Source organism: Mustelus asterias, chromosome 11 (assembly GCF_964213995.1).
Source record: "Mustelus asterias chromosome 11, sMusAst1.hap1.1, whole genome shotgun sequence".
Lineage (NCBI taxonomy): Eukaryota > Metazoa > Chordata > Chondrichthyes > Carcharhiniformes > Triakidae > Mustelus > Mustelus asterias.
Window position 1 is genome coordinate 42,161,367 of NC_135811.1, and position 72,089 is coordinate 42,233,455.

At 45.2% G+C, this 72,089-nt stretch overlaps 1 protein-coding gene across 1 annotated transcript; it reads left to right on the plus strand.

Annotated features, from left to right (window-relative positions):
- Nucleotides 1–1,376: 1,376 nt before the first annotated feature.
- valopa (vertebrate ancient long opsin a) lies at nt 1,377–33,623 on the plus strand. Its single transcript, XM_078224399.1, has 5 exons — nt 1,377–1,698; nt 21,746–21,956; nt 28,295–28,412; nt 29,413–29,652; nt 33,402–33,623. Exons 1-5 carry the CDS (start codon nt 1,467–1,469, stop codon nt 33,621–33,623), a joined length of 1,023 nt encoding a protein of 340 aa, XP_078080525.1. The 5' UTR covers nt 1,377–1,466.
- The last annotated feature ends 38,466 nt before the right edge of the window (nt 33,624–72,089 follow it).

The window sequence follows — 72,089 nt, forward strand, 5'->3', positions numbered from 1 at the left end:
GAGGGGTGGGGGGAGTGAGTGTGTGAGAGGTGGGGGGAGTGAGTGTGTGAGGGGTGGGGGGAGTGAGTGTGTGAGGGGTGGGGGGAGTGAGTGTGTGAGGGGTGGGGGGAGTGAGTGTGTGGGGGGTGGTCTTCAGCCTTCATATCCCGGGTGGGGGCGACAGCGATGCTGAACCCAGGGTGCCAGGAGCCTGCCTCTGTCTGGATCTCCCTGTGTGCTATTTAATCTCACCCCGCCCCGTCCTGAAGCGCCACACACCAGTTTTGCATCAGTTCACTCTGGAGTGGAGTTAACGGCAGCATCAGTGAGTTAAAGGGATTCTGAAGGATGTTGTGTTGCCAGAGATAAAATGCAGCCGCCTCTGCCAGCAGCCCAAACAAGCTGGCACCTTCCGAGAAGCAGGAGCATTGTAACAACTCCTAGCGAATAGAAGGGGCAAACCGCAATCTATTCAAAATCTAAAAGTTGCAAGCCGAGCAGCACTTCTCTATCTGACTCTCTGATAGATCCCGTGTTCCAGCGAGTCCCGATCGCTTTGCAATCTGTTTTGAGCTTAGCTGTCGAATGGCAGAAGTTTTAGTAAACCATCGCCTCTTCATCAGGAGATATTGAACAAAGTTGGCTGAAACAGAGGAGTTAACGGAGGAGTTACTTTTTAATGTGTTTCTATACAATGAATGACATTCGCGATTTGTAGATGCTCCTGTAAATGTTGGAAAAAACTGTGAGTATACCTTTCCCCTCCACGGTCCTGCAGTTTGTGTGGACTTTTCAGGAAAGCACACCCGTGAGCTCAACAAGTTGAGGTTCAGCTTTGACGAAGGCTCATCCAGACTCGAAACGTTGGCTCTATTCTCTCTCCACAGATGCTGTCAGACCCGCTGTCCTTTGCCTTTATCTGAGCTTCAGTTTGAACCTGGGAGGATCTCAGTCTATTAAACTTTGCTGCAGGACTCATCCTCCTCCCCGCCCACCACCTTTCCGAAATAAAACCCAATTTCAGTCGCATGATTCTGCTGCACATTGTAAAGTGAAGCCCGACACTAACAGCTCTCAGCATGGTAGCCCTCCCTCCCCCCCTCCAGAGGGAGAACTCTATCTGAAGATAGCACCATTCATCGCCAAGAATGACAGGAGTTAACACCCAAGACTGAAAGTGGGGCAACTGCAGCTCTTGAACCTAAAGTGATACCCTGTGTCATTTTAGTCTTCACCCTGTGTCATCTCCCTCTGCCCTTTTAGCCTGCCTCTTGCACTGTTTCGGCAGTAGTTCAGTCAAACTACAGAGATTGCTGTATGTTACTAGTGGATTTCACTGAGTGTGAAGGATGAATTCTTCGTGGGCAAGCGCTGCCAACGAAGCCCCGTCCTCCGAGTCCACCCCTGCGGTGTCCTCGGCTGCAGACCCATTCGCTGGCCCCCTGCACACCATCGAGCCCTGGAACTTCAAGCTGCTGGCGACTTTAATGTTCTTCGTGACCTTCCTGTCACTTTCCGAGAACTCTCTGGTCCTGCTGGTGACCTACCGATACAAGCAGCTGAGGCAGCCCCTGAACTATATTATCCTCAATCTCTCCGTGGCTGATTTCCTGGTCTCACTCACCGGGGGCACCCTCAGCTTCATCACCAACCTGTACGGGTACTTCGTGCTGGGAGCCTGGGCGTGCGTTCTGGAAGGTTTCGCGGTAACTTTCTTCGGTGAGTCTTTCAGAACTTTGTAACCCGAGTGCGGGTTGATGCGGGTAAATGAAGATAGGCATTTGTCCCATGGCAATCTAAGAGATATTTCCATACCCTTGGCATGGGGCTGGGGGCTATCGAATGCTTCCTGTAAATGACACTGTACTCACGCGTTCTGAAATGTAAACTTAGTTTGCTTTTCGGTGCGAAGACGCCGCAGATGTTATTCCATTCTTAACCTTACAGAGACGGTGTGCAGAGTGGACTGGACAAGTCCAGCTCCCTGCTTGCTCCAAGAAAACCGATTCAAATTGAATTCAATTTCAAGTTGACCAAAAAAAGGGATTTCCCCCCTCTCCCCCAATCTTGGGTTTGATTTGATATTAGCCAAATAGTTACAATTAAAAAAATATTACTCCATTCTTGAAGCCAATTTGCAGAGTGGAGAAGGTGGACTCAAGTGCATCTGCTTATTCCAAAAACCAAATTCAAATTGAGTGCAATTCATGGTCCCTGCAAGAGAGGCACCGGATCCAAGCTGACAGGAGAAGGTATTGCGCCCCATTTTTGGGCTTTCATCTGAATCTTGATCCGAGCCAAATAGTTACAAGTGAATGATCGCAGAGTATTAAATAACCAAGTCTTTGGAATCTCAAACCTGCAGCAGGTAATCTGGACTCACTGACAGTCAACCATGGCTGCTCTCGATTTGATCAATTCCATTTAAAGGAGGCTGTTTCATGAACACACAGCGGGACAAGTGATTACACAGTTCTTTTGCTGTGAATCCTCTGCTTGAGTTGAACTTGCCGCGTCCTCTGTGTGTGTGTGTGTGTGTGTGTGAGACACAACTCGGACTTGCTATTGGAGGTGGCAGTTCCACTGAGGGCTTCAGCACTCCGGGCTGATGCAAAGAAATGAGCTTCTGGTCATACATCAAAACGGGAGGCAAGGTAATGTGAGCCAGTTGTACTGTCAAACGGAAACATCATGGTGGTGCGGATGACATCCATTTCTGCTTTAAAAAAACAAAATACTGCGGAGGCTGGAAATCTGAATTCAAAACAGAAAATGCTGGATAAACTCAGCAGGTCTGGCAGCATCATACACTTTATTCCATTTCTAGCTGCCGTGGAAAGGGCTGGATTCAAATCCACGCATTGCCCTATGTGATCAATGTCACAGCACTACACAGTGCACATCACTCGGCGGCAAAAGCTGTGCTGAGACAATGCTTCTTTTCTGCCTTCCTGAGCCGCCCCGTTGGTTCAAATCTCAGTAAGACGTTTAACAACACCAGGTTAAAGTCCAACATTTGGTAGCAAATGCCACTAGCTTTCGGAGCGCTGCCCCTTCGTCAGGTGGAGTGGAGTTCTGACCTCAGTCAGATTTCACAGGAGTGAAAGTTTCACGGCCAGTCTATGCAACGTGGGACTTAGGCATGTTTTACATTCAGTCCGAAAGAGCCGCTGCTTCTCGGAATTATCACAAATCGCAATAAGTGTAGGAATGACAGGCCGGAAAAAAGTCATTGGTCACACATTGTGGGTAAGATTTTCGTGTTTACTGCCTGGGTAGAGCTCAGAGAGGAACATCTTAACGAGGTGTAGAACAGGCCAGGTCACAGAAAGCGCCGGCTTTCGCCCCTTGATGTCTTAGTCTGAAGTTTCTCACACTGGATTTAGGTGTGAATGTAACTGTCTGGAAAGGATATAAAATGAGGTTCTCCGCTACTTTGTTAACGCATGGCTAGTTCTTTTCCTTGCCAAGGAGAACCAGCTGTACTGTCAACTCTCCGTTAACATGAACATGTAAGACACATGTGGGTACAAAGTGATTTTGATTTGATTTATTATTGTCCCATATATTGGGATATAGTGAAAAGTATTGTTTCTTGCATGCTATACAGACAAAACATACCGTAGAGTACATAGGGGAGAAGGAAAGGAGAGGGTGCAGAATATAATGTTACAGTCAAAGCTAGGGTGTGGGGAAGGATCAGCTTAATATATGGTAGGTCCATTGGAGAGTCTGATGGCAACAGGAAAGAAGCTGTTCTTAAGTCGGTTGGTACCTGATCTCAGGCTTTTGTATATTTTGAGTGCACTCTGTGCATGGAAACTTCATGGAACACCAGATCTATCTCCACGAACACACAGCTAGCAGTATAACTGGGATCATGAGTGGCACTGCAATATTTTAGTGCTGATAATGTAACGGATTCCTGCGTATTGTCTTTTTACTGTACCTTTGGTGCTACCATTCCCCAAATAGATGATCTTACCATCTTGCTTTTCAGTGTTGACAGCATAAAGTCCATCTCACCTTAGCTTTAAAGAAACTACCATGTGTTCTTAAGTCTTTGTATTGTCAAATATCTAACTACTGTCAAAGGCTGATAACCACAATGCTTATGGTGCTGAGTTAACAGTGGCACAGTTCCTGGCATTGTGCACTCTAAGATTGTGGGCTTAAGTTGCACTCCACAGCAAGAGTACAGAAATCAACACTGATGCTCCAATGCTGTACTGCAGGAGTGCTGCACTTTTGGAGGTACTGTCTTTAGGATGAATCCTGGCTAACATTTATTCCACAACTAGCATCGCAAAAATACATAACCTGGCTGTTATCCCTTTGCAGACCATGGGAGCTTGCTATGCACAAACTGGTTGCTGAATTTCCTACATTGCAGCAGTGACTACACTTTAAAAATATACTTTGTTGGTTGTAAAACACTTTGGGATATCCTGTGGTTGTGTAAGGTGCTTTATAAATGTAAGCCTTTTTTAAATACTATTTGACTGCTATGGATTTTTACTATGTGAACATTCTGAAACCCCCACTTCACAACGATGGACTAGGGCATTGTCGTTTTACTTCTTTATCACATAATAAATGTCACAAAGCATTTTGCAGGGTAGAAATGTTTACTGATCAACAACAACAAAAAGTTTGAGCTGATTCAGCAAAGAAAGCCTGAAGAGGATTAATGCAGGTTTCGAACCTGCGAAGATAAGCAACTGGTACAATGTTTAACAGAGTCAAGATGGCTGGAGACTCTACTGTCAATAATGGAATGAAAGAACCAGTATGTTGCAGGAATTATAAAATTGTGCAGTCAAAAATACGCTGCAAAAGGTTCCCCTTCAAGTAACTTTTTTCAGATTGAGGGTGGTGCGTACTTGGAATGAGCTGCCAGAGGAAGTGGTAGAGGTGGGTACAATTAGAACATTTAAAAAACATTTGGACAGGTGCATGGATAGGAAAGATTTAGAGGGATATGGGCCAAACGCAGGCAAATGGGACTAGTTCAGTTTAGGAAACCTGGTCAGCATGGACGAGTTGGGCCAAAGAGACTGTTTCCGTGCTGTATATCTCCATGACTCTAAGTACTTAAGTTTTTTTTTGGAAATTACTACTGAATCTATTTTTAACATAAATTCAGCCACTGCATTCCAGATCATAAAAACATAATGCTGCAATAAATCTTGTTCCACTGCTGCTTTCTTTGCCTATGACCTTTAATATATGTCTGTTGGTTACCAGCCCCCCCCACCCCCACCCCCCACACTGGAAACATCCTCTGTATTCACTCAAGTAAAACCTTTCAGGAGTCTGAATGCATGTATAAAATCTTCCATTAACTTTCTCTGCATGATTTTAACATTATTCCTGAAATTTAATGGTCAGAATTAGCTACAGTGCTCCAGTTGGGACCTAACCAGATAAATATTTAGTATATCTTGTTCATTTTTGTACTTTATGTCAAGGATCCCACATTGCTTCTAAGCAGTCTTCAGTGATTTGTGTACACATACTCACAGGTCTCTACATTCCTGCGCAGCTTTTAAAATTGCACCATTTGGTTTATATTACTCCTCCTCAGTCCTGCCACCAAAAATGAATGAGTTTGCACTTTACCTGCATTTTACCAGTTATATCATTTCACTAGTCTGCCTATGTCCTCCTGAAGTCTGTTACTGTTATAGTCTCAGAATGGGGAGTTCATGGACTTTGCAGACAAGTAGCAACATTTACTGTGCAGCCATGGGTCTTAGCTGGGTCATACTTCATTTCCGCTCTTGGGTCACTGTGGAATTCTCTTGTCCAAGAGGAGTTTTTTTTATATGTGTGCCTACAGGCATAAATGTCTGCAAGCCTGGCTGTTACATTTTTTGGGAGGGGACATTTGATAGCCCCTGTAAAAGACACAATGATCATGATGTGTGTTCAGCTGCATATCGTGCAATGCAGGCAGCACACAAACATAGCGTTCCAATGTCAGTGGTGCGGAGATCACTGTGGCTCTTGTCTTCTAAACCTCCAATGCTTTCCATGGAACCACTGGGGAGATCTGTGAGATTTCTCAGTTGACTGTATCAAGCAGGTTACCAATGCAATGTTCAAGAGGGCAGTGATTTCTGATCACTGAAGTCAGGTGGAGAGGGGTCCATTGAGTTCTGAGTTATTGTTGGATTCCCCCAGGTGTAAGATGCTATTGACTGCATGTAGATGGCCATCAAGGTTTCCACGAATCAGCCAATGGTCCTTATCAATGGCAAGGGCTTCCATTCCATCATTGTACGAATTGGCCTTCCACCATGTAAAAATGTATCCTTCAAGTGTGTGCACAGCTCCCAGGAAGCAGCCACGATGCTGAAGTACTTTGGCAGTCCCAGGTCCTACAGCCTTTCCCGCCTCCCCAGCTTGCCTTCAGGGATGGATACTGGGAGACAAGGTCTATTCACTAAAGACATGGCTTCTCATACCTATCAGGGTCCTACACAGGATGCAGAGGTGAAGTACAACACCTGCCACAGGCCAATTCGATTGACCATGCAGCAGGGGCAAAGTTGGGATCGTGGTGTGCTCCCGAACCCTGCTGAGATTCTCCAGCATTTTCTCTTTTAGTCTGCAGCAATGCTATCACATTAAAAATGCACTCTTTGCCTGATATAAGTTGATTTGTTGAGGGTTTCTTTGAATTTTGAGATCTATTTTACAGCTGAAGGGAGCAGGTTCACTTTGCAATTCACACTCTGAACATAAGCAGGACAAGTTCTGTTTTTGTTTATGTTTCTATGGTGTGATCATGATTTTCATATAAAAGTTATTGACATTCTCTCCCAAAGTTAATCTGGAGAATGGCTAAAATGAGAAATGCCTCTTTCCAATTACATTGATCAACTTGCCTCTATCTTTAATCCCAAATTTTATATTGCTTTTTCAGTTTTCTTAGAATTCCTCTGTGTTCATCTCAAAACTAGTTTAAGAATATTTCGATATAATATAATTTTAGCAGCATATGACTTTGATATAAATCAAACTACAACATGAATGGACTAACAACTGATGCAATATACGTTGTGCAACATTACAACCTAGCAGCAGGAAAAACAAGTGAATGAATTACTTTAAATAGGTGGCTTAGTGATTTCATGGTGAAAGAGTGGATAAAGGCTCCTATTTGATGTAACATTGAGTCAAAGTGATCAGACCCACTCCAGTTCCTGTTCTATGTTGAGTTGCTGAAATGGTCAAAACTTTCAGCCAAGCGACACATGCTCCAGAGCTGGATAGCGTTCAAAGGGATTTTTCCAAATCGCTTGAATGAACAAAGGAACTCAGATGGTTTTTAATTCGGCTAAGTATGAAGTTTATCCCTGCAATCCTTCGATATTTGATCATGAACTGTGGGGAACAGTGATTATCTTTACCCATCTTTCATAATGCATGGTAAGTATTTTGATCTGATTGTTCACTGTTCAATGACAAAAGGCACAAATGAGCACTTAAAGAGCTAGGAGGTGACAAGCAGAGTGGAAGGGTCAAACTGACTCGAATGTTTCGAATTAGGATGGCCCTTCATCAGAGCCAGCTCTGACATTGGCTCTATTCTCTCTCCACAGATGCTGTCAGACCTGCTGAGATTTTCCAGCATGTCCTGTTTTTGCTCCAGATTCCAGCATCTACAGCATTTTGCCTTTATCTTAGAGAGTTTCATTGTGCCACTCAGTAACCATTGACTAAAGCATGTATCTTGAATGGAAAATTACTCTTATAATAATAAATTTCATCTTTGCAAATATTGAGAGAAGTGCATTAGAACAAAGAACAAAGAACATTACAGCACAGGAACAGGCCCTTTGGCCCTAAAGCCTGGGCTAAACACAGTAAGAAGTCTAACAACACCAAGTTAAAGTCCAACAGGTTTATTTGGTCGCAAAAGCCACTAGCTTTCGGAATGCTGTTCCTTCATCAACTCCCACCCACCTGACGAAGAAACAGCATTCCGAAAGCTAGTGGCTTTTGCTACCAAATAAACCTGTTGGACTTTAACCTGGTGTTGTGAGACTTCTTACTGTGATCACATTCCATGCCATTTATTTAGATTTTTTTTCAATTTGATTTATTAGTATCACATGAATTAGCATACAGTGGAAAGTATTATTTCTTGCGTGCTATACAGACAAAGCATACTGTTCATAGAGAAGGAAACGAGAGAGTGCAGAGTGTAGCATTGCAGTCATAGCTAGAGTGTAGCGAAAGAGTAACTTAATGCAAGGTAGGTCCATTCAAAAGTCTGATGGCAGCAGGGAAGAAGCTGTTCTTGAATCGGTTGGTACGCGACCTCAGACCTTTGTATCTTTTTCCCGACTGAAGAAGATGGAAGAGAGTGTGTCCGGGGTGCTTGGGGTCCTTAACTTTGCTGGCTGCTTTTCCGAGGCAGTGGGAAGTGTAGACAGAGTAATGGATGGGAGGCTGGTTTGCGTGATGGATTGGGCTACATTCACAACCTTTTGTAGTTTCTTGCGGTCTTGGGCAGAGCAGGAGCCATACCAAGCTGTGATACAACCAGAAAGAATGCTTTCTATGGTGCATCTGTGAAAGTTGGTGAGAGTCGTAGCTGACATGTCAAATTTCCTTCGTCTTCTGAGAAAGTAGAGACGTTGGTAGGCTTTCTTAACTGTAGTGTCGGCATGGGGGGGACCAGGACAGGTTATTGGTGATCTGGACACCTAAAAACTTGAAGCTCTCGACCCTTTCTACTTTGTCCCCTATCTTCATGCAGGACAGGCCTGCCCACAAAAAGAGGGAGAGATCCCAGACTGGAGTCCAAAGATGTGCGGGTTAGGTAGATTGGCCATGCTAAATTGACTCTCGTGACAGGGGGATTAGCAGGGTAAATATGTGGGGTTACGGGAATAGAGCCTGGGTGGGATGTGGTCGGTACAGACTCGATGGGCCGAATGGCCTCCTTCTGTATTGTAGGGATTCAATGATTCTATGAATGGCCGACTTTTGGCACTCTCCAAGTTTGAGAAGGCTGCCTTCAGGTTTGCGGGGGAGGGCAGGGATTGCTCCTGTGGGGAAGGTGAAATCAGCCCCTCATAACAAATCTGCATTGATGAGACTTCTGACCACACCTTGATCATCACAGTGAGTGACGTACAATGTTATATTCTGCCTGCCTATGTACTGAATTAATCCCTCTCTTACAGGCATCAGCAGACCCAGACAGAGCGGAAGGCCAACTATAAGCCCCAGCCCCCAAGCATCCCTCACAGGAGGATGCTGACTGATGGAGAATCATCACTGCATTCACCTGCACCCTCCACCAGCACAGAGACACACACCCCGCTGAGTCAGGGATCGAGGTTAGGCTCGGGGTCACAATCTGGGGAGCACCTTACTGACATGTCACCGCAGCAGTCGGAAGCAGTGGCAGCCCAGGTCCCTGGCTCTCAGAGGACTGCTGGATATCAGACAGCCACTGAGTCTGAGTCAGATAATGGGCCTCTGGAAACAGCCATTGTAAACTTACTGGAGATGCTAAAACAGACGGTGCAGCATCAGGCAGAGTGGCAAGAGGTAGTCATCAGACTAGAGCAAAGGATGGATAGGTCCCTCCTCATTCTCTCTGGTGCCATTGCTCCAACATGCAAACCCTTAAAGGTTTCAATGGGAGGGTGGCATCTCCGAGACCTTGGTCCGGCAGATTTTGCCAGATCTGCCTTCACACCTGCACTCCATCGTGATAGACCTCTATGCGATATATCAGTGGTTAGGCAAGGGGGGAGCGTGGGCCTAGACCCCACTTCAGCTGCCCTTTTTCCTCATGGAGTCTGGCAAGGACCCTCAGGCACCTAGAGGATGGAGGACCATCCGGAGCCATCCATCCAGGTGACTCTGAGCATATTTAGCCGATCCCAAATCCCCCTGTCTCTGAGTCCCTCACTTCTTGCTGCACATGCTCAGCAAAGTGCACCTGCCCAACATCAGAATACCCAAAGCAGTCCATGGCCCTCCAGCTCTCAACCCCCTTGAGTTTGCCTGGCAAAGTCATCAAAGGCAGCAGAGCGTAGCAGTTAGAAGTCTGCCTCCACTTCCTCAGCGGATGTCATGGCTGCACCAAGATGAGGCAGTAGGGTTAGAAAAATTAAGAAGCATTGATAACAGTTCTGGGTCCTGGGTCTTCACACACTGTTCACATCGAGCACATTTGCAAAAACGTGTTGATCTTGGCAACGGTCTCTTCATTTGAATGCATCTTTCATGCGCATTTATGTGCCCTCTTATTGTGAGGGCAATCTGAGCTCCCACCGCGTGATCACCTCCTTTTGTGAGCCTCACATTCATGTGATGTCCAGCTGACTCATTGAGATCACTCGCCTGAGGTGTAATGTCAGAGAAATGTGCCAAGCTCTTTATTGAAAGCGACCGCAAATTGCATCATAAGCTTCCATTCCTTGCAAGAAACCATGGAGTTAAGCCTGCTCTATTGCCTTTAAGGGTTACGTAATGCTGATGTATCTTCAGATAGCTGTTAGTACTATTATTGTTAGTATTAATGCACATGCCCTGCAGCCATGATGGTATCTCCAGCCATGCGCTTATCTCCATAACTGCAAGAAGAGTTTCAGTCAGGAGGAGGCCATGATTGCATCAAGTCCAGTTGATTCAGCTGGTGCGCTGCCTTTCACTTTCCAGAGTGGTAACCGCAGCTTCGGCTGCTGACCTTTCCAAAGATTAGGGCCTGGTGAAACTGGAGGGTTGGAGGTCCAAAGACATTGCTGACATTGCTCTCGATGTCAGTTGTTGTAAGATCAGATCACTGACCTGTCTCTAAGGAGCAGGAGAAATGTGCTCGGATCCCCTTGCCTGCATCTTACTCTTCCTGGAACTCTGCAGCTTCCAGTGTGTGACGGATGTGTCTTCCGCATCAAGCCACTTCGATGGCATCCTCTTGCGGAAGTTCATCTTCCTCTTCAGGTTCCTGCCCTTTCAGGTTTTCTCAGCTTCTGACATGTCTCCCTCTAGCAAGTCATCTCCCCTTTGAAGCGGCAGGATGTGCCGGGTGCAACACACCACTATTATATGGGGCACCCTCAGTGGAGAGTACCGTGGAGACCCACCTGAGCGGTCCAAGCATTGGAAGCACATCTTTGGGATGTCGATGATTAGCCCCATGATGAATTTTGATGCATAGTACATCCTGTTGTAACATTCCTCTGAGGCACTGTGAGGATGATGCACAAGTCATAGAGTCATAGAAGTTTACAGCATGGAAACAGGCCATTTGGCCCAACTTGTCCATGTCGCCCTTTCTTACCACCCAAGTTAGTCCCAATTGCCCGTGTTTGGCCCGTATCCCTCTCTACCCATCTTACCCATGTAACTGTCTAAATGGTTTTTTAAAAGACAAAATTGTACCCGCCGCTACTACTACCTCTGGCAGCTCGTTCTAGACACTCACCACCCTCTGTGTGAAAGAATTGCCCATCTGGACCCTTTTGTACCTCTCCCCTCTCACCATAAGCCTGTGCCCTCCAGTTTTAGACTCCCCTGCCTTTGGGAAAAGATGTTGACTATCTAGCTGATCTATGCCCCTCATTATTTTATAGACCTCTATAAGATCACCCCTCAGCCTACTACGCTCCAGAGAAAAAAGTCCCAGTCTATCCAGCTTCTCCTCATAACTCAGAAAGGTGTCAGGAGTCATCTTTTCAGTGAAAGTCCCTTATCATCCAGCAGCCAACCCTGTAAACGCTGCGGCATTTTGAATATCTGAGGATCCTGGGAGCGACCCAGGATGTAGGAGCCATGGAATCTCCAAGGGTACCTGGCGCAAAACGTGCAGGAAGTACTTCTGATGATCGCACACCAGCTGAACATTAACAGAGTGGAACCCTTTTCTATTAATGAACATCAGGGGCTGATACCAGGGAGCTCTCTAAGCCATATGTGTGCAAATAGTTGCCCCATGCACTTTAGGGAATTGTAAGATAGCTGGAAAGCCCAGGAATCCAGCAGCTTGGCTGACTTCATCCAGTGCAAACTACATGAAAGGATGACCTTATTGTAAAGGGCATCCATCACTTAGAACCATAGAATCCCTACAGTGCAGAAGGAGGTCATTCAGCTCATTGAGTCTGCACCGACTCTCTAAAAGAACATCAAACCTAGACCCAACCTCTAGCCCATCCCGTAAACACAGTGAGAAGTTTAACAACACCAGGTTAAAGTCCAACAGGTTTATTTGGTAGCAAAAGCCACACAAGCTTTCTGAGCCCCAAGCCCCTTCTTCAGGTGAGTGGGGATTCTGTTCACAAACAGGGCATATAAAGACACAGACTCAATTTACATGAATAATGGTTGGAATGCGAATACTTACAGCTAATCAAGTCTTTAAGATACAAACAATGTGAGTGGAGAGAGCATCAAAACAGGCTAAAGAGATGTGTATTGTCTCCGGACAGGACAGCCAGTGAGACTTTGCAGGTCCAGGCAGGCTGTGGGGATTACAAATAGTGTGACATGAACCCAATATCCCGGTTGAGGCCGTCCTTGTGTGTGCGGAACTTGGCTATCAGTTTCTACTCAGCGACTCTGCGCCGTCGTGTGTCGTGAAGGCCGCCTTGGAGAACGTTTACCCGAATATCAGAGGCCGAATGCCCGTGACTGCTGAAGTGCTCCCCAACAGGAAGAGAACAGTCTTGCCTGGTGATTGTCGAGCGGTGTTCATTCATCCGTTGTCGCAGCATCTGCATGGTTTCCCCAATGTACCATGCCTCGGGACATCCTTTCCTGCAGCGTATCAGGTAAACAACGTTGGCCGAGTTGCAAAAGTATGTACCGTGTACCTGGTGGATGGTGTTCTCACGTGAGATGATGGCATCTGTGTCGATGATCCGGCACATCTTGCAGAGGTTGCTGTGGCAGGGTTGTGTGGTGTCGTGGTCACTGTTCTCCTGAAGGCTGGGTAGTTTGCTGCGGACAATGGTCTGTTTGAGGTTGTGCGGTTGTTTGAAGGCAAGAGTTGTTTGAAGGGTGTGGGGATGGCCTCGGAGAGATGTTCGTCTTCATCAATGACATGTTGAAGGCTCCAGAGGAGTTGCCGTTGCTTCTCCGCTCCGGGGAAGTACTGGACGACGAAGTAATCCCGTAAACCCACACATTTACTATGGCTAATCCACCTCCCGGCTAATCCACCTCACCGGCACATCCTTGGACATTAAGTGGCAATTTAGCACAGCCAATCCACTTAAGCTGCATATCTTCGGACTGCTGGAGGAAATCAGAGCATCCGAAGGAAACCCATGTAGACATAGGGGGAGTATGCAAACAGACAGACACCCAAGGCTGGATCGAACCCGTGTTCCTGGAGCTGTGAGGCAGCAGTGCCACCCACTGTGTCACCATGCCTCCCACCTCCCTGATACATTAATGGTTAAGGACTGAGAGATGTTCTGTAGCTGCCCTGTGCATCCCTGGAATGAACCACTGGCATTAAAATTGAGTGTGGCAGTGACCTCCATGGGCACTGGCAGGGATGTCCTCCCAGTCCAAAGGCATCAGATCCTGCCATAGAATGTGAGAGATCTGAGCCATCACATTTTTTGACAAGCATACATGTGTGAGGCATTGTTTCTCACTCATCTCCAGATAAAAAAGACATCTTTGGGAAATCCTTGGTCATGAGAGTTGCCTCTGTGGAATGGAACTTACCTCTTCATCCTTTGAGCTCCTCTGGACCATGGACCTCAGGTCACGCTTCCCCTCAATACTTCAGTGCCCCACAGTAACCCTCATCCCATTCTAATGATGGTGGATATTCCAGCGTTCCCCCAAATCCATCCGTGTCGATTCCCCATGTCCCAGAGAGAGCTTTGAATACCTCCCCATTTACAGGATGCAGATGCTTACCTGAAATGTGTCCCATCCCATCTGCAGCCCAGTATCGAGCCAGACAACCCCATCGCCACCGACTGTGGAACCATGACCATGCCCTGCTCGCCAAGCTGTGTCGTATCCCATCTGAGCACACAGCCCTTGCCCCTCCCTGAGGCGGACTGAGATATGTGTGCCACATATAGCCCTGTAGCTCGGTACACAAACCTCGAGGACTGACTTCATTCTCATACCCTGAGTTCTTGTCTCCAGACCAGGGACAATGACAGTCTTTCAGTGAACCCTCCTGTTCACTCAAGAATGATCACGACACCATCTCCCTCTGCCCACTGCATGAGTATCTCATGTGCCAAACTAACACAACCCCCTATTCTGCCAAGAGTGCAGCTAAGATGGCGCCAGAGCATGACGACTTCTTATGAGCTGTGCCCAGCATACCCTCTAATTCCATCTTTTACTCTCGTTCTGTGCTTCTAAAACTCTATTCAAACTCTTATAAACTCCTAATATGCTCTATTCCTCCTATTAAGTTGATCTTTCTCTACACCCTAGCTATGACTATAAAATTACATTCTGTGCTCTCTCCTTTCCTTCTCTATGTACGGTATGCTTTGTCTGTATAGCACGCAAGAAACAATACTTTTCACTGTATACTAATACATGTGACATTAATAAATCAAATCAAATCAAAAACAAATCTCTTCCCATCCTATTCTAGAGTCTGTGTGCATCTCCCCTCTTTCAGAGTTACATTCCCATCCACCCCATTACATGTCTGCGTTCTAGTCTTCCACAGTGACCTCCAGCTTCTCCACTCTCGGTCTCCCCTCTACCTGCCATCATTCTTCCCTCCCCCAACCCCACCACAGGCATTTTCCCCCATGTCCCTGTCCTCATTCCACCTCCTATCACCAATACATATACTCCATGGTACAGGTAATTGTGGGCGTCCATTAGCACCAATGCCAGAGGATGGTAGGGCTTCTTGAGCTCAGTCTAGATGTCCCTCTATCGCAAGTAGGAAGCCAGGGCTCCTCAGGCACCCATTGGGAAGAGGTGAAGCAGGTACACTGCCCGGGGCCATCCACTCAGGTGACTCTGGGAATGCCCCACCCATCTGAAATACCTCTTCCTGTGACTGCTTCAGCTCCAGCTCTACAGGCCGAGGCGGGTGGCACTGGCACACAACAGGACTCTGAAAACAGGCCTGTGTCCTACCGGGCTCGATCCTCCAGAGGATGCCCACTAAGGTCATCACAAGCAACAGGGTGTGGCAGATAGCAAGCTGCCTCCACCTCCGCTGTGGATCCTGGGGATACATCAAGATGTAGCAACAAGGTTAGAAAGGTTAAGAAGGTCTAGTTGTACTGTGTGAACACAGGTGTTCACACTTGTAGATAGCGTCCACCTCTGTAAACAAACTTTCACTTACTGCACTCTTCCTGTAGTGCCAGCTCAAAATCTTGATTCCTGTTCCATAGAAAGGCTGGGTGCTCAGTCCAGAGCTTCCTCCATGTGCTTTTTGCAAGGTTGCTAGCACATTGGTGATGTTCCCTCACTGTGATAGAAGACATCTGACATGCCTGTTTCTTGTTGGGAATGAGGACATTCCTCACAATGTACAGGGCTAAGGTCACTCAACCCAGTCACTGTCAATGTGAACTCTCTCCACATGTTGTCCAGTTGCTTGGCTCAATAAAAGATTGGCCTCTGCTTCTGGTAACACTGAACCTCAAGGGTACAGGTCACTAAGGAGGTGCCTAGATCTGGAGAAGTGAAACTCCACGATATCGCCATAATATGACCCTAGTCACTGAGAGTAAACGAGCTGCTTTCAGCCAGACAGGAGTCAAATATCTACAGTAGCTCTTTGAGGATCAGTGCATTGTCTCACTGAAAGTTATCATCATCCTCTGTAATGCTGGGACTATGAGCAGCCAATCCTTTTCCTTGGCACAAGCCTTATCAGTGAGGGTGAGCGCTGCCACCAGTCAGACAGGAAAGTAATGCTCATAAGCGGGACTTCAGGATGTTGGAATGTGATCATTGGCCCTAATAATCATCGCCATCCATGAATTGGGCAGCAATGGGTGTCTCTTGTATTCATCGGCCAATCTGGCCATCGCCAATGCTCATGACCTGGGGAAACTGAAAGGGCTGAAGGTGGATAAATCACCTGCACCGGATGGACTACATCCCAGCGTTCTAAAAGAGATAGCTGAGGAAATTGTGGAGGCATTGATGGTGATCTTTCAGGAATCACTGGAGGCAGGGAGGGTCCCAGAGGATTGGAAAGTAGCTAATGTAACACCGTTGTTTAAGAAGGGAGGGAGGCAGCAGACAGGAAATTATAGGCCGGTTAGACTGACTTCGGTCATTGGCAAGATTTTAGAGTCCATTATTAAAGATGAGATCGTGGAGTACTTGGAAGTGCATGATAAAATAGGACTGAGTCAGCACGGCTTCGTCAAGGGGAAGTCATGTCTGACAAATCTGTTAGAATTCTTTGAGGAGGTAACAAGAAAGTTAGGTAAAGGAGAACCAGTGGACGTGATTTATTTAGATTTCCAAAAGGTCTTTGACAAGGTGCTGCATAGGAGACTGTTAAATAAGTTAAGAGCCCATGGTATTAAGGGTAAGATCTTGGCATGGATAGAGGATTGGCTGACTGGTAGAAGGCAGAGAATGGGGATTAAGGGGTCCTTTTCAGGATGGCAGACAGAGACAAGTGTTGTGCCTCAGGGGCCGGTGCTGGGACCACAACTTTTCACAATATACATTAATGATTTGGAAGAAGGAACTGAAGGTGCTGTTGCTAAATTTGCGCTGATACAAATATATGTAGAGGGGCAGGTAGTATTGAGGAAGTAGGGGGGCAGCAGAAGGATTTGGACAGGCTAGGAGAGTGGGCAAAGAAGTGGCAGATGGAATACAATGTGGAAAGGTGAGAGGTTATGCACTTCGGATGGAGGAATGGAGGCATAGACTATTTTCTAAATGGGAAAATGCTTAGGAAAGCAGAAGTACAAAGGGACTTGGGAGTCCTTGTTTAAGATTCTCTTAAGGTTAACGTGCAGGTTCATTTGGCAGTTAGGAAGGCAAATGTAATGTTAGCATTCATGTCGAGGGGGCTAGAATACAAAAGCAGAAAAGTACTTCTGAGGCTGTATAAGGCTCTGGTCAGACCCCATTTGGAGTATTGTGAGCAGTTTTGGACCCCCTACCTAAGGAAGGATGTGCTGGACTTGGAAAGGTTCAGAAGAGGTTCACAAGAATGATCCCTAGAATGAAGAGCTTGTCGTATGAGGAACGGTTGAGGACTCTGGGTCTGTACTCGTTGGAGTTTAGAAGGATGAGGGGGGATCTTATTGAAACTTACAGGATACTGTGAGGTCTGGATAGAGTGGACGTGGAGAGGATGTTTCCACTAGTAGGAAAAGCTAGAACCAGAGGGCACAACCTCAGACTAAAGGGACGATCCTTTAAAACAGAGATGAGGAGGAATTTCTTCAGCCAGAGAGTGGTGAATCTGTGGAACTCTTTGCTGCAGAAGGCTGTGGAGGCCAGGTCATTGAGTGTCTATAAGACAGAGATAGATAGATTCTTGATTAATAAGCGGATCAGGGGTTATGGGGAAAAGGCAGAAGAATGGGGATGAGAAAAATATCAGCCATGATTGAATGGCGGAGCAGACTCGATGGGCCGAGTGGCCTAATTCTGCTCCTCTGTCTTATGGTCTTATGACCGACCTCCTCACCCTCCAGGACCTCTTCATTGTCCACCTTGACATTTTCCTCATCCAAGGAAAGGTGTCACTCCTCCATCTCCTACTCGAGCAGTTCCTGCCTCCGTTGAAGCATTGGATTGTGAAGGGTGCAACAGATGACCACAACGCTCCACCAGAAGCTCATTTTCAGCATCCCAATGGTCTGCTCCACCAAAGTGGCACCGGAGGGGGTGCAGAGGAGATTCACTAGGTTGATTCCGGAGTTGAGAGTGTTTGTTTATGAGGAGAGACTGAGTAGACTGGGACTATACTCATTGGAATTTAAAAGAATGAGGGGGGAATCTTATAGAAACATATAAAATTATGAAGGGAATAGATAAGATAGAGTGGGGAGGTTGTTTCTACTGGTGGGTGAAACCAGAACTAGGGGGCATAGCCTCTAAATAAGGGGGAGCAGATTTAGAAGAGAACCTCTTCACCCAAAAGGTTGTGAATCTGTGGAATTCCCTGCCCAGTGAAGCAGTTGAGGCTACCTCATTGAATGTTTTTAAGGCAAGGATAGATAGATATTTGAATAGTGAAGGAATTAAGGGTTATGGTGAGCGGGCGGGTAAGTGGAGCTGAGTCCATGAAAGGATCAGCCATGATGTTATTGAATGGCGGAGCAGGCTCGAGGGGCCAGATGGCCTACTCCTGCTCCTAATTCTTATGTTCTTTTGTAACGTGTGAGTAGCAGAATGAGCCTCATTGTATCTGGTCTCAGCTGCACATTGTGGCCTCTGCAAAGGTGTCATCAGTCACATCCTCAACGGGTATCCCCTTGTCACTGAGGAGCCAACCCCTGTGGCCACTGTGGACCCTCAAAAATAGTGGGCATTTGAGAGTGGCTCCGGATGTCAGAGTCATTTCACTCTCCAGAAATCTAGCACACATCTGGAGGATGCACTTTGTGTGGTTGCGGACCGGCTACTCTGTCAAAGTCCTAGTGGTTGATGAACTGCACTCCTTGATGCAACGGGGTTTGGAGAGCCACCTGAGTGCAGTCAATGGCACCCTGTACTATCTGGACAAAATCTATGGCTTTTGCATCCTGGTTAGCTTGATTACAGTCAAAGTTGACTTAGTTTTGTGCCCTTGCGTAGAGTCCAGACTTGTAAGCTGAAGCATGTGAGATGCTGCAAAGGTCACCCATGGAGACCCTGAAGGATGTGGAGAAAAGAAGGGGCTTGCAGCTCCGAAAGCTTGTGTGGCTTTTGCTACCAAATAAACCTGTTGGACTTTAACCTGGTGTTGTTAAACTTCTTACTGTGTTGACCCTGAAGGAGCCAGCTGTGTAAACATTTAGGGCAACTGTGATTTCCAAAACCACAGGCAGTAGATGCTGTCCCGTAAGCCTACTTGTGACACTAAACCAAGTGTCTGTGGTGCCAACTCCTGCAAAAGCTTGTATAACTGAGCTACCTTGTCCCTGGACAGGTGAAGTATTTTCCGACACTAGTTCTTGCTCATCTGCATGAAGGTCAGTCACCATATGTGCACCATGGGTCATGGAAGGCATCTCCAAGGCACTGGGGCCTCTCCTGTGCCAGCAGAGCAGGCCCTGCCATCCTTTCCTCCTTCGGGTTCTACTCCTGCCTCTGTGGAAACAGGCACCTCCATTGAGGTCTCCTCTCCTCTCAATGTGGTGAAAGAATGATAGCTAATTGCACAGATGCCATCTCTCCCTTACACTAATCACTGCAGAAGGTAAGAGAGAGTTAATGGATTGCTTCTGCCTCCAGTGTTTCACTCTTTGCACAAACATCTTCGGTAGCTGTGTCTCGACAGACAGTGAATAATTGTTGTCTTTCATCAGCTGCCAGAGTGGCAATGACCCCACACCATCCTTTGCCTTCCCAGCGTGACTAAGTGGTCACAGCTTTGGCCAGCTGGCTGTATCCTGAGCTCTTAAGTAAGGCACAAGTTTTTGTTCCAAACTTCATTCCGAGGCTTTGCATGCAACCTGATCAACAGGAGGCACCTGTAAAGATGCACCAGAACACACGTTTGATAGATTGGAGCACGCAGCTTAGACTATGTGCCCTTGCCCACTGTCATAGGGGATGCATGTGTTTGCCCACTAGACCAGTGGTGCAGGGAAACCATTGCAGTTACTAAATGAGGTGGTCAGCGTGCCAAGATTTAAATGCTGAATGGCAATCTGTGGCACTCACACATATCAATGGTGACTAAATGGGCAGAATTGGCTTAGCTGTCAGACTGAGGGAATGTTACTTGACTCGTTGCTGAACAATCTCAGTTACAAAGGATTCTTCTTTGCTGATCAGCCCCATCATTAGGCTTGACCTTGTCAGTAATGAACTTGCAGACAACACTCCCCACACATGTGAGTGATTCCTTCACCTTGTAATGACAGTCTACCACCACACGGTCTTTCCTTCCCAGTGTCAGGGCTTTCCAAGAAAGCAGAGGCCCAACAGCAGAAGGATGATTCCTAAGGGAGGATCAATTTAAAGCTTTATTTTCTTCCACTTCTGGCATTGAGTCCTCCCTCTTCTAGCCCAAGGGCCTTTGACCCTTTGCCCTGGCTCCATTGGCCCTGCAATCCTTGCAGCGGTCTGGCCCAGTGCATTTGCCCCTTCTGGTGCTGGTGCCTCTGCTGGAAGCCTCCTCCTTCCAGAATCCCCCTTCTGCTGCAACCCTCCAATGCTGGTAACCCTGCCATTTCCACCATCCCCTGTCATTGCCCCCTCCGTTGGTTTACCCCTCTAACCACAAGGCCTTTAGAGGTTTACCCCTCTAACCACAAGGAGTGAAGGGGGTGAACCAGTTCACCCCCCTCACTCCTCGCCCTATTGCCGGATCACTCGCCCCTTCACTAATTCACCCCCTCACGTCTTGACCTTCCATTGGTTCACCATCCCTCCTCACCCCTTACCCCTTTACTGGTTCACCTCCCTCACCCATTCACCAGTTCACCCCTCATCCCTTGTTTCTTGGCCCTCATCCCTTGTTTCTTTGCCCTCCTCAGCCCAAGGTCCTTCGCTGGATTCCCCCTTGCCATTGCCCGTGCCATCTCTCACCTGTATGTCCATGGTGAGCTGCGCGCTCACCTCCAAACTCCTCTCAGAGGTGAGTTCGCTAGGATTCCTTTTTAAATACTTATCATAAATGGTGCCATCATGATGTCATGCTGCCTTGAGTGGACCTATGAAAGGCGGGGTGGAGGGGGAATGATTGCTGTGGGGAGGGCCAATAATGAAATACAAATTACATCACTGGCAGTGCAGCAGGGATAATAAAAATGAGATTTCTCGCCGTAATAATATATGATTTGGGTCTCTTGTGTGATTTTGCACTCACATCACCCTTCACATGGATAGAAATGGGAGCACAAAATCCCAGCTTCTGTCTTTAAGATAAACTGAAGATGGTCATGCGACCTGTTCTGAAGTCTGCCTGACAGCAAGCCAGGGTGGTTGATTGTTAAAGTTTAAAGTACGCCCAGATTGTTCTGCTAGAAAGATGGTGCAAGCTTAAACAATGGTATGCTGACGATTGTATGTTTCCAAAGTACCAGATAGATGTTGAGAATATCGGGTTGCAAATAGTTGTGCATTCAAACAGTCCATTTACTTCCAATATAGAAAAAAGTTGTGATCTTAAGGATAACTAATCAGCATCTCCACCTGGATACAAGGCCCATGTGATTCATGTAGCCATGGTGATGGGCTTTGAAGTGAGAGGGATATGAGGAAGCCATTGTTATTTCAGGTTACAGGCTTTCCTAAAATATCACTTAATATTGCAGATATTACAGGACATTATTGATTAGATCTTTAATGTAAAGATCAAGATCAGTTCTAACTAAAAGTAAATGTGCATGTTGCATTAGAATAGCTGCAACTTTGCATACCAAATTAAAACACAGTTGTGCAAAAGATTGCTCAGTATTCTTTAGGCTACAATGGGATGCTATCAACATATCAAAGAGATAAGGATAGATAATGTGAGGATGACATAACTTTCTACATTTTGAACATGTAGATATAAATTCTGAACACAAAATAATGGAAATGTATTTGCACTTAAATGGTGATTTGTGTTGTTTGTGAGCTTGATTAGTTTTCTGGGTCTATTTTACAGGCATTGTGGCACTCTGGTCACTAGCGGTGCTAGCCTTTGAGCGGTATTTTGTGATTTGTCGACCACTGGGTAATATCCGGCTGCAAGGAAAGCATGCTGCCCTCGGCATTGTCTTCATCTGGGTGTTTTCCTTCATCTGGACCTTTCCGCCCACCATTGGCTGGAGCAGTTACACTGTCAGTCCGATTGGCACGACGTGTGAACCGAATTGGTGAGCTAACAGCTGAAGAAAGCATGACTTAAATGCATGCAGATAACCGTTAGTAAGAAATTTATAATGCGTAGTTCTTTTGCAGATTTCTGCTAAGCCAACTTGTTGTGGATTCGAAACTGCATTTCATTTATTCCACAAATATTGTATAGTATTGAGTTGCTGTGTGTCCAAGCTGTAGATAGATAGTCTTAACCTGTTGCAATCGTAGAACCATAGATCGTAAAATAGCTACTGAGTGGAAGGAGGTCATTTGGCCCCTTGTGACCGTGAGCCTTCTCTATGCGAGAACAATTTAGCTAATCCCATTCCTGTGCATTTACCCCATAGTCCTGTGAACATTTTCTTTTCAAGTTCTTCTCCAATTCCAATCTGAAAACTACAACTGAATCTCTGCCTTCTCAAGGGAAACTACGGGTGGGCAATAAATGTTGGCCAGCCAGCGATGCCCATGTCCCACAACTGAATTTAAAAAACCACATGCCCGGATAGTGCATTCCAAATCCCAACCATTCACAGCATCAAAAGATTTTTCTTCATGTCGCTTTGATTCTATTGCCAGTCACCTTAACTCTGTGAGCTGTGATTCTCCACCCACTGCAAATGGGAACAGATTCTCCCTATCTGCTCTGTCTAGACCTTTCGGGATTTTGGATACCTCTATAACAAATCTCCTCCCAGCCTTCGCTTCTCCAAGTGTAACACCAACCTCTCCAGCCAATCCACTGAAATTAAATCCTTTATCCCTGGAGGCAAATCTTTCCTGCACCCTCTCTAAAGTCTTTACGTCCTTCCTAAAGTGCAACCCTTGGGTGAGGCGCTTTTCTTTTGTTGCTGCAGAGTGAGTGGAGATACTGGAGGAGTTTTCACAAATTCATTGAGCCACAAGGGGGAGATGCTGGTTCTTGGGTGGGCATTCAAGTCAATTTTGAAGGCCTTTGTGTAGAAAACTTGTATCAACTGCGTGCCGGGTACTGTGAGTTATGTTCCTAATCCCGCAAACAAGTCCAACCAAATTCTTCCACCTAAGGAGACATGTGAGATTTGCAATATGACTACTAGGTTATTTTTTTGTCCCAGGTCAATCATGCTTGTTTAAGATTTGATGTGGAGATGCCGGCGTTGGACTGGGGTAAACACAGTAAGAAGTTTAACAACACCAGGTTAAAGTCCAACAGGTTTATTTGGTAGCAAGAGCTTTTTGTGTGGCTTTTGCTACCAAATAAACCTGTTGGACTTTAACCTGGTGTTGTTAAACTTCTTACTGTGTTTAAGATTTGCCAGCCGCACTGTGTGTGCCTTTACATTCACAATCCGTCACTGGAATTCTGTTGGTGTTCTCCATTGCTGAACTGAATTCAAAAAAAGCTTACTTAATTCAGGTATTTTTACTATCAGCAAACAAGATAATGTATGCATGCCAATTCCTTTCAGACAGTTTAATTTGCATAAAAGTGTTTGCCTTAAGCAGCGTACAGTCTGTGTTCAATTATCGAAGGAGAAACATATGAGTAATCGGCTATATGCACATCAACTTCACTGAATCCAAAAGGAAGTTTATTTGATTTATCATTACAAAATTATTGAGCTGAAGCTTCCAAGGGCTGGTAATCACCATTGGATTGCCACTCCACTCCTACTTTTATCTGCCTCGCTGGAGTGCTGCATTTTGGGCTCAGACTTCCAATCCCAGCTTCTCCAGAAAAATGAGTGTGCCTGAAATGGAACTGCTTCATTATAGCATTGGATCAGCATGGGAAGGTAAGCTACGCTCCCTCTTTACAGCGCAAGTTGCCATATTCTGCCAGGAGTTTAAATGTCCCAACGCTTCTTTGGAAAGCTGGGGAGAGAAGGTAAAGGGGTAGGCTGGGTAATTCATAGTCATACAGTGTAGAGAAGGCCCTTCGCCCCATCGAGTCTGCACTGACAATATCTACCACTAAAGGCCATTTTCCTGCACTTGCCCCATATCCTTGAATTTCATAACATTTCAAGTGCTCATCCAATTTTTTTAAAGGTTGTAAGGTTTCCATCCTTCACTACCTTCCCAGGCAGTGCATTCCAGATTCCCAACACCCTCTGAGTGAAAACATTTTTTCTCAAATCCCCTCTGAATCTCCTGTCCCTCACCCTAAAATTATGCCCTTTCGCAATTGGCTCCTCAACGAAGGGGAACAACTGCTCCATACTCACCCTATCCATACCCCTCATAATCTTCTACACCTCAATCGTGCCCCCCCACCCCCCCCCCCCCCCCCACCCCCCCGTAGTCTTCTCTGCTCTAAAGAAAACAATCCAAGCCTATCTAGTCTCTCCTTATAGCTCAAATGCTCAATCCCAGGCAACATCCTGGTGAACCTCCTTTGTACTCCTTCTAGTGTTATCACATCCTTCCTATAATGGGGTGACCCGAGCTGTACACAATACTCCAGCTGTGGCCTAACCAATGCTCTGTACAACTCCAACATAACCTCCTTGCTATTGTATTCTTTTCCATGAGTAAGATAAGTGGGTAAGCTGGGTAAGGGATGGTGGGGTGGGGTGGGTAGGTGGCTTTGGTGGTAGCCTGGCAGGTGGGAGGTGACAGAGCGACAGCTGGTTAGGGTAGTAGGTGAGTAGGGTGGTACTGTGGCAGGTTGGTGAGATGGTAGGGTGGCAGTTGGGTAGCATGGCAGTTGAGTGAAAAGGATAGGCAGGCGGGTGGGTGAGTGGGGGTAGTTGGGTCATGGGGGATAATTAGATCGGGGGGGGATTGGTGTGTTGGGTGGTGGGGTCAGGGGCCAAATTGGGCTGGGGAAAAATTCATAAAACAACATTTGTTAATAAGTAATTATTAAGTTCACAGTTTGTTTAGGAATAGCCACCACATTCTGGAGCTATTTTCATGCACGAACAAATGGTGGAATGTAGGTGATATAGCACAGGTAAGTAAATCCATGCAATTACATTACAGAATAAACATAATACTGATCTATTAATCTGGACCTGTATCCTACATGTAGAGTGAACTCTCAGGTGACCACATTCTGAGAAGTGACACAGGTAAAGGAAGTAGCAATGGGTCTTATAGCTTTTCACAATCAGGTCAATTCAAAGATTCCAGTGTTGAGCTGTGCTCAAAACAGTTTTATACCCTCTTCACATGCCCTTCAACTTATGAAGAAGGTGGACATTTTAACTCTTACAAAACAGCTTGGAATACGAATAATTTAGTTTGACAAGGTGAACTCCAGGCGACCACGTAATCCTTTGTGGCTTCTGTACACAGTAAGAAGTTTAACAACACCAGGTTAAAGTCCAACAGGTTTATTTGGTAGCAAAAGCCACATAAGCTTTCGGAGCTGCAAGCCCCTTCTTCAGGTGAGTGGGAATTCTGTTCACAAACATCTCCACATCATGGCTTCTGTACAGGCAGGAAGTGAATCATGCCCATGCACATTCCTGGGAGGTCATTGAAATGTGAACGATCTTTGAAGAGATTTCAAAATGCAACATATCACCTGGAGTGAGCAGTTACTACTGTGTACAAGTTTAATAAAGATTGACATAGAATTAGATTGGCATTGAATTATTTCTGTGTCTACAAATTGAAATCCCACAGAGAGGGATGTGAAGGAAAACCACTTAATCACAAGAAGATGCAATTAGTCATATTTTCCTTTGTGTGACAATTGCTTAGACCATCAAACTATTCTTGTGGACAATGGGAACATCAATACAGTGATCAATGACATAAACAGGACATGACTTATTAATTCACAAGGGTAGCCCAGAGAAGTCAGTCTGGGACAAAGACCACAGAGGGAAGGGATCTCTCCAAAAAAAAAGGAGGAACCCTGCCTCACAAATTCAGCACAGGCTGATAAGCAGGGCTATTTCCAATACCTGCAGATTGTAACTTTAATATCGGAACTCAACTAAACATTCAACTGGAGAAAATCCAGAAACTTGCTGTTGCTTGGAGTATGCCGCTGTGAGATCATCGGCAGAAACATTCCGAATCCATTGTCTTCAGTGAATCAAAAGAGGACCCTTAGACTTGCAACATTTCCTTCTACCAGCTCGAGGACTGATAACATAAAAAACTCTTTTGATTCATCACTTAATTTGAATTCACCTGGCATCATTTTAACCATATTCTCTTGTGTGTGTGTCTTGCCTCAATGAATGAATGGTTGCTTTTGCATTTACATTTTGGGTGTTGAGAAAGTTAACATTGGTTCCATTTAATTTCAACCTATGAGAAATCTGGTCTTGTGTGTGTTCTTGCACTCAAGGGGTGCACTTCCTTAAAACACACCTTGTCCCAACCAGTCAAGAGGTTGGAAAAGGAGGAAATTATCACACATCTCTCCCTTTTCCATCATAGACATTACAAGTCAAAGATAGGGCTTACAATATTCACAGAATCCCTATAGTGCAGAAGGAGGCCATTTGGCCCATCAAGCCTGCACCAACAAAATCCATCCAGGCCCCATTCCCATAACCCCACATATTTACCCTGCTAATCCCCCTGACACTAAAGGGCAATTGAGCATGGCCAATCAATCTAACCCACTCTTCTTTGGAGTATAGGAGGAAACCGAAGCACCCAGAGGAAACCCATGCACACACAGGGAAAGCATGCAAACTCCACACAGACAGTGACCCAAGACCAGAATTGAACCCTGGTGGTGTGAGGCAGCACTGCTAACCACTGTGCCACCCGATATTGTTGCCTAATTTACTGACTCCAAGATAATTTGAACATCGATGAATTTTCAAAACATGGGAACTGAATTTAGTTGCTTACTATTCATATTGTACGTAAAAGCAACCATTAACACTAACTTACTGTTAGTTAAATAAAGATTTAATTTGCAGACAATAGAAAATTTGCCATGATCAATGTGTTATGATTTCACTACACTTAAGGAGCGATTCTCTCATACCCATTCTCTCATATATCGGCTCCGGGACGGAATTCTCCAGGCCCGATAGTATTACGCATCCTGCCAGTACAATTTCACTCTGGTGGGGTTCAGACTAGCTCTCCACTTTCGGGGAAGTAGCGGGAGACCCTGCTGGAGTGAAGAGGGGGGCAATTGGGGCTCCGCAGGGGATCGGGCATGGGCACCCTGCCACTGCTCAAGGGGCAAGGTGCCCATGCCCAGGGGACACCTGGCACTGCCCACTGGGCATTGGGCAGTGCCGTGGGAGCTGGGCCTATTGGGGTGGGGACAAAGGAGATGGGGCCAAGGGGGTGGGACCAAGGGGGAAGTGCCAAGGGGGTGGGACCAAGGGGGTGGGGCCATGGGGGTGGGCCTAGGGTCAGGACCTAGGGTATGGGGGTTAGGGCTGATCAGTGGGAGTGGGGGGTCCCGTTGCCGCTCTGCATTGGGATCTGGTTGGAGCTGAACGGAGGCCAGCGATCGGGGGCAGAGGGGGTAGTCTGCTGGAGGGGGTGGGTCTACCTCCCGTGAGGGAGAGTCTGCAGGGGTGGGGGCATCTGCTTCCTGGGGAGGGGTCTGTCTCCTGTGGAGGGGAGGTTCTGCCGTGGTGGGGGGGATCGTCACTGCTATGGGGGGGAGGTGAGGTAGGGGACTGGAGATCTGGGATGAGACGGGGGGGTCGGGGTTGGCCCGGGAATGGTCGTGGGGGCCACAATCGGGTTGCAACAGGGTTGTGGGGAGGGCTGGAGGGGCAGCACTGCGGGGGTCCCGGGTTGGCCAGCGATCGAGCTGGCCAGCAAAGTGCAGGCTGACAGTGCGGGGTCACTGCGCATGTGCAGGGTTCCGGAACTGTCAGACTCCAGCGTGAATAGGCCCCGCCCCCTGAGCTTTTAATGTTATTCATGATTGTGACCTCTGCATTGCACAGACTGTGGGAGATTCGAGTCTGAACTCCCACTGAAAAAACAATTGTGATTTTTCCCCACGAATTCAGCACTTTGAACGTTTTTGGGAGAATCGCCCCCTTAGTGTTCGGAAGAAATATTCTCCTTGAATTGCTGCTAAGGACAATACAAATGTTGGTTAGACTAATGTGAAGATTGTGCTGAATATTCTCATTAATCAGGTTTCCTATATTAGATTGTGATGTGTGGCTATTTCGACTGAATAACTTATTGAAATAACATGACATAAATAATACCAGTTATCACACTTTGAGCCATGAAAATCTCTGCATCGCTTTGCATATTTTTTCCAAACTTCTATGAAGCAAATATTGTTAAAACACCAATCTTACAAAGCAATTTCTTTCTTTTCAATTCATGTATTTTATATTTATAGGTTAAAATATGTTTTGGTTCTGCGTATTAAGCTGCTTGGTCTGTAACTGTGCTATTTTTCTTGCAGGTACTCTGGAGAATTCAATGATCATTCCTACATTATTGCACTTTTTACAACTTGCTTCATTTTCCCTTTATTGATTATATTTGTATCCTATGGAAAACTGATGAGGAGACTAAGGAAGGTAAATCATAGTTCACTGATTATCCAATTCTCTGATGCAACTATGAATCTTAGCTTAAGCGTTGGTTCATTAGAGAAATTATTTTACCTCATGAAATGTTCATTGTTGTTCCAATTCCTTCACAATTTGCCAGCAAAGATCAACTGCAAGTTCCTTTTGCATTACTCAGCTAAACACTGGAAAACAAAGTGTGAGGTTTTCTTTCCTTTATTCTTTCATGGGATGTGGGCATCACTGGCTGTGCCAGCATTTGTTTCCCATTCCTAATTGCCCCTTGAACTGAGTGGCTTACTAGGCCACCTCAGAGGGCAGTTAAGAGTCAACCACATTGCTATGGGTCTGGAGTCACATGTAGGTCAGACCGGGCAAGGACGACAGGTTTCCTTCCCTAAATTGAATCAGATGCATTTTTATGACAATTGTTTCATGGTCATCATTAGACTTTTAATTTCAGATTTTTTATTAAATTCAAATTTCACCATCTGCCATGCTGGGATTTGAACCCGAGTCACCAGACCATCACCCTGAGCTTTTGGATTACAAGTCCAGCGACAATACCACTATGCCACTGCCTTGCCTGATGTGTAATGTTGAATGCTGTTAACATCATTTACATGACACAGTGAATCAAATTTTAGAAGCAGTTACGTGTGCTCATGCGGCCATTCCATAGCTACATAGTTTAAAAGGTGATGCATGAAGGCTTTGCCTTCTCAACCATGCCTGAGGTGTGATGATCCTCAGGTTAAATCACCACCGGTCAGCTCTCACTCTCAAAGGGAAGAACAGCCGATGGTCATTTGGGACTTTGGCGACTTTATCTTCATTTTCAAATCAGTATTCCAAATGGAGAAAGGAAATACTTCAAAGCATTCATGTCATCAGAAAAGCTACAAAACACTTCTGGAAATGTTTTCTGTGTATGACTGAAAAAGAATAATTGCCACACAACAGTGCACATCCTGTGTAAAACAGCGAACTTCTATTTTGTTTGCCATAGGTGGCAAATACTCAGGGGAGACTGGGAGCCACAAGGAAGCCTGAAAAGCAAGTCACCAGGATGGTAATCGTCATGACCCTGGCATTTCTTTTCTGCTGGTCTCCATACGCCATTTTCTCCATTACTGTGACCATTTCTCCAACCATCATGATAGATCCACATCTGGCAGCCATACCAGCTTTCTTCTCGAAAACCGCAACGGTTTATAATCCAGTCATTTATGTATTCATGAACAGACAGGTATGTTGTCATTTTGCTTTGCTAAGTTAGAACGATTATGTTGAGATTTATTGATGATACTAACCAACATAGCCAGCGGCAATGATAACCATCTGATATGTGGCCGTGCAAAACATATTGATTGTACTGGCATAGTTGTTAGAAGTATTTCATTAATTCAACAGAAAGATGGGATTAATCATTGCAGTGCAATGCTTTCACAATTGTGATAAGGCATATGTAACTTTATTGCTAATCATCAACCAATGAACACAGTAATAATACAAAAGATAATACAAAAGTCTACTTTTAAATAAATGACGCGCCATTGTAATCTTTCTAAAACTGAAGGAGAGGGTCCAGTGCCGATAGCATTTGGCAATCTGTTCAATTTCTGAAGCAGTTTAATTTAACACTGTTTTCTGTGATTAAATAGGATTGTACAACTCCAGTGGAACTGCACTAAATCACTGCATTGTACAGTGCAGCTGCAAATGCTCTGCAACATTACTCGAGCAATGGATATCCAATCCTTTAATTCCAAATGATTCTACATGTTGATTTTCCTGTTTTACCTGAAAATAAGCTGATTAAAATGGGAGATATGTGGATGGGGTAAAGGGTGTTTTGTGGGTTATCTCATGGCTTAATCTATACTGGGAATGTTTCCCTCTACTTATCGTAGAATCATAGAATCTCTACAGTGCAGAAGGAGGCCATTCGGCCCATTGAGTCTGCACCGACGCTTTGACAGAGTATCCTACCTAGGCCCTATTGCTCTCATCCCACGTAATCCTCCCAACTCATCCATCCTGGGATACTAAGGGACAATATAGCATGGCCAATCCACCCTTATCTGCACATATTTGGACTGTGCGAGGAAGCCAGAACACCCGGAGAAACCCACGCAGACACGGGGAGAATGTACAAATTCCACACAGACAACCACCCAAGGTTGGAATTGAACCTTGTTCCCTGTGAGGCAGCAGTGCTAACCATGGTAACTCAGGTAGCTTACTTCAAAACTATTTTGTCTACATTATATACATGAGAGAAATGGTAAGCTACGAGGTAAGTTCAGCAAGAATTCTCTGGCTGTTCGCACTCTGCTACTGCTGCCAGTGAGAATGGAGAATTTGGCATTCAGCCAAAGCTCCATTCATAGTAACGGGACCAGCTAATCCCAATCATGGGCAAGGTTGGAGAATTCTGGCCTACATCACTCATCTGTACAAACAATTCTACCTCCTCTATGGGGTCTCGAGCACTTGATTGCTAATAGCACTGTTAAATCATGATACACATGACTATCTCATTATCGTAACTATTAACCATTAAATACATAACTGGGTGAGTGATACCAAGAGCAGCCAAAGGTGAACTTCAAGTTTCCACTCACTCTACAGATCTGAATTTTGCTCCCTTTGTAAATTATCAGACCAGGTCAGCTCATACATCGGCAAACACACACAGCCCCTGTAGGCGACAGATCTTCCTGAATTGACTCTGATTGCTCTTGTTCACCTCCTAGTGGATAGTAAGAGCAATACATGTTTATTTGTGTAGAGCTGCTGCTGGTAAGAAAGCACAGATTTGACTGATTTCCCAAGGGTTTAATGATATCAATGAGGAAAGCCGTAAGGACTGTGCGGGTTGTAATCTGTGGTGCTGCCTGCCCCAGGGATCAACATTAAGTATGCATATTGCATAAACAAGTTTTTCCTCACTACTGTAGGAGAAGAGAACTGAGCACAGCAGGAGGTTGGCCAGGGGGCCAGGAAAATTAGCAGCACCCTCATTGTAGACTGGCTGTCTCTGCATATACATGAAATAGTCAGTGCAGACAAAGGGGATGTTTCAGTACATCTGTCAACAGGACACAGCTGAATGTCTTTGCTAACAACACTGAAACTGTGATTAAGACATGATTAAATGACCATTGTCTGAACAGACATTGTATCTGTCCACCACAAAACATTATGACATTACCGATGGAATGCAATTAAACAGCTATTGTCTCGGGCCTACCACTTTGTATCAAATGTAAATAATTTACCGGTGTGTGCGACTAGAAACAATTATTTTTAGTACAAGTTGTAAGAATTGTCCTATAAAAAAGGCTGACTGTACATAATTGAGTCGGGGCAGACTGAAGAAGCCTTAGGAATTCTTCAGTTCTCCTTTCTTATCGATAAGAAGGGAATAAAGGAATCCATCACTCACGAGCACTGTGTCCGAATGTCTTTTTAGCTCCAACGCTTCACGCTGTGCAATCTTCACCCTCTCAAATGGCAAATGTTGCATGATACTGAGGACCTGAAAGAGGATGGCAGCACATGTACAGTTAGGCATTATTTTGTTTCCCAGGAACAATGTAAAACATAGGAATTAGGAGCAGAAGTAGATAAATTCAGCCCTTCCAGCCTGCTCTGCCATTCAATCAGATCATGGCTGATCTCTACCTGGTTTATCCTGTTTTTTATCAGAAATATATCTATCTCCTTCTTGAAACAACTTAATGATTCAGATTCCACCATGCTATGGGGCAGTGAGTTCCACAAATTCACCACCCTCTGCAAGAAGTAGTTCCTTCTCATCTTAGTTTCAAATCTACTGCCTCTCAACCTATACCTGTGACCTCTTGTTCTAGATTGCCTCACAAGAGGAAACACTTGGTCTACATTTACTTTATCAATCCCTTTTAAAATTTTATATACCTTGATCAGATCCCCTCTCATCCTTCTAAACTCCAGCGAGTGCAAGCCAAGACTGTTCAATCTCTCCTCATACGTCAACCTTTTCACCCCAGAAACAATCTGGTGAACATATTAAACAAGCTAATACCCTGTCCATGGATGCTTTGCCAAAACTGACCAAATCTTCCAATCATATGGTGTTGCACAGTAAAATTAATATTGCTGGCAGAAAGATTTAGGATTTTAGAAATTAATACTTTGCAAGTGTTATCCTTGAAAATGTGCATTCATTGTGAATGAAGTCTGATATCATATTTAGCTGCTCTTCATTTCTTTATGATGGCTGACACAAGAAAAATTACTCAAAATTACAAAGATGTATAAAAATAAAGTTCAATTAGATTCTAGAGAGTAGAGCAGAATCTCTACAGTGCAGAAGGGGGCCATTCGGCCCATCGAGTCTGCACCGACCACAATCCCAACCATGCCCTATCCCCATCATCCCATGTATTTACCCTGCTAATCCCCCGAGACTAAGGCACAATTTAGCACGGCCAATCAACCTAACCCACACATCTTTGGACTGTGGGTGGAAACCGGAGCACCCGGAGGAAACCCACGCAAACACATGGAGAACGTGCAAACTCCACGCAGACAGTGACCCAAAACTGGATTCAAATCCCCAGTCCCTGGAGTTGTGAGGCAGTAGTGTTAACCACTGTGCCACTGTGCCGCCCTTAAGTTTTTTAGCTTGAATTTCTAGACTGATAGTAGCAATTAACTCAATTTGAACTGCAAGTCTTTGGAATGGAAACAACATTTTGCAAAAATTGGAAGCTAAAAGTCCAATATTCTTGTCGCGGACAGAATTTTATAGCAAGGACAACCATAACGTTAACTTTTCATTTTAATAAAAATGCATCCCCTTATTTGTAAAGGAGCACAATCAAACTGTTTGATATCTGTGGCAGGAGGACAAGAACATTTAATACATTTTACCTCAATTTGAAATCCGCAATGCGATACTTTTTTTTAGAACATTTGATTCCTGACCCTCTTTTTATGTATATCCAGTTTAGGAAATGTCTCCTTCAAATGTTCAGCCTCAGTGAACCTGACGCCAACCCAACTGGAGAACACGCCCTGCAGGCTGGTAACAACAATGAGAGAGAAATGTCCACCATTGCAACACGGATGACCTCTTACAGCAACACAGCCACAAAGCACGATGAGGGGAACAAGCGTGAGACCTTTGCTCAGCTGCCAATTCCTGAGAATGAAGTTTGCCCCGTGTAAATACAAGGGACATGCGGCTGTCCGTATTATATGCCACTACCACGGTACAACTGGGTGTAAACTGGATGTACATGAGTGCATTGCCAAGCTGTTGCCATTCTCTTCTATTTCATACGCAGAATTCACTGACCATGGCCATAATGAGCCTCAGATAAGAGATTGAATGAGCATGCTCAGAAACAATGTCTAGATATGTCAGTGGCTATAGCCTAAAGAATTCTGTTAAGCTTTGCAGCTTAATTTGTTAATCACAACTTCCATTGCGATATCATTCACAACAGCATTGCTGAGATTTGGAATTATGCGATTGACGTGATTCACTGTATTATTATGCAGGCGCATACTTTTCAAATTAGTAACTATCGTTTGCAAATGTCTTGAATGTGGCAAGGATTTTAAATTACACATTTATTTGTAGAAATTAAGACGTGTCTTGCCTTATAAGCCAAATAGAGCCATTGGCTATTAAGTTACTTTATAAATAAGCCTTTGAGATCAGACACAATCTAATGATTGCTATCTGATTTGTACACTTTGAAATCAGTGTGACAGGAGCCCATCAGTTCATGCCACGGGATGGGAGTTTAGCATTTTCATCAGCTGGTTGTCACAGTCTGAGGATTCGGGGTAGACCATTTAGAACGGAGGTGAGGAGACATTTCTTCACCCAAAGAGTGGTGAGCCTGTGGAATTCATTACCACAGGAAGTAGTTGATGCCAAAACATTGAATGTACCCAAGAGGCGGCTGGATATAGCACTTGGGGCGAATGGGATCAAAGGTTATGGGGAGAAAGCAGGATTAGGTTATTGAGTTGGATGATCAGCCATGATCATGATGAATGGTGGAGCAGGTTCAAAGGGCCCAACTGGCCTCCTCCTGCTCCTATCTTCTATGTTTTTATGTTTCTATGTTGTGGGGAATCTGGTAGCATGCAAGGAAACTAGAGATATCTGCAGCGGAATGAAAACACACTGCTGGAAAAATTCAGCAGATCTGGCAGCATCTGCAGAGAAAGAAACATAGAATTAACCTTTTGTGTCAAAATGACTCTCTGGAACCTTCTTCAGAAAAGTATCTGCGGCACATTTGTCAGTGGCCAATGCACACCTTCAACCAAATGCAAAGTCATGCCTTTCCTTCACAGTGACCCTCAGAAAAATGTTGACCATCTATCCCTCCAACATGCTCCATTGCTCTCACTCATAGGTCTCTTCTTTCCCATCTTGCAGGAGAAAAGAACACAGAACCTGACAGAGACGTACGTGACCTTCTAGTCACCTTGATGCTGACAGCTACAGAGTAATGTGTACTGGAGATTAGCTGAGCGTCAGCAATTGGAGATAGAGAGCTAGCTGTTGACTGAATTAAGTATCACACAGCTACATGGCATATAGCACTCACTGACTTGTGCTGACTTGGTGTAAATAACTAATAAGATGCATTATGTTCACTTAACACCGTCGAACCTTGAGAATTCAAATTCATGTCTTCCATTTCTGTCAGGTCCATCCGCAGGTGGCACACAAGGTGGAGTCTTCCGAGGAGGTAACTCACTCTAAAGATGCACTATCAAAGAATTCATGCAGACCATGCGAGAGCTCAGACACACACACACACACACACACACACACACACCTCATGGTGAGATCAGCAGTCGGGTTTTCACCTGGCATCTCACACTTCACAAGTGAACCAAAGCAGATTGTGGAGACAGGGACATACTGGAAATCATCTTCAAAATAGTAAAAGCACATTGGCAACACAAGTTCTGTGAGAAAATGCTTTTCACTGAGGCAAGGAAACAGGTTTGAGGTCTCAGTATTAATGGGGTATTTTGCCTGTCATTTCTTTAATTGCCTCTGTATTCTCACGTTGCTTTGACTGACAAGTTCCATGATACATGGGAAAGCCATGCTCCAACAGCTAAATTTGAAAATCTTGTTAAGACAGCTGTTTGTGGGCTGTTAACATTAAATTGCTGACCAATCTCTCCTGAGGGGCTATCTTGCATGCAGCCAAGCACGCTGCAGTCAAGTGTGAAAGTTGATGTGTTGAAGATGATTTCCTGAATCATTTTCAATGTCAGTGCTTTTAATCACCCAGCTACTCTCAAAGCCACTCGTGCTTTGAAATTAAAATTCCAGCCATGGTCTCAGCTTATTTGAACAGGTTGGGGACCCAGAGGAGGGTGAAGAATTTAGAGGGTGTGTCGCTTCAGGCCAATGTGTATGTTATAGCAGCACTTATTGAGAGCTAGTATAATAAGATTTAAAGCAATTCTCATTGTAATATCCATTCAAAAATGGTGCAAGTGCAAAAATTCCTAGAAAAATAAATGAAAAAAGATCTTCAATTTATTATAATAGAGCTGGTTCTTTAAGATGATGGACTATATACCTTGTACCACCTCAAGAACCTAAATAAGGTGCTCTAAACATATAATAGAACTGAAAAAATGTGTATTGATGGTGACATATATATTTTATTATGTCTGAAGTCAATATTAAACTATTTGAATACTGAATGTGTGATGGAAAAGTCTAAAATATAGTCAAAGAGCAATAATACATTTCCATTAAAAAATTCAAATGATGCATGGAGTCTGAATATGATTGTGTCTCAGTCACTGGGTTAAATCTTACCAAAACATGGCATAGGCTGCAATCTTACTGGCTGGTCCCACCGGTCGATTGGCGAGCTGAGCTGGTAAGATAGGATGAGAGGCGAAAAATTAGAATCGCGCCCGTTTTTTTGCCTTTAGCGATCTTACGGGCACCGATTTGCTTTCTGGACGCGAAGCCTGCTGAAATATTTTGTGGCATTATTTAAATGTCATTAGTGTGTCCTGGACTCTATTGTCCGGGCTCTCTTGGACTTACCCCCTTGCCGGTCGAGGTTCTCACTGGCGAGGATCACATATGGTCCTCAGCAATGGTGACTAGATGTGATTATTTCACCGGTGGGACCGAAGATCATTGAAGGCCCCCAGGTGGTCGGAGGCAGGGCCAGGCAGTGTCCCTTAGGCAGTGCCAGCCTGGCATCCTGGCACTGCCCTCCAGGCACCCTGGCAGTGCCGGGGCAATGCAAATGTGGCGGGATCGAAGGGGGTAGGACCCAAGAGGCAAATGACCTGAAGAGGGTGGAACGTGAAGGGAATTGGGCCTGAGAAGGGCTAGCACCATGACAGGAGTGAGGCAGGGAGGAGCTCTGCAAGGGTATAAGGAAGGGGGGTACACTACAGAGGGGGAGTTTGATCGATGGGGGTTGATCAATGGGGGCGGCAATTGGGGGCGGTTGATCGGTGGGGGATGACGATCAGGGGGGGTCTGATCGGTGGGGGCGGCGTTTGGGGGGAACTCTGCAGTGGTGATGATGGGGGGATGGTGGAACTCTGCAGTGGTGGCAATCAGGAGAGGTGTGAGATCTCCCTGTACACTGAGAGAATGGGCGCCTGTGCAACTGCACCCAAGAGCTCAGCGGCCAACTTCACCGGCAGGATTAGGCATCACCCCTCCCCCTATTGGCAAGAATCACATCCTGGCGGTTTCAAATAAGTGCCGTACAATTTCACCTGGGAGCTCACCCAAAACGTCAGTGTGATTCTCTCCCTTTTTCACACTCGTTCGGCACTTCGAACTATTTTTGTTCAATTCCACAAAGAGGCCCTGATTTTACCAGCACGGCCACCCAAGGCTCGTGAGATTGCGCCCAAGGCCAACGTGGAATGCCGTTCTGCAAGGCTTGCTCGCCCCGATTTCGGAGCTACCGTGCCAGTAAAATCAGGACCAGAGAGTTGTTTCTGGTGAAAAAACCAATGTGTTTCTCTCCAGGATAACTGGTCAGTTTTCTCTCCAGATCTTACCACATTCTGCCAAAAAAACCCAAGGCGGTGTGTTTTACACTGTCATAGAGGGGCTTGGGGCCTAAACATGTTGGCAAAACACCAATAGTCAGAGTTCAGGGTGCCATCTTTAAAGGATGCCCTGATCATAACCTATATAAACCTCCCCGCAACCCACCCAGAATTCTCAAGGGCCCCCCCCCCCAACCCCAATCAGAGTTCTCTACCCCACCCTGATTATCGGCCCTCTTCTCCAAACAAACCCTGATCATTGGTACCTTCCCACCTTCTCACCCCCCCGCCCACATTCTGAGCCAGCATCCCCTGCTCCTCCAGCTATTCCCAGCAACCGCCACATCCAAATGAATCTCCCCCTGCCCAATGAGGCTCCCACTGGGACCCGCCCTTTGGCACAGGTTGGCACTGCCAGGACCTGGCAGTGCCAACCTGTGCCAAAGAGCAGTGCCGGGGGCATTCCCGGGCCACTGCCTGGCCATGTCCCTCTCCCCTAGTGGCTAGATTTATCTTTATGACCTTGGGGAGACCCCAACGCCAGGTTCACATGGAGCTAAATATATATCCATGTTATTATATGGCGGGGGGGCGGAGGGGGGGGGTGGTCAATATACAGCGAGGGGGGTAATTAATCACATTTAAATACATTCAAATGCATGTAAAGCATAAGCCTGTTATGGGCATGAACCTTATGTCATGGCAAGGGGTGGGGAAGACCGAAACCGTGCTCTCGCCAGCGAGAACTGCGCCTTTTGGACCTTGAGCCTACGCTGGCAACATGGCAGATGGTGAATGTGGGCTCATGATACCACCCACTGTTTTAACAAGGCACCCTAATCGCAATATTTGAAGACATGAATATAATAGGGACTAAAAATTGCATGATAATTTTAGTATGACTAATCATTCACTGTTTCATTTACCCATAAAGTTGTTTATTCTGGGTGAGAAATCTCTCCAATATTCCTTTCATTTGAGTGCCTGTCACTCCCTTAAGGCAGCTGGTGCTTGAACTTTTAAAACTTTCTGGAAAGAAGAAGCTCAACCAGCTGCCAGATTTTGGGGGTGATCTTACCATAAAAATTCTAAGTTCCGATTGAGCCTGAAAACGGGAGAGAATCGCACCTATGTTTTGGGCGAGCTCCCACAAACAATCGTATGGCACTTAATACAAAAAAAGAGATAGTGCGATTCACACAAGTAGGGGGAGTGGATGGAATCTATTCTAGCCGGGAAGCCGGCTGCTGACTACGAGGGGCGCTATTGCACATGCACTACACTGAGAGGTCTGTCACTCCCTCCAGCCCCCACCACCCCACCGGGTATCACCGCCCCCCCCCATCCCACCACCCCCTGGACATGGTACCCCATCCCCCCCACCCCGATTGCTGGCTTCCCTGGCTGACTGCTGCCCCGACAGGTTTCTCACTGGCACGGGTGCTTAATTCCAATTCGGGAGAATTGTGGCCCGTGAAGCAATTGACTTTTAAATGGCCATTCAGTTCAAGGGCAATTAGGAATGGGCAATAAATGGTGGCTCAGCCAGGAATGCCAACATCCCATGAATGAATAAAAAATCTATTATCCATCAGAAATATTTCCAGTCATCTCCCATAATTGCAGTTAGACTGACAATGCAGCCAATAGTTCCTCAATCTATTTCTTTATTAAACAACTGTACAACATTAACTACCCCCCAGTCTCTTCGTATCAAGCCTGTAGCCAGAGAGAATTAGAATTTGAAGATCAGAAAACTCTGTTATTCTCGCCCTTTATGCCACCAGTGAATACATGGTGGCCCAGTGGTTAGCACTACTGTCTCACAGCACCAGGGACTTGGGTTCAATTCCGGCCTTGGGTGACAGTCTGTGTGGAGTTTGCATTTTCTCCCCATGTCTGTGCGGGTTTCTCCGGGTGACCTGGTTTTCTCCCGCAGTCCAAAGATGTGTAGGTTAGATGGATTGGCCATGCTAAATTGCTCTTATTTTATCCAAAGATGTGAAGGTTAGGTGGATTAGCCCTGGTAAATGTGTGGAGTGCTTATACAAGGTCAGGGGGAGGGGTGAGCATGGGTAAGATACTCTTTCAGAGAGTTATTGCAGACTCGATGGGCCGAATGACCTCCTTTTGCATTGCAGAGATTCCAAGATTCCGCTGCAATTTTATGCTGTGGATAGCTGCAAGCACTTGAGAGTGAGGCTTCCCCCCAGTTAGAGGAAGCCCAATCCTCAAGAGCCAATGAACACATAGGCCTGTGGCCAGACTAGTATGCTCCTTACCCACCCCCGGTATTATAGGAACCGGGTTGGTGTTGGGCAGGAAGGTGGTGGACTACCCAACTGTCATATCGTCATATTTGTCACCTGTAGAATACATGTCCAGTGAGATGGGAGGGGTGTTAAATCCAGCCCACTGGTTGCTCGTCGACAACTTTTCTGCATCATCTTCATATTCTTTCATTACCTCAGTATCCAAACGTTTGTCTTCAGGATATTTAACATCTCAGCATCCACAGCTCTGTCAAGGGAGGTAAACCTCAAAGGTTCACAACCTGTAACTAATGAAATTTCTAATTTTAGTCCCAAATGGCTGACCCCACATTCTGAGACTGTCACCTTTAGTTCTAGCACCAGGAGAAACATCCTCCCAGCAACCTGTCAAGCCCCCTAAGAATTTTATGTTTCAATCAGATGACCTTTCACTTTTCTAAATTGTAGGGTAAGTAGGAGGTAAGAGAGAGGCAAGAACGGATATTGGACCACTGGAAAATGAGGCTGGAGAAGTAGTAATGGGAGGACAAAGAAATGGCAGAGGAACTGAATGGGCACTTTGTATCAGTCTTCACAGGGGAAGACACCAGTAACATGCCAGTATTTCAAGAGAGTCAGTGGGCAAAGGTAAATGGTAAGTGCACTGTCCATCACTAAGGAGAAGGTGCTAGGGAAACTGAAAGGTCTGAAGGTAGATAAATTACCCAGACCGGATGAATTACACCCTAGGGTTCTGAAGGAGATAGCTGAGGAGATTGTGGAGGCTTTGATGGTGATCTTTCAGGAATCACTGAAGGCAGGGAAGGTCCCAGAGGATTGGAAAAAGGCTAATGTAACACGTTTAAAAAGGGAGGGAGGCTGAAGATGGGAAATTATAGGCCAGTTAGTCTGATCTCGGTCATGGGTAAGATCTTGAAGTCCATTGTTAAAGATGAAATTGCAGAGTACTTGGAAATGCAAGGTAAAAGAGGGCTGAGTCAGCACAGCTTCATCAAAGGGAGGTCATGTCTGACAAACCTGTTAGAATTCTTTGAGGAGGTAACAAAGAAATTAGACAAAGGACAGCCAGTGGACATGATTTATTTGGATTTCTAGAAAGTCTTTGACAAAGAGCCTTACAGGAGGCTGCTAACTAAGCTAAGAACCAATGGTGTTAAAAGCAAGGTACTGGCATGGATAGAAGATTGGCTGACAGACAGAAGGCAGAGAGTGGGGATAAGGGGGTCCTTTTCAGGAAGACAATCGGTGACTAGTATTGTTACACAGGGTTCAGTGTTGGGAGTACAACTTTTCATTATAAAAATTAATGATCTGGAAGATGGAACTGAGAGCATGGTTGCTAAATTTGCGGATGATACAGAGATAAGTAGAGGGACAGGTAGTGTTGAGGAAGCAGGGGGGCTGCAGAATGACTTGGACAGGTTAGGAGAATGGGCAAAGAAGTGGCAGATGAAATACAACGTGGGAAAGTGTGAGGTTATGCACTTTGGTAGGAAGAATAGAACAAAGAACAAAGAAAATTACAGCACAGGAACAGGCCTTTCAGCCCTCCAAGCTTGCACCGACCATGCTGCCCGACTGAATTAAAACCCCCTACCTTCATGGGACCATATCCCTCCATTCCCATCCTATTCATGTATTTGTCAAGATGCCCCTTAAATTTCACTATCGCATCTGCTTCCACTACGTCCATTGGCAGCGAGTTCCAGGCATCCACCACCCTCTGTGTAAAAAACTTGCCTCATACATCTCCTTTAAACATTGCCCCTCACACCTTAAATCTATGCCCCCCTGGTAATTGACTCTTCCACCCTGGGAAAAAGCTTCTGTCCACACCCCTCATAATCTTGTCGACTTCTATCAGGTCGCCCCTCAACCTCCATCGTTCCTGTGAGAACAAAACAAGTTTCTCCAACCTCTCCTCATAGCTAATGCCCTCCATACCAGGCAACATCCTGGTAAATCTTTTCTGTACCCTCTCCAAAGCCTCCACATCCTTCTGGTAGTGTGGCAACCAGAATTGAACACTATTCCAAGTGTAGCCTAGCTAAGGTTCTATAAAGCTGCAACAGACTTGCCAATTTTTAAACTCAATGTCCCAGCCGATGAAAGCAAGCATGCTGTAAGCCTTCTTGACTACCTTCTCCACCTGCGTTGCCACTTTCAGTGACCTGTGTACCTGTACACCCAGGTCCCTCTGCCTATCAATATTCTTAAAGGTCCTGCCATTTACTGTAAATTTCCTATCTGTATTAGACCTTCCAAAATGCATTACCTCACATTTGTCCAGATTAAACTCCATCTGCCACCTCTCCGCCCAAGTCTCCAACGGATCTATGTCCTGCTGTAGCCTCTGATGGCCCACATCGCTATCCGCAAATCCACCAACCTTTGTGTCATCCGCAATCTTATGAATCAAATCAGTTACATTTTCCTCCAAATCATTAATATATATTACAAACAGCAAAGCTCCCAGCACTGATCCCTGAGGAATCCCACTTGTCGCAGCCCTCCATTCAGAAATGCACCCTTCTACTGCTACCCTCTGTCTTCTATGATCGACATGATGCCGGCGTTGGATTGGGATAAGCACAGTAAGAAGTCTCACAACACCAGGTTAAAGTCCAACAGGTTTATTTGGCAGCACAAGCTTTTGGAGTCTCGCTCCTTCTTCAGGTGAGTGAATATATAAATGATTTGGAAGAAGGTGTAACTGGTGTTATCAGCAAGTTTGCGGATGATACGAAGATGGCTGGACTTGTGGATAGCGATGAACATTGTCGGACAATACAGCAGGATATAGATAGGCTGGAAAATTGGGCGGAGAAATGGCAGATGGAATTTAATCCGGATAAATGCGAAGTGATGCATTTTGGAAGAACTCATGTAGGGGGGAGTTGTACAATAAATGGCAGAGTCATCAAGAGTATAGAAACACAGAGACCTAGGTGTGCAAGTCCACAAATCCTTGAAGGTGGCAACACAGGTGGAGAAGGTGGTGAAGAAGGCATATGGTATGCTTGCCTTTATAGGACGGGGTATAGAGTATAAAAGCTGGAGTCTGATGTTGTGGCTGTATAGAATGCTGGTTAGGCCACATTTGGAGTACTGCGTCCAGTTCTGGTCGCCGCACTACCAGAAGGACATGGAGGCTTTAGAGAGAGTGCAGGGAAGGTTTACCAGGATGTTGCCTGGTATGGAGGGTCTTAGCTATAAGGAGAGATTGGGTAAACTGGGCTTGTTCTCCCTGGAAAGACAGAGAATGAGGGGAGACCTAATAGAGGTGTACAAAAGTATGAAGGGTATAGATAGGGTGAACAGTGGGAAGCTTTTTCCCAGGTCGGAGGTGACGATCACGAGGGGTCACGGGCTCAAGGTGAGAGGGGCGAGGTATAACTCAGATATCAGAGGGACGTTTTTTACACAGAGAGTGGTGGGGGCCTGGAATGCGCTGCCAAGTAGGGTGGTGGAGGCAGACACGCTGGCATCATTTAAGACTTACCTGGATAGTCACATGAGCAGTCTGGGAATGGAGGGATACAAACGAATGGTATAATTGGACCAAGGGCGGCACAGGCTTGGAGGGCCGAAGGGCCTGTTTCCTGAGCTGTACTGTTGTTTATTCTTTGTTCTTTGTTCTCTGATCCCAAGCGACTTCACCCTCTGAACCAGTCTGCCGTGAGGGACCTTGTCAAAGGCCTTACTGAAGTCCATGTAGATAACATCCACTGCTCTACCCTCATCAATCATCTTCGTCACTTCCTCGAAAAACTTGATCAAATTTGTGAGGCACAACCTCCCCTTCACAAAACCATGTTGCCTCTTGCCAATATGTCCACTTATTTCCAAGTGGGAGTAAATCCTGTCTCGAAGAATCCTCTCCAATAATTTCCCTACCACTGACATCAGGCTCACCGGCCTGTAATTACCTGTATTATTCTTGCAGAGGATAGAGGCGTAGACTATTTTCTAAATGGGAAAAGGCTTTGGGAATCTGAAGCACAAATGGACTTGGGAGTCTTGGTTCAGGGCTCTCTTAAGGTTAACATGCAGGTTGAGTTGGCAGTTAGAAAGGCAAATTAAATGTTCGTATTCATTCCTAGAGGACTAGATTACAAGAGCAGAGATGTACTGCTGAGGCTGTATAAGGCTCTGGTCAGACTCCATTTGGAATGTTGTGAGCAGTTTTGGGTCCCATACCTAAGGAGGGATGTGCAGGCCTTGGAGGGGGTCCAGAGGAGGTTCATAAAAATTATCCCAGGAATGAAAGATTTGTCATATGAGGAGCAGTTGAGGAGTCTGGGTCCATACTCAATGGAGTTCAGAAGGATGAGGGGGGATCTAATTGAAACTTACAGAATACTGACAGACCTAGATAGGGTGGCCATGGAAAGGATGTTTCCACTAGTGGGAGAGACTAGAATTCGAGGGCACCCCCTCAGAGTGAACTGAGATGAGGAGGAATTTCTTCATCCAAAGGGTGGTGAATCTGCGGAACTCATTGCCACAGAGGGCTGTGGAGGCCAGGTCATTGAGTGTCTTCAAGACAGAGATAGGTATGTTCTTGATCAATAAGGGGATCAAGCGTTATGGGGAGAAAGCAGGAGAATGGGGATGAGAATCATATCAGCCATGATTGAATGGCAGAGCAGACTTGATGGGCCGAATGGCCTAATTCTGCTCCTATATCTTATGGTCTTATGGACAAACCCCTCATCTCTGATTATCGAAGCACTACATAAATGCAAGCCTTGCTTCAATTTAAGAAGAAGAATGGGGGCAGCTTCAAGAAATGTTGGTGTTGTGGGGAAATTTGAAGGTAGCCAATTGTGTCTTAAACTAAGACAATTCAAAACTCACAAGGCAAATATCTCTGTGCAAAGATGTATCAAATTTATTTATTTATTTATTTTATTTATAAAACATAGAACAAACAAACGAACATACAGCCGACCGGAGACTCCCAAAGTGTCAAATAGCTCTGGGAATAGAGCGACAAAACCTCTCCAAAAGATCTGAAGTAAATAGTCAAATACAGATAAATTATAGTTTTTTCTAATCAATAATTCCACCTTTCAATAGCTTAAAATCAATGTCATTTAACAGTCATACATCAATACAAATCTTTGTCAAGTACCTCAGCCAACTAAATGACACTTAATAGCATAGTGATATCTTTTTTGTCCAACAAGTCCAGATGTTGCATTCCTTCTTGGCTCTAACTATTTCCCTGTAACCTGGTAACGACAGGTGCTCCCATAAGGTCAAAGTCGATTTCCCACCAACTCAGTGCCAAGTTGAATAGACATGCGTTCCTGCATCCAGGGGCGTATCTATCCTTGTGTCTGAGCAGTGAATGCATCCATTCATTATGTTGCAAAATATGTTCCCTTATAGGAATTCTCCCGATAAGACTGCTGCTGATAATAAGTTCCCAGGCCTCTGTTTTTAAACTATTGTCATTTACCACCATGCCTTTCAGTAACTTTGCTTGGCTAAAGTGAACAATACACTTAAAAAATCCTAGATTATCATAAAATATCAGCATGCATGTTTTGAAATCATAATTACTTGTTTTGATTTTTTTACTGCATTCACATATGTGTAAACTGTTTGTGTTAGCTTATCTTAAGAATCATTACTTCCTTACTGATTTCCTGATCTCTAAAATTTTGCCTATGAATCTTATGAGCTAGTTAGGAATCCCCTTCTTCAGTTAGCCAGCCCTACTTTCAGAACCTTAGAATCCAGGTAAAAAGAGGCAGAGGGAGGTCTTGTGTGATATAGTGGGTAGTGTCCCTGCCTCCGAGCCACAACCTCTGAATGGCTGACAGCAAGATCGGGAGAGACTCCTCGCCAGTCATGCTTGATACGGAGTGGCGCTCCTCAAGCTAAAAGCCTCTGGCGGCAGACTAGTCACCTGTTCCAGGAATAACTCACTGTGGAAGCAAACAAAAGTCTGTTATAGTGCACCACTAGGTGTGGGATGAGAAAGAAGGCGAGAAGGTCGCAGAAACCTGGACGAGCCAAGTCACCACACCCTCCACCCCAGTTCCTCTTCCTGTCCAGGTTATGAGACTTTTAGACTCAGGGCCTGATTTTACCAAAACTTCGCGCCCGTTTAAATTGACTTAACGAACCGTGCACCCAACCCTACCGTCAAATCCTACTTTACCGTCTTCAGGCCCGATCAGCGTCCGCGCTGTTACCGACCTGCAAAATAAAAGTCTGAAGTCGCCGCTGCAGCCTCCGAAGAGCGGGGTCAGAGACTGCAACAGCTCTCTGACCCAGGTCATCCTCTGGTCAGGGCGGGAGGAGGGTGGGAGGAGGAGAGGGGGTGTGACGTCTCATCCCCTGGGGGGGGGGGGGGGGCTGTGGCTGGTGGGAGGGAAGGGGGTGTGACTGATCATCCCATGAGGAGGGCAGAGGAGAGGGGGTGTGACGTCTCATCCTCTGGTCGGGGGGGATCCGCTGCCTGTCTGCAGCCGATCCCTCCTGGCATCATCACTGGGACACTGGGACCAGCCACAGATTACTCTTCCCCGCATGCGAGAGAGCGGGAGCGATGGCTGTGGCTGGTAGTGTACCTGTGATGGTGCCAGGACGGATCAGCCGCAGACAGGCAGCGGAACCCACCCGACCAGAGGATGAGACGTCACACCCCCTCTCCTCCCCCCGCCACCCCCAGGGGATGATACATCACACCCCCTCTCCACCCCCCCCAGGGGATGATTCATCACACCCCCTCCCCTCCCACCCACCCCAGGGGATGATCGGTCACGCCCCCTCCCCCCCCCCCCCCCCCACTCCCCCCGACCAGAGGATAATCGTCAGAGAGCCGCTCTCTCCGCTTTCTGCTTTTTTTTTCACGCTCGGGCGCGCTGTCAGGTTTTTTTCGAACTGCGCATGCGCAGTTCAGTGCTCCAATCGGTCCGCCAGTGCTAAGCCCCGCCCACAGCGCAGATCGGGCCGGAGCCGGCAAAACGCGTATGGGTGCGCTGGAAAGAGGATTCCAGGCGCGGATCTATTTGACGCCCAGATCCGGCACTTGGACTCCAAATGGTAAAATTCCCCCCTCACAGAGGACTTTTATGGCTCTTCCCACTCTCTGAGCTATAGTGAAAAGTTTGCATTGTAAGAACTCATTTTCTAATCCCTTCTTTCTTTACCATGTCCCTGTTTGATGCAGAGGAAATTACCCTTCCTGACTACTGCCTTCTCTACGTTATTTATTCATAATGACCAACATGATGAAATGTTAATTTTGTTATTACAAATAATTTAGTGAGAAATTAAAATTGACTGGCAACTTTCGATTTTTATGTGTGGTTTAATCATGTATAATAGAATTTCTTTGTTATAGTTGAAATTATAGTTTATCATCTTCGTATGTTAAATAGAGTTTTATTTTCATGTCTGCATTATGCTTCACAATGAAAATAATCTCGTTATGAACCATCTTATGGTTTTTAACAAAAGAAAGTATACATGGATAGATCAAAAGCACAATTTTGTACTTTGGCAGAATCTGACAGAAGTTAGATTACTTATAAAACTCAGTTTAGCAGGATTGCTCCCTATGTTGCAGAGCTAGCCCAAAGGAAAAGATGGACAAATTATATATTGCCTTCCAAGATCTCAGGACATTCTGTAATGTACATCCAATATAGTCCCACCACTTTTGAAATACTGTTAATGTTGTGAGATGAAAGCACTAAAGAAGTGAAAATTGCTGCCACAAAAGCAAAATGCTGCAGATGCTGAAAATCTGAAATGAAAAACAGAAAACACTGGGAATAGTCAGTAAGTCAGGCAGCATCGGTGCAACATGGGTTCACTAATGTCCCTTAGGGAAGGAAATCGGCCATCCTTACCCGATCTGGCTTATGTGTGACTCCAGAGCCACAGCAATGTGGTTGACTCTCAACTGCCCTCCAGGGGCAACTAGGGATGGGCAATAAATGCTGGCCAGCCAGCGACGCCCATGTCCCATGAATGAATAATTTAAAACATTTCAGGTCAACGATCTTTCAACAGATTGAAAAATATTACAGTTGTAACAGATTTTAAACAAGTAAAACTGGAAGTGAAATTGGCAAGGGGAGGATAGAATAGAAGGAAAGGGGTTTGATGGGGTGATGGGAGGAGACATGAAGAGACTGAAGGAATGATGGAGCAAGATTGAAAGGGGATGTTAATGGGACAAGTAAACAAATAGAAGGTCCTGTTGTCTGCATTACTTTGTCAAATCCTTTAACAAGTTTAAGGGTCACCTCTCAGTTTTCTTTTTTCAGGTGAAAAGAAACCCAATCTTTTGCTGATGGCTATAACCTCACAGTTCTGGTATCATCCTTGTGAATCATTTATGTATCCTCTTCAAGGCCTCTATATCCATGTTGTAATATAGCAAGCAGAATTCGACACAAGATAAAAGCAAAACACTGCGGATGCTGGAATTTGAAACAAAAAGCAGAAAATGCTGGAAAATCTCAGCAGGTCTGACAGCATCTGTGGAGGGAGAATAGAGGCTACGTTTCGAATCTGGATGACTCTTTGTCAGAGCTAATGGCAAAGAGAATCAGAAAAGGTTTATACTTTGAGGGTGGGGGGGCTATAAAAGGACAAAGAGAATGTAAATGAGGATAAAGATGGCTCAGAGAGGTGCTAAAAGTGGCCATTAAGAAATCAAAATGTGTGAATGGCAGAACAGAGGTACAGATGGTACCTCTGTACCATCTGGCGGCACGGTAGCACAGTGGTTAGCACTGCTGCTTCACAGCTCCAGGGACCTGGGTTCGATTCCCGGCTTGGGTCACTGTCTGTGTGGAGTTTGCACATTCTCCTCGTGTCTGCGTGGGTTTCCTCCGGGTGCTCCGGTTTCCTCCCACAGTCCAAAGATGTGCAGGTTAGGTTGATTGGCCATGCTAAAATTGTCCTTAGTGTCCTGGGATGCATAGGTTAGAGGGATTAGTGGGTAAATATGTAGGGATATGGGGGTAGGGCCTGGGTGGGATTGTGGTCGGTGCAGACTCGATGGGCCGAATGGCCTCTTTCTGTGCTGTAGGGTTTCTAAGATTTCTAAGATGGTTGAGGCAGCAAGTTGAGGGGGTGGACCAAAGAAGGAGAGCGGGAATGCAGAAGTGGAAAAATGGAAGAGAGAAAGGATGGTAAAAATGGATGAATGAGATGAAAAGTAGAAACAGAATGAAATAAAATAAATAGAAATGGGGTGAATGGTTTCTATGGTTCTATGGAATGTAAAAGGGAGAGTTCAGAGCATGAACTACACAATTCTCTAAATGTAGTCTAACCAAAGATTGATGCAACTTTGGCATAACTTTCCAATTCTATCTCTTTAAAAATAATGCTAGGAGGCAAACTTACCAAAAAAATTCTAAGTGCCAATCGAGCGTGAAGACAGGAGAAATTTGCGCCTTTTTTAGAGCAACTTAAAAATCGAATCTTACCTGACTGTCAAAAAAATGAGGCTTAACCAGTTTTCTACCAGCAAAGAGAGTGGGCAGGGTCTAGCTCACCCGAAAGCCGGCAGATAGCAGCAGAGAACACCATTGTACCGGTTCACCTGCCCATCAGCCTATGGGGTGAGAAGGTAAGGCCCCCCCCCCCCCACCTCCCAGCTCCCAGTGTCTGGTTTGCTTTTGTTGCAGCCTTATTGACCTGTGTCACAACTTTTAATGATTTGTGTACTTATACTCCCTTTGCACCTCTACTCTGTGTCAATTTTTATTTTCAAGGAATATGTGACCTCCTTAATTTTCTTGCCTAATGTAATAACTCACACTCCTGCTTGTTGAAATCCATTTGGCAATTATATGCCTGAAGTTTGCGGATGATTGTTTGCAATTTGCTGCAGCCCTTCTTACTGATGATTATCCCTCCCAATTGTATCATTTGCAAATTTACAACTTATTTCTGATTCAAAATTCTAAATCATTAATCTAAATTGTGAACAAAAGTGAATCTTAAGTGTCCCCACATTCCATCTTCTAAACAGCTAACATTACTCTCTGCACTTTTATCCAGAGTCTTCTGACTCCACATGCTCTGATCTTATTCATTAGCCTATCTTGTGATACCTTACCAGAGGCCTTTTGGAAATCTAGATCTATTGCATTAACAACATTACTCTTCTCTATCCTCTCTCTTACCCCTTCAAAGAATTGTATTTGGTCAAAAATGACTCTCCCCTTTGAAATTCATACTACATTTATTTTCCTTAATATTTCCTGTTCATCTAGTTAACTTAATAAGAAGTCCCACAACACCGAGTTAAAGTCCAACAGGTTTATTGAGGTTAAAGACCTCTTTAACCTGTGCTTAACCCTCTCTCCACCTGCATTGTCTGTACCTGTAAAGACTTGATTACCTGTTTCTCGCATTCCAACCATTATCTTGCAATTGACTCTATGTCTATATATGCCCAGTTTGTGAACCCAACTCTCCACTCACCTGATGAAGGGGCAGTGCTCCGAAAGCTCGTGCTATCAAATAAACCTGTTGGACTTTAACCTGGTGTTGTGAGACTTCTTACTGTGCCCACCCCAGTCCAACGCCAGCATCTCCACATCCTAGTTAACTTATTAAGTGACTTGATTAAATGTATAGTTGAGTCAGTCAGTTTACGTATACATATGGATCGGATCCTGGCAATATGAATGAAAACTACTGGTTAATTAAGATAAATTAATCTTTCTTATCAGAAAGTAAAGGTTTAGTAATTTTTCAATTTACTTTAAACATCTGTGTAATTAATTTAAGTCCAGTCCCCAGGTATGCTACAATTAGACTCCAAAAATGGTTGAGGGCCATCGATTAGTTCTATTTTTAAAGAAATGAATGTTCTTTAGTTTTTGGAAAATAATTTCTATTTTATAACATATCGCCTCACATTCTAATAGGAATGCTGCAATCAATTCCTTTGGGTGATTACTTTTGGTATTTATATAAACCTTCTCTCAGGGTCAATCTGATTGCACATTATTGAATAAGCCAAAACATTTTATTCCCAAAAGTATATGATTGATGAATACTTTATTAACTGATTACATTTGAATTCAAGATTAATTTAATTGTTTTACAAAGCTATAGATGGCTTAATAGGAAATTGATTAACTCAGAATCTTTACTTGCAGGTTTTGAATTTGCTACAATTAGTCCATGCTAAATACTGCACCACAATGGTTCAGAATTATTTTCCCCCTTTAGGAAAATAGGACTTGGGAGCAAGAACAGGCCTTTGAACTCTTTGGCTGGAATTCTCCCATTCCGCCCACCACTGGAATTTTAGCGGGCGGGGGCGTGGATCATGTAAAGGTCCATTGAAGTTGGGCAGAAATCCCCAGTTTTCAGGCAAGCGCGGTCGGAGAATCCCGCCCTTTGAGCCTGCTCCACCTTTCAGTAAGATCAATGCTCATGTCATTGTGGTTTTAGCTCCACTTTCCTGTCTGTCGCTCATAACCCTCAACTCCCTTGTCTATCAAAAACCTATCTGGCTCTGCCTTGAACAAATTCAATGACCCAGCATCCACTGCTTTCTGGGAATGGAATTGCAGATACTAATAATCCTCTGAGAGAAATAAATTCTCCTTATCAGTGATGAAAGAGAGGCCTGTTATTCTAAACTATGTCCCTTACTTCTGGTCTCCCCACAAGTGCAAACATCCTCCTAGTATCTACCCTGTCAAGTCCCCTCATGATCTTAACTGATTCAATGAGGTCAACTACCATTTTTCTAAATTCCAATGGCTATAGACCCAACCTGTTCAATTTTTCCTCATAGAATAAGTTCATCATTCCAGAAATTGGTTGAGTGAACCTTCTTTTAATCTTTGAATCCTTAAGGTTTTAAATATTTGTCTTAGACCTCTTCAAACTGAATATGAAATTGTATCGTGTTATGATCACTGTCACGTAAAGCTTCCTTTACCCTGAGGTTATTGATTAATCCTGTCTCATTCCTTATTATTAGGTCTAGAATAGCTTTGTCCCTGGTTGGCTCTGGAATATATTGCTCCAAGAAATTGTCCCACAAACACGCTATGAATTCATTTTTCAGGCTACCTTTGCCAATCAGATTCTTCTAATCTACATGTAGATTAAGGTCACCTATGGTTATTGCGGTACCTTTCATACATGTCCTACTTATTTCTTCCTATGTACTCTGTCCTATGGTGTAGCTACTGCTAGGAGACCTATAAACTACTCCCACGAGTGACCTCCTGTTTCCTACTTGTTAGCATGGAAGAAGAAATCAACTCTCCTCTGGATAACCTGCAAATTAGTCTCACCAAGGAACTAAAGATTCCTTTTGCATATTATAATCAACTCTCAAAAATATTCATTCTCTCAACTCACTTTCCCACAGCAACTATAAGTCTGGGTAAGAGTAACAATTATTCAGGAATGCTATTCCACAATTTCAACCCAACAACTGTAATTCATCTGTAGCTATCAGTGATAAGAAGCTATTTAATTTACATATTTATTTTATTCAATGTTCAATCATTTTTATCAAAACCGCATTCATAATTAAATAGAATATCATACAGAAAAATAAGGCATGTAACAGCTAGGAACAAAACTGATAAGAAACTGTCAGATGCATCTCAGCTTACTATATGATTCCAGTACTAACAGCTATAATGAAATAAAATTTTGATGGCATCTGCTAATTTGGTTTCTCTCTCTTTTAATAAAGAAACATAAAACTTTTATTCTTGTAATCTTTTCTCCTTGTTTATCTGAGCTGTTATTATACTTTTAACAATTTCCGTGAGCTGTACAACTGGCAAGTTGACAAATTTTCAAATGTACAACTCAATTGCAAAAGAAAATGAGACTAGCTAAGACCCTTCACGAATCAACGAGCTTGAGGAATTAAAATAATTCTTCTTTTGTCAGGAAGATTGAACATAGAACATAGAACATAGAACAGTACAGCACAGAACAGGCCCTTCGGCCCACGATGTTGTGCCGAGCTTTATCTGAAACCAAGATCAAGCTATCCCACTCCCTATCATCCTGGTGTGCTCCATGTGCCTATCCAATAACCGCTTAAATTTTCCTAAAGTGTCTGACTCCACTATCACTGCAGGCAGTCCATTCCACACCCCAACCACTCTCTGCGTAAAGAACCTACCTCTGATATCCTTCCTATATCTCCCACCACGAACCTGAAGGAGGAAATTTTCCAGAAAACCATATTTGTATCATCAAACATATTTTTATTGGACTAATTGGCACCACTCATAACGGGCCAACAATGCAGAGGGGCACCCCCGGATGGATATTCGATCGGGTCTCCCCCTGCACAGCTGAGAGACTCACGAATTTCAGAAACTGCGGGAGATCCCTAATCTGCCTAGCAACAGCCTGTAGCTGCATTTTAAACTGGTCAAGGACGATCAAGACCCCTATGAAACGAGCCATAGAGTGGGTTATCAAAACCAAGCTATCACTGAAACATTACTAATTCGGCCAAGGCAGACATAAAAATCTGATAAACCAAGATATAAGAATAAAAGGTTAGAATGAAGTACTCCAGACATCCAACAAGACAGGATAACATTAACACTCAATCTCACAAGCAGGAAACACAGACACGGGACAATAGGATCAAATTCAATCTCACAAGCAGGAAACACAGACACGGGACAATAGGATCAAATTCAAATAAGGGGACACATAGAGATGATAATGGGAAACGCATTTAGACACCGGGGCAGGACCAAGTAATCCCATTAACACGAACACACACCATACAAATGCAAATTGACAAACCTCCCAGAGAACTTCCCGACCTGACAGACCACTTTATACATATTGTAAAAAGATGCATAATCAAATGTTCCCGCTCAAATTTGGAGCCCTATAAAGATCCAGGGCTGATGTAATCCAATTGAGATCAACGTGGCCAAGCCACTGTTTCTGAGCTGGCTACGGGGGTCTCCCTAGGATCCTAGTAAATTGTACAATAAAGACACGCTTTGAACCTTGATTTGCGACTCGGCTTCGATTCTGTGCTGGTAAGGGATTTTTCCCTACAACAAAATGGCGTAGTCACGGCAGGATTTGATATCTGACTTCTGACTGATGGCCACAGTTTGAAAGTCGGGATCAAATTTAAACGAATCTGATACAAATCCAGAGCAGTCAGAGGCGAGTGCAGGTCTCCGTTCAAAGTGAGGTACCTTTAAGGGTTAGGGTTTGTCTGTTTTGAGTATTGTTGTCTTGTAGAACTGTATAATCTTGCCTAAGTTTTAAATTGAAACAGAAGTCCGCACTAAAGAGGTACAGGTCAGAACAACCGCGTGGAAGAAGGTAAGTAACTTTTAACTTTAATAGGAGTAAAGGACCAGAGGTAAAGATAACAGGTTTTGGGCTATTTGATAACAGGAATTAAGACTAATATAAAGATAAGAACCGCATGCAGAACTAATTGGTGTAACTAACCCAGGATTGTAAATGAAACCGCTGTCTGTGCCAAGGCAATAGGACAAGGGAGTGCTTGACTCAAGGTGCCCTACCCTAAACTGGACGTTAAGAGGAGAAATCTCCCACGCTAAGGTTGGGTTTTGAAGCGGGCGCTAAGAGGGACAGGCACTCAGGGTGCAAGGCACGGACAGTGTAAATCGGGTAACAACACTGACTCTGAAGGGACGAACAACCTCAGAGTCGATACAGTTACTAACTATAACAGGGGCTTTGATAACAGAGTACAGGTGTGTAAGTGTTGAGGAAAAGTGGACCCGATCCATCCTGACCAAGAGACACGACGACGGAGGATCCATTAGGGACCCGGGCGGAGTTTGATAACCTTGTTCGTCTGTAGGGAACACCACAGCCCATAGCAGGATACCCGGTTTTGGGGGGTAACGGATCAACCCTGCTAGTGGGGGTGGTGGCCGAGCGGGAGGCGTTGTACTTAGAGGGGCTGGGAACAGGGGCGGACAAACCCACTAAACAACCAGCACACATCCCAATAAGACAACACAAAATAGTCCAAGCGTGAGGTGTCAGGAATAGTTGGGGGAGCCCAGGGGAAAGAGACCCACTGGAACCTCACTACGAGAACCTACAGCAATACAGACGGTGCTGGGGCAGTATCAGTGACAGGAGTTGAGGCACTTTTACTGTAGCAGCCAGCATGCGGGGGTTGCAGGACTGCTAGACAGAAAAATGGCAGACCACGTTGTTAAGGGAGAAACTGCAGTAGCTCTCATTTTAAAGTATCTGTTAGCCAGAGAAGCGATTGTTGCAAAGATGAAACGGAACGGGTGGAACGCATCACAAACTTTAGAAGATCAAAGAAAGTGGGTAGACGGAGTTAAACGGGACAAAACAAAAGTAATGGGAGTAATATTAGTGACCCAGTTAGCTGGACTAATTGAGGAAGTAAATGCCTCTATGGAGGAGAGACACAAAGAGACAGAGCAAATTAAAGTATTACAGGAGAGAGTGAGGGAATTAGAATACAGAAACCACACTGCGGAGATAACGCAGAGATCAGAGGAAACGGACCCTCGGCGCCCATACGAGTCAGTGCAGAAACATACAGCCACTCCAGCATCAAAAGAAAACATAGACAATTATAATCTAGCGCCAGTCACGAGAGGAGGGACGTTAGCACAACCAAAGGCAACCTATAAGCCTTTTACGCCAGGGGAAAGGCAGCAGATGGATAGGAGAGATCTTAGTTTTTGTATTTCAGTGTGTTTGTGAGATCTGGTAGCTTGTCGAATGTAGGTGGTTGTTGTTGTAATTAGATTGAGAGCAGGGAGCTCTTTGTTCCTGTGGAATGTTTGCTACAGGCAGTGGGTGCAGTGTATTGCACCTTGGTTTAGCCTCAGGGGGGCTGGGAGAGTGTTAAAACTGTAAAGATTCAAGTGATAGGATTTCTTGAATTTACTTCTGCTTTGAGTCAATTACAGTTTGGAAGAAAGAAGAATAAAAGCGATTGTCTTAATCAATGTTCAGTATTCTCTTTGAATGTTTTACACTCATCCCAGTCTGAAATGATAAGTTTGAATGAAAAAGGATGTACTGTGGAATGACTTTTGGAAGCTTCCATGTGTATATATGTGTGTGTGTTTAAACAAAGTGGTTGCGTGAATGCTTTATTGTTGTTTGTTTTAATGTTAAGAAAGGATTTAAACCTTGGAAGGAAGCATGTGCTCTTTCCTTTGTCTTGAAGTAGAAATTATAGGAGTTAGTTGAGGAGTTAAGAGAAGAAAATAAGTTATTTTGTGGAAAGGTAGAAAAGCAGGAACAAAAGACTGAGGTCTATGAATTAGTTTAAAGTGTATCAAGTCAGTGAAATACAGTATTAATCGCAGAATATCGCGATTTGCGAACGTCAGATAGTTTAGTATTCTGAACTAGTTTAAAATTATGTACTGCCGTCGGAATTTCATGAGCCATCAAGGTTCAAGGTTTGCCAAATATAAAAGCACTGCAAAGCTTAAAACCTAGCCAGTTAAGAAACCAAAATGTTCCTAATCAAATAACTGGTATGTATTGTACCTGCTTTGATTTTGATTCGGCGCCTGTTACTTTTCCTAGAGTGCGGGGGTTTCGATCTGGAGCTCAGTTTAAAAAAAGAAACGGCTTAAATTAAAAGGGTTTGGATATCACGGGTACGATGTGTAAAGTGGTATGATACAACTGCCGCTTGATTATTTTTATTATACAGTATAGCACTGCCATATAGACACAAGAATAACATCAAATCCTGAAAAGCCTTAACCAACTTTGTATGATATATTCATATACTATATTGAATATTGATAAAGACATAATTATTTTGTGAAGTACTGTGGTGTAGCGCTTGCACGCAAACAAATGATCAAATTAGAGATAGTGTAAGAGTACTCATATAAAGATCGGAACTGTATGGCATGTGATTTTAATGGGGAAAGCGATGTCTTTTGATAAGACTACATACAAATGAATGGATGTATCCGACAATACATCCGAGACCTTAGCACCCAATTGAAGGGGATGCGCCGGTCCGTAATTTCTAATCAGGCACAGGTCGACGCAGAGGGGGACTCAGAAATATTACCAGAAGTCCCAAAGGCCGGGAGCCGGGTATTAACAAAAGTGCTTCCTGCAAAACCAGGATTTGCCCCAAGATGGCACGGACCTTACGAGGTCATTATTAGCGGAGATACCTGTGCCTGTATAGATATAAGGGGACAGGGGGTCTGGAAACACTGGACCCAATTGAAACTATATGAGGACAAATGAACTAAAAAATACCGTTTTGCTCATTCAACTTCCACAGGAACCAGGACCAGATCTACTATCAAGACGTCGGAACCAACTACTTTTAATTTAATTGCCTGTTTATTTTCTGTATATACTGTAATTGTAAAATACTGTTGAAAAAAAAAAAGAGCGATATGGGAACAGGGACATATCTGATAATAACCCTGACCATTGTAAATACACTCCAACATATGGGGGTTAGGGGAGCAGAACCACCAATCATGGAAGGAAACCTATTCCTGAAAACACACATCCAGATCTATGGGAATAGGACCGCTTGTTACCCCTCAGCGCGATCAGTAAACTCCCTATTCATCGCAACACCAGGGTGGCTCCCACAAGAGTTATTCACTATTGACACATCGGGGGCACCCTGCAAAGAACATATTGGGTACTTTAAACAAGGGATACAAGGAAGGTGTGTAGAGCTCACTGAGCCGGGAATTCTAAGGGGGACGGGACCCCAACCGGAGGAGACACATGGGAACTACCCACAATGTTTTAAGGGAGAGGGATGGGGGTGCGTGCATGCCTTTGTCCCTAAAAATGATTCGTGCGTTGAGGCACATTGTGCTCTCCAGGAGTGCCGGGTCCGGGAAGGACACTTCACCTGTGACTGCAAGCAACAGAAATGCATTTCAGTCACCGCGGGTAGGCAGCTTATGTGTGGCAAGTGCAACGGCACCCACGTAAGCTCAGCCTCAGGGACATATCCATTTGATTCTCACCAAGAAGTACAATCAAGTGGACAGTCCAGGGGGAGGGAAGGTCCCACAAGATGGGGCCATGCGGTCAAACGACCCCGGGGAAATGCATGTTATCGGGTTAAAGACGGGTACGTGTTTTTATTTAAAAATGTATACATGACGGCCACAGACAGGCCTCCAAGGTTCTTTTCCGTAGGGACAATCAGACCTCTCACGGTTCCATGCCCAAGTGAGGGGCATGTCCAGAAACGCATAGTGACCAGGGCCATCAGCGCAGAATTTTGCTCCGACTGGCAGGCCCCTGTCACACTAGGGTCTTCTTTAGGATATGGATTTCTGGGGACACTATCCCTGGGAGGCGCCGCAGGGGTGATCAGTGCCAGTAATAGGAACTTCTTCATATGTGGACTGACCATTTTAGGAAACAACACCCTACAAGCATTAGGCGCAATTGACCAAGAACTCGCAGAACTCAGACTATACACACAACAAACAAGATATGCGGTGGACTATCAGCTAGCCAGACAAGGGGGGGTATGCACCATCATCAAGGAAAAATGCATCACATACGTACACGACGAGACACTAAACATAACAGCAGCCATGTCCGGGATACAAAAGCAATTGGATAACTTTAAACAGGGGTTAACAGGGACTGATGGGTGGTTAGGATGGCTGTTTAACACAGTTTGGGGAGCATATATTATGAAGGGATTAATCCTAGTAGTAGCCATCCTGTTCACACTCTGCCTTGGCCTAACCTGTATTAAAGTGATATGTGCAAATATTACATCAGGAATGCTACCCACTGCCAGTATCCAGATGCAAGAACTTAACAACGACCCAGAAGAGGAGGAACAACGGCAAGGACAACAGCTGTACAAATCACTGTTCCTCTGAAGGTCGTCCATGGGGGGTCAGCCATGAATGGCACCCCCTGGACGAGAGGAGGGACTGAAGGAGGAAATTTTCCAGAAAACCATATTTGTATCATCAAACATATTTTTATTGGACTAATTGGCACCACTCATAACGGGCCAACAATGCAGAGGGGCACCCCCGGATGGATATTCGATCGGGTCTCCCCCTGCACAGCTGAGAGACTCACGAATTTCAGAAACTGCGGGAGATCCCTAATCTGCCTAGCAACAGCCTGTAGCTGCATTTTAAACTGGTCAAGGACGATCAAGACCCCTATGAAACGAGCCATAGAGTGGGTTATCAAAACCAAGCTATCACTGAAACATTACTAATTCGGCCAAGGCAGACATAAAAATCTGATAAACCAAGATATAAGAATAAAAGGTTAGAATGAAGTACTCCAGACATCCAACAAGACAGGATAACATTAACACTCAATCTCACAAGCAGGAAACACAGACACGGGACAATAGGATCAAATTCAATCTCACAAGCAGGAAACACAGACACGGGACAATAGGATCAAATTCAAATAAGGGGACACATAGAGATGATAATGGGAAACGCATTTAGACACCGGGGCAGGACCAAGTAATCCCATTAACACGAACACACACCATACAAATGCAAATTGACAAACCTCCCAGAGAACTTCCCGACCTGACAGACCACTTTATACATATTGTAAAAAGATGCATAATCAAATGTTCCCGCTCAAATTTGGAGCCCTATAAAGATCCAGGGCTGATGTAATCCAATTGAGATCAACGTGGCCAAGCCACTGTTTCTGAGCTGGCTACGGGGGTCTCCCTAGGATCCTAGTAAATTGTACAATAAAGACACGCTTTGAACCTTGATTTGCGACTCGGCTTCGATTCTGTGCTGGTAAGGGATTTTTCCCTACAACAAACCCTATAGTTATGCCCCCTTGTAATACTCCATCCACCCGAGGAAATAGTTTGTGAACATTCACTCTATCTATCCCCTTCATCATTTTATAAACCTCTATTAAGTCTCCCCTCAGCCTCCTCCGCTCCAGAGAGAACAGCCCTAGCTCCCTCAACCTTTCCTCATAAGACCTACCCTCCAAACCAGGCAGCATCCTGGTAAATCTCCTCTGCATTCTTTCCAGCGCTTCCACATCCTTCTTATAGTGAGGTGACCAGAACTGCACACAATATTCCAAATGTGGTCTCACCAAGGTCCTGTACAGTTGCAGCATAACCCCACGGCTCTTAAACTCCAACCCCCTGTTAATAAAAGCTAACACACTATAGGCCTTCTTCACAGCTCTATCCACTTGAGTGGCAACCTTTAGAGATCTGTGGATATGGACCCCAAGATCTCTCTGTTCCTCCACAGTCTTCAGAATCCTACCTTTGACCCTGTAATCCACATTTAAATTAGTCCTACCAAAATGAATCACCTCACATTTATCAGGGTTAAACTCCATTTGCCATTTTTCAGCCCAGCTTTGCATCCTATCTATGTCTCTTTGCAGCCTACAACAGCCCTCCACCTCATCCACTACTCCACCAATCTTGGTGTCATCAGCAAATTTACTGATCCACCCTTCAGCCCCCTCCTCTAAGTCATTAATAAAAATCACAAAGAGCAGAGGACCAAGCACTGATCCCTGTGGCACTCCGATAGCAACCTGCCTCCAGTCCGAAAATTTTCCATCCACCACCACCCTCTGTCTTCGATCAGACAGCCAGTTACCTATCCAATCGGCCAACTTTCCCTCTATCCCACACCTCCTCACTTTCATCATAAGCCGACCATGGGCGACCTTATCAAATGCCTTACTAAAATCCATGTATATGACATCAACTGCCCTACCTTCATCAACACACTTAGTTACCTCCTCAAAATTGGAGAGAGAAAAACTGTGAAAATAAATAGGAATAGAGGTTCAATTAAACCTGAAATGGCAGAAGAGGACAATAGTTTCAAAGGATGAATAATTATTCTGTACTACCAAAGGAAGCTGCACTCAGATGGCATGTGGATTGGAGAGTTAGTGCAGAAGTGCGGTTAAGCTATAGTTGCTCTGCAGTTCCAGCCTGTGGGATTCCGTGCCAGAAGCTCAGGATCAGTGAAATTAGCCTTAAATATAGGTGAACAGATTTTGGAGGTGGTTAAAAGGTGGACAAAATAACATGAGTGTAATAGATTCAAGCATAACAGACAAACACAAAGGTATTAAAGAACTAAGGAAAAAGATATCGGCTGGAATTCTCCGGCCGTTCAAGCCCCGCTGCCGCTGCCAGCAAGAATGGAGAATTTGGAGCTCAGCCAAATCGTCATTCAGTGCAGCGGGAGCGGAGAATCCCAGCTCAAAGGGAGGTCGGAGAATTTGGCCCAACATCTAAGATTAAGTAATTATAGCGACATGCAAGAAGTATTCAGAATAAAATGCTTGGGTTGGCGGCACATGTAGCAGAATACAGAAACACTGGGTGGAATCTTGCTGAGGTAACAAAGGTCTCAGCCGCTGGCTAGAGAGCCAGTGTGACCCCACCACCCTCTTCCTGCCCAACATTGTTTCTTCTCAAGAAGGTTTACCGAATCTCATGCCATAACGGCACTTGCCAGGACAGTGGTGGGTAGAAATCATAGAAACCCTACAGTGCAGAAGGAGGCCATTCGGCCCATCGAGTCTGCACCGACCACAATCCCACCCAGGCCCTACCCCCACATATTTTACCCACTAATCCCTCTAACCTACGCATCCCAGGACTCTAAGGGGCAATTTTTTTAACCTGGCCAATCAACCTAACCCGCACATCTTTGGACTGTGGGAGGAAACCGGAGCACCCGGAGGAAACCCACGCAGACACGAGGAGAATGTGCAAACTCCACACAGACAGTGACCCGAGCCGGGAATCGAACCCGGGACCCTGGAGCTGTGAAGCAGCAGTGCTAACCACTGTGCTACCGTGCCGCCCTATTTCACTGGGGTCAAGTACTCCAAGACAGAAGTCCTGCCTGCCAGAAGCTACTGGCCAATCAGAGGTGGCAACTCTTCTGTACTCAGCCAGTGGCTGCAGCCAACATTAAGCCCCTCCATGAGGCATTCGATCGAGGAGAGTCCCAGACCACAAGTGAGTGGTGGCAGGAGGGAAAAATCAATTTAGAATCGCTATCCAGAAAATTCCCTCAAAAAGTTAAAAATGTGGAGTAATTTCTCACACAAAATAATAAAGCCAGAACAGTGATTATTCAAAATAAATTCAACACCGTGCAATAGTTAAAGCATAATTTCATGATCTTCTCTGTGCAGCTTAACTGGACAATGAAAAACTAGTTACTGAAGAAGAGACTCATCCCACAAGTAGATTAATGTGCTACGGCGATGAGTCATTTCTTATCTGTGACTTCTTAGGTCCTCAGGATTTAATTGTCCCACTAAAATCGGTGGAAGAGAACAGACAGTTGGGTTGTACTTAAGCAATATGAACCAGTCAAGTGTAAAGAGTTGGCAGATGTAGTTTTCATGGCTGAGCTAAACTGTCTAAGAACATAATCTGCTTTGGTTAATTCTGAACTAAGCTGTTGCTTGGGATAATAGAGTCTTAGAAGTCATAGAGTCATAGAAGTTTACAGCATGGAAACAGGCCCTTCGGCTCAACTTGTCCATGCCCTAAGCTAGTCCCAGTTGCCCGCGTTTGGCCCATATCCCTCTATACCCATCTTATCCATGTAACTGTCTAAATGTTTTTTAAAAGACAAAATTGTACCCGCCTCTACTACTAACTCTGGCAGCTCGGTCCAGACACTCACCACCCTCTGTGTGAAAAAATTGCCCTTTTGGATTCTTTTGTATCTCTTCCCTCTCACATAAATCTATGCTGTCTAGTTTTAGACTCCCCTGCCTTTGGGAAAAGATATTGACTATCTAGCTGATCTATGCCCCTCATTATTTTATAGACCTCTCAAAGATCACCCCTCAGCCCCTTACGCTCCAGAAAAAAAGTCCCAGTCTATCCAGCCTCTCCTTATAACTCAAACCATCAAGTCCTCGTAGCATCCTAGTAAATCTTTTCTGCACTCTTTCTAGTTTAGTAATATCCTTTTTATAATAGGGTGACCAGAACTGTACACAGTATTCCAAGTGTGGCCTTACCAATGTCTTGTACAACTTCAACAAGACATTCCAACTCCTGTATTCAATGTTCTGACCAATGAAACCAAGCATGCTGAATGCCTCCTTCACCCCTCTGTCCACCTGTGACTCCACTTTCAAGGGGCTATGAACATGTACCCCTAGATCTCTTTGTTTTATAACTCTCCCCAATGCCCTACCATTAACTGAGTAAGTCCTGCCCTGGTTCGATCAACCAAAATGCATCACCTCGCATTTATCTAAATTAAACTCCATCTGTCATTTGTCAGCCCACTGGCCCAATTGATCAAGATCTCATTGCAATCCCAGATAATCTTCTTCACTGTTCACTATGCCACCAATCTTGGTGTCATCTGCAAACTTACTAACCATGCCTACTAAACTCTCATCCAAATCATTAATATAAATGACAAATAACAGTGGACTCAGCACTGATCCCTGAGGCACACCACTAGCCACAGGCCTCCAGTTTGAAAAACCTGCCCTACAATCACCCTCTGGCTTCTGTCATCAAGCCAACTTTGTATCCATTTGGCTACCTCACGCTGGATCCAATGAGATGTAACCTTATGCACTAACCTACCACGTGGTACCTTGTCAAAGGCCTTGCTAAAGTCCATGTAGACTACATCAACTGCACTGCCCTCATCTACCTTCTTCGTTACCCCTTCAAAAAACTCAATCAACTTTGTGAGACATGATTTTCCACTCACAAAGCCATGCTAACTGTCCCTAATCTATCCTTGCCTCTCTAAATGCCTGGAGATCCTGTCTCTCAAAATACTTTCTAACAACTTATCCACTACAAATATGAGGCTCACCGGCCTGTAGTGTCCAGGCTTTTTCCTGCAGTCCTTCTTAAACAAAGGCACAACATTTGTCACCCTCCTATCTTCAGGCACCTCACCTGTGACTATCGATAATTCAAATATCTCTGCGAGGGGACCCGCAATTTCCTCCCTAACTTCCCACAGTGTCCTGGGATACACTTCATCAGGATTTATCTACCTTGATGTGCTTTAAGAATTCAAGCACCTCCTTCTCTGTTATATGTACGCTCCCCAAGACATCACTATTTATTTCTCCAAGTTCCCTTACATGCATGCTCTTCTCAACAGTGAATACTGATGAAAAATATTCATATAGGATCTCACCCATCTCTTGTGGATCTGCACATAGATGACCTTGTTGATCCTTAAGAGACCCTACTCTCTCCCTAGTCACTCTTTTGCCCTTCATGTTTTTGTAGAAGCTCTTTGGATTCTCCTTTGCCTTATCTGCCAAAACAATCTCGTGTCCCCTTTTTGCCCTCCTGATTTTTCTCTTAACTCTACTCCTACACTCTCAATACTGTTCAAGGGATCCACTTGATCCCAGCTGCCTATGCATACCACGTGCTTCCTTCTTCTTCTTGACCAGGGCCTCAATATCCCAAGTCATCCAGAGTTCCCTACTTCTATCAGCCTTGCCCTACACTCTAAGAGGAATGCACTTCTCTGAATCCTGGTTAACACACTTATGAAAGTATGCCACTTACCAGACATCTCTTTGCCTTCCCACAGACTCAGACTCCCCCAATTAACTGTTGAAAGTTCCTGCCTGATACCATCAAAATTGGCTTTGCCCCAATTTAGAATTTTAACTTTTGGGCCAGACCTATCATTCTCCATAACTATCTTAAAACTAATGCAATTATGGTCACTGGTCCCAAAGTGATCCCTCACTAACACTTCTGTCACCTGCCCTTCCTTATTTCCCAAGAGGAGGTCAAGTTTTGCCCCCTCTCTAGTCGGGCCATCCACATACTGAATGAGAAATTCCTCCTGAATACACTCAACAAATTTCTCTCCATCCAAGTCTATAATACTATGACTGTTCCAATCAATGTTGGGAAAGTTAAAATCCCCAACTATTACCACCCTATTTTTCTTGGAGCTATCTGTAATCTCCTTACATATTTGCTCTTTAATTTCCTGCCGACTATTTGGGGGCCTATAGTACACCCCTATCAAAGTGATTTCCCCCTTCTTATTTCTCAGTTCAACCCATATAGACTCAGTGGGCGAACCCTCGGATATATCCCCTCTCAGTACAGCTGTGATGTTTTCTCTATTCAAAAGTGCAACCACCCCTCCTCTCCTACCTCCTGTTCTATCTTTCCGATAGCATCTGTACCCTGGAACATTAAACTACCAATCCTGTCCCTCCCTTAGCCATGTTTCAGTAATTGCTATAATATCCCAGTCCCACGTACCCATCCATGCCCTGAGTTCATCTGCCTTGCCCATCAGGCCTCTTGCATTGAAATAAATGCAGTTTAATCTGGATTTCCCTTGCTCTCTGTCTTGCTTTTGCCTGATCTGTCAGGTACTAGGATTACTGACACTGTCTTTACTATTTAATGTGCTCTCTTTAACTTCTGCGCTGTCCTCAACCTTCTCTTCTGTCTCCCTACTGCTTTGGATCTCACCCCCCCTGCCAAACTAGTTTAAACCCTCCTGGGTGGCTCGAGCAAACCTCCCCACCAAAATATTTGTCTCCCTCCAGTTCAGGTGTAACCCGTCCCTCTTGAACAGGTCAGCCCTTCCCCAGAAGAGATCCCAATGATCCAAAAATCTAAATCCCTGCCCCCTGCACCAGCTCTCAAGCCACTCATTGATCTGCCTAATCTTCCTATTCCTACTCTCACTAGCACGTGGCAGCAGTAGTAGTCCAGAAATTACTACCTTCGAGGTCCTGCTCTTTGGCCTTCTGCCTAACTCTCTATATTCACACTTAACCTAATCCCTTTTCCTACTTATTCCATTGGTACCAATATGTACAACGACTTCTATCTGCTCATCCTCCCCTTAAGAATGCCTTGCAAATGCTCAGAAACGTCCTTGACCCTGGCACCAGAGAGGCAACACACCATCCTGGAGTCTCGATTGCGGCCACAGAAATGCCTGTCTGTGCCTCTAACTAATGAGTCCCCTATTACTACTGCTCCCTTGCTCTTTGCCCGACCCTGCTCTACAGCAGAACTAAGTGTGGTGCCATAGTCTGGCTGCTGTTGGTAGCTTCCCCTGGGAGGGGCTATCCCCCTCAATTGTATCCAAAATGGTATACCTGTTTGAAAGGGGAATAGTCACAGGAGAGTCCTGCACTACCTGCCTGCCTCTGCTGGGTGTCACCCATCTATCTGACTGAACCTGTAGTGTGATAACCTCCCTGTAACTAGCATCTATCACACTCTCTGCCTCCTGTATGCTCCGCAGTGCATCCATCTGCTGCTCGAATCGAACAATGCCGTCTGTGAGGAGCTGCAGCTGGACACACTTCCTGCAGACAAAGTTGTCAGGGAGAATAGATTGCTCCCTAATTTCCCACATCTAGCAGGAGGAGCATACCACTGTCCTAACTGCCATACTGCCCTTGTACAGGTAAAAGGATAAAAGAATCTCAATTCACCTTTCCCCTGCTTGTGGTCCTCCCAGTGACTTTTTTTATTTCAAAAATATACTTTATTCATAAAAAAACCTCTCAAATAAGACATTGCAAATGACAGATCCAAAAGTTACAAACAGTGCAAAAAATGATTCATTTTTACAGTACAATACAGTGCTTATTTACAAAACATTACATTCATTACATTTCATTACTTAAAACTATATACATAGATCAGAGTTTACTGTGTGCCGTTATTTTTCAGGTTGGCACACAGTTACGCAGGCCGAGGGTATTCTGCAGTTACCCGGCCCTTGGTCTGCCTCGGTTGAGACGCTTTACACGGTGGCCTTTCCCCATTGTGCCTTTGCGGCGGCTGCCCCAAGCTTGAGCGCGTCCCTGAGCACGTAGTCCTGGACCTTGGAATGTGCCAGTCTGCAACACTTGGTCGAGGACAATTCTTTCAGCTGGAAGATCAGCAAGTTTCGGGCGGACCAAAGCGCGTCCTTCACCGAGTTGATGACCCTCCAGCAGCAGTTGATATTTGTCTCGGTGTGCGTCCCCGGAAACAGCCCGTAGCTCACAGAGTCCTGCGTCACCGAGCTGCTCGGGACGAACCGCGACAAATACCACTGCATCTCACTCCAGACCTTCTTTGCAAAGGCACATTCCACAAGGAGGTGTGCGACCATCTCATCACCCCCGCAACCACTTCGAGGGCAGTGTGAGGTGAGATTGAGACCTCGAGCGTGCATAAAGGATCTGACGGGGAGTGCCCTTCTCACCACCAGCCAAGCCAGGTCTTGGTGCTTGTTTGTGAGTTCTGGTGATGAGGCATTCTGCCAAATGACATTGACAGTCTGCTCAGGGAACCATCCGACAGGATCCGCCATCTCCTTTTCTCTCAGGGTCTCAAGGACATTACGTGCTGACCACTGCTTGATAGCCATGTGGTCAAAGGTGTGTTTCCGGAAGAATTTCTGCACGAAGGACAGGTGCTGCGGTACGGTCCAACTACTTGGAGCGTTCCGCGGCAATGTGGCCAGACCCATCCTCCACAACATTTGGGACAGGTAGAACCTCAAAAGATAGTGGCACTTGTTGTTGGTGTACCGAGGATCTACACACAGCTTGATGCAGCCACACACAAAGGTGGCCATCAGGATGAGGGCGGCGTTGGGAACGTTTTCCCTCCGTTCTCTGGAGATTTGTGGAGCCTCCCTCCGGACACGATCCATCTTTGATCTCCAGATAAATTTGAAGATGGCCCGGGTCACTGCTGCTGTGCAGGATTTGGGGATTGGCCACACCAGCGCCACGTACAACAACACGGACAGTACCTCGCATCGGATCACAAAGTGATGCGCTCCTCCCAGTGATGCGCTCCTCCCAGTTTTTGGCGCATGCCCCTGTCGCTCCAAACCATATCCCCAGCACTTTGAGGTAGTCTACCCTGACGGTGAAGAGGATAAAGGATGTGTCAGGCCAGTTCCCAAAGAACATGGCCTCCCTCTTAACCCGGAGCCTGTGAACAGATGAGGGGTCCAAGCAGAAGACAGCTACGTCATCCATGTACAGGGAGGCTTTGACTTGCGTGCCTCCGCTGCCTGGGATTGTAACCCCTTTGATGCCTGGGTCGCTTCTGAGGGCTTCGGCAAAGGGTTCAATGCAACACACAAAAAGGACGGAAGAGAGAGGGCAGCCCTGCCTGACTCCAGACCTGATTTGAAACATATCTGATTCCCACCCATTGATTGAAACTGCGCTACTGATGTCTGTGTAGAGCAGTTGGATCCAATTGCGGATTCCCTCCCCAAAGCCCATTTTGGAGAGCACATCCATCATGTAGCTGTGCGATATTCTGTCAAACGCCTTCTCCTGGTCTAGACTGATGAGACAGGTGTCCACCCGCCTGTCCTGCACGTAGGCGATCGTATCCCTGAGTAGCGCGAGGCCACCAGAGATCTTCCTGCCGGGTACAGCACAGGTTTGATCAGGATGGATCACTGACCCCAGAGCAGACCTGACCCGGTTGGCGATGACCTTGGCCAGAATTTTATAGTCCACGTTCAATAGTGAAATGGGTCGCCAATTTTGAATTTCTTCCCTTTCCCCCTTCTGCTTGTAGATGAGAGTAATGATGCCTTTCCTCATGGATTCTGACATGCTGCCTTCCAGAAGCATAGTCTCGTATACTTCCAGGAGGTCCAGGCCTGTCAAGCCCCACAATGCCGAGTAAAACTCAGCCGGTAAGCCATCGCTACCGGGAGTTTTACCCTTCTGACTTTTTTTGGTTAGAGGAGGATCTAGGGAGGGAAACATTGAAGAAGTGTTCGGGGTTTAACTGTCCCGTTACAACGGCTCCTCCACAAACCACCTTCTGGTAGCAGTGACTACACCTATGCAAATCTTACCTGAAACAGCCAATCAGCATCACCTCTCTGCTGCCCTCACCTGGACGCTTGTTTTCACATGAAGATGGAGGGTGTCTTCTGGAGGTCCATCTTCTGGTAGCAGTGACTGCGCCTATGCAAATCTTCCCTGAAACAGCCAATCAGTGTCGCCACTCTGTTGTCCTCACCTGGAAGAGAGTTATCAGCTATATAAGACCCTCGTCAGACCCCACTTGGAGTACTGTGCTCAGTTCTGGTTGCCTCACTATAGGAAGGATGTGGAAAAGATTGAAAGGGTGCAGAGGAGATTTACAAGGATGTTGCCTGGATTGAGTAGCATGCCTTATGAGGATAGGCTGAGGGAGCTCGGTCTTTTCTCTTTGGAGAGACGAAGGATGAGAGGAGACCTAATAGGGGTGTATAAGATGTTGAGAGGCATAGATCGGGTGGACTCCCAGAGGCTTTTTCCCAGGTTGGAAATGTCTGCTACGAGAGGACACAGGTTTAAGGTGCTGGGGGTTAGTTACAGGGGAGATGTTAGGGGTAAGTTTTTCACACAGAGGGTGGTGGGCGAGTGGAATCGGCTGCCGTCAGGGGTGGTGGAGGCGAACTCAATAGGGTCTTTTAATAGACTCCTGGATGAGTACATGGAGCTTAATAGGATGGAGGGTTATAGGTAGGTCTAGAAGGTAGGGATGTGTTCGGCACAACTTGTGGGCCGAAGGGCCTGTTTGTGCTGTAGTTTTTCTATGTTTCTATGTTTCTATGTTCCCATCACATACCACCAACTATTAATTTTGGCTTTTGCATCATGGAATTGATTTGATCCCAAATTACACTACAATTAGGACGGCATGGTGGCACAATGGTTAGCCCTGCTGCCTCACAACACCAGGGACCTGGGTTCAATTCTGGCCTCGGGTGCCTGTCTGTGTGAAGTTTGAACATTCTCCCCATGTCTGTGTGGGTTTTTTCCGGGTGCACCTGTTTCCTCCCACATGACAATGATGTGCGAGTTAGGCTGATTGGCAATGCTAAATTGCCCCTGAGCGTCAAAGGATTGACAGGGTAAATACTTGGGGTTCTGGAGGTAGGGCCTGGGTGGGATTGTTGTTGGTGCAGGCTCAATGGACCGAATGACCTCCTTCTGCCCTTTAGGGATTCTATGTCCTAGGGTTCCCAAAGGCGGGATGGTCAGGGACACACCTGATGTCAAGAAGGGGCCTAGAGCGTGGGGCTGGGTGGGGCCAATAAATAGTCACTTAGGGCCTTAATAGATGAAAGGGTGAGATTTCCACCTGTGGCTCTGCCTGCCCAAGCGTAAAATTGCATCTGGGTTTGGGTGGACAGGCTTCCAGGTGGGTGGGTGGGTTCCCATGTGGGTGGGCAAGCTCCTGGGGGAAATTCCCATTCTTTCAATTTTACACTCCTCCCCCCACCACCCCCCCCTTCCCCCTCACCTCCCAACACACTTTGGAGGGACCGTAAAATTCTATTCATTGAGCTCATGGTTAAATACCAGAGCTCAGGCACATCACAATCCACAATTCAATGTGATTACCACATGCAGTTGTCTATTCTAAACTCTTATATCAATTCTACTTTTAATCTCTATATTTCATGCATGCTGCCATTAAATCAAATACACTAAAATATGCACAGTCTGCCATTGAATCTATCAACACGGAATATGAAGGTATACTTAGCCCATCTCAACCTTTCCGAATTATCCTGTTACAATGATTACATGGTCCACTGAAGATCTGCAATCACTTTATTACTCTGAATACAGCGAGGACACCAGCATCTCCAAAACTATCAAGGCGTGAATGAATGATCTTCAATTCCTCATCCTTGCCTTTGGGCTGCTTCAAAAGCATTCATGTTCAGCAAAGTTTTAGCTACTTCCATTCATGTGTCCTAACCACACTAACAACCAGACGTCGGCTTGGATTGAATTCATGACAAACTTTCAGATGTTCACAGCTCACTGTCAAGCCAGGAAGTCCTGATGTACGAACATGTGCTGTACTTACCCAGGAACTTCAAATATCCTGTGGGCAGCAATATGCTGCCTGAACTTCTGTCTGGATGTTTCCAACCACAAACCCCAGCATTGTAGACCTGAACCTGCATAGAAATGCATTCTAGGATATATATGCATACCATTAGAACTTGGTCAGAAGTTGCATCAACAAGGCCCAGATGGATTTACAAGTAAACTACGAACAATTAGCACCCTATTCATCTATCTACCCACCTCCCCTTCCACCATCAACATCCTGACCCCAAGACCCACATTTCACCATTATCTTCTGATAGTAGAACTATAGGACCCTTTCTATATACTTTTTGACTGAATTATCCATTTTGTTTTCTAATCAAAGGCAGCATCTTATTCTCAGACCCTGAAAAGGTTCTAAACCTTTTAGATTTTAAGAATTTATAAGTCTCCCTGGAGCATTTTAAGTCATTCAGAGTCTACAAGCATCTGCTAGAAATTCCATTTCACATGCAAACCACCTAAAGTGTGAATTCTTGGTTACTTTTGTGAAGGAGATTTCCCTTTCTGCGCCAACACCCATTTTTCCCTTCTCACTCATGTACCAAGACGTGTCTGATGTTAACTCCTCAAGCTTACTTGATATGCTTTGTGGGGAATGGGTAATTGTGCTGATGCTTCTGCTTATTGAAAGGAATGATTGCACAGAGCTAGATTACAAACATTGTCTCAACTGAAGCTAATTTTGCAGACAGCTAGACATGGTTGTCTAAAACGCCTGATGGCCTTGCATTGTTTCCACAAGTGACTTACACACAGACAACACAAAACTTCATGCATGTGCGACCAGTTATGGGAGATTAGGAAGATCATGAATGGTCATGATGGCCCCTGACCTCCCCGGAGTGGCAAGAAGCAGCAGACAGATTGTGACACTCACCCCGGTGTCGCTCGCGTCAGGGAGGTGTGTTTCAGGTTGGGAGGTACATTCAGGCCCGCAGGGGAGGCGTTCAGGTCAAGGGCGGTATATCGTTTGGTCGTTCAAGTCAGAGGAGTTGTTCAAGTCAGGAGGGCGGCCGGATTGGGGGGTGGTGGGGGGCGGGGAATTGGTCAGGTTGAGGAGGCCGATGGGTGAGTCAGGGTGGGGAATACCATGGGGAGGTGGGGTGCCTAGTTGTGGCGAAGGTGTGGGATTGTGCCATGCAGGGCTCAGCCTGGGTGTTTAAAATAATTACGCTGAAGTTAGAAGTGCTTTTTTTCCCTTCTAACCTTTTCAGAGTAGTTATCAGGATAAAACTGGCAGAACAATCCGAAGTTAACAATTTGAACCACCTTGTTGAATGGTTCCCAGCCAGTGCAATTGTCCAGAGGAAGTTAGCCCTTCTGGACAATTGCCTTATACTCACGGAAAGTTTATTTATTTATTAGTGTCGCAAATAAACACACATTAACACTGCAATGGAGTTACTAT

What these genes read in the sequence shown, in the direction of transcription:
- valopa (XM_078224399.1), top strand. Translation starts at nt 1,467, where the DNA reads ATGTTCTTCGTGACCTTCCTGTCACTTTCCGAGAACTCTCTGGTCCTG. An exon ending in TTTCGCGGTAACTTTCTTCG is followed by an intron (nt 1,699 to 21,745) that starts GTGAGTCTTTCA and finishes TCTATTTTACAG; the next exon opens with GCATTGTGGCACTCTGGTCA. An exon ending in TGATGAGGAGACTAAGGAAG is followed by an intron (nt 28,413 to 29,412) that starts GTAAATCATAGT and finishes TGTTTGCCATAG; the next exon opens with GTGGCAAATACTCAGGGGAG.